Genomic DNA, 72,089 nt, shown 5'->3' on the forward strand with positions numbered 1-72,089 from the left:
CATCACCCTAGCTAATTTTTATATAGCAAAGGACTTTACATATATTATATCATTTGGTCCTCACAACAACTATGGGAGGCAGGCTAGCTGTTGTTACGAGGACCCAATGAGATAATGATACTTTTACAGATGGATTTTGACAGAGGCAGAAACTGAGATTAAAGTAACAGATATTCCTATAGCTAGTAAGTTTCTGAGACATGGCATAAAGACTTTGCAGCTATGCAGAAGGACTGCTTACAGGCTCTCCCCGAAGAGATATACAAAGGAGTCAGTGGGGTTTGTTTCATCAGGATTCCAAGGGCAAGGCTAGACAGCATTAGGTAGGACACTTATTATGGTACCCTGCAGTGTCCATAGGAAAGGGAGCCCTCATGAAGACAGTGTGGCTCTAACAGCAATGTCTGCTGCAGAGGATAAAGGAGCAAAGAAATTAGAAGTCCTGGTAGAATTGACAAGGACTGTCCTATGTAAACAGGATTAGGTGTGTTCTGCTTGTCCATAAAGGGCAGAAGGAAGTGGGGGTGCTTTGCCAGGAGTAAAGAGGACTTAGGAGGGACATGATAACTGTCTTCAAGTATTTGAAGGGCTGTCTTGTGGGAAAGGGATTAAGCTCATTCTCTTTGGCCCCAGGGGGACAGAACGAGGAGTCAAGTAGCAGAAGCAATTTAGGCTGTGGTAGAAGAAGGACAATTCTAGGCGTTCTTAAGGAGAATGGGCTGTTTGAAGCGGTGATAGGTGTACCCCACACAGGCTTTCAAGATGAGACCAGATGGCACCTGTCGGGGATATAGTAGAGGGAAGTCTTATTCAGGCATCATCGGTTGACCACTGAGGTGCCTTCTAATTCCAAGAACCTGTGATTCCGCACCTTCGAATAGGAGTCAATCAACCAGTGCCTGTCAGTCACTTCTTGTGTGGCCAGGCACTGACTTACAAGTACAAAGGCTTGAACAATCCCCACTCACAAGGACCTTACATTCTAATGGGAGAGACAATGAGTGCACATGAAATTATAAATATGCAGTTGATCTAAATAAGTATAAAGTTAATATAAATATGTTAATATAAAATATAACTATAAAGCTGATAAATATAAAGTATAAGTATGAAGTTAATAAACATAATAAAGTTAAAGTTAATAAATACAAATATATAACAAAGCGGTTCAATACAAGGTAGGTTGGGAAAAAGGGCACTAGCATTTTGGGGATCAGGAAAGGTTTCACGCAGAAGATGGCAGCTGAACTTAGTCTTGAAGGAAGAAAGGGAGCCTAAGGCAGAGGGAAGGAGGTACAAGGGATAGCCAGTGAAAAGACTTGCCCAAGGTCACATAGCTTGTAAGTGTCTGAGGCCACATTTGAACTCAGATCCTCCTGATTCCTGGCCTAGTGCTCTACCCATGCAGAGCCACCCTGCTGCCCAAAGAGCCTGGAGTCCATGCCATCTGCGGAAATGGGGATGTTTAGCCTGGCGGAGTAAAGGTCTGGGGAGGGGAGGCCGTGAAAGCTAGGTTCAAATATTTGAAGAGCTGCCATGTGGAATTCTGAGAGGAAGGAGGGCACCAGGTGACCTAATGTCCCCAAAAACACCCTAGTGGTTGTCTGCTCTCTCTTCTTTTCAGGGTAAAGTTCTCACTGGTCTCTCAACCTGGGGGCACAAATTCATCTCCTCTGAGTTGTAACCACCTGGCTCAGTATCCACCAAGGCCAAATCCACACTGGAAGAACCAAAAGCCAAGGCTGTAGACCAGCCAAGATAGTCAAGATAGTCCCCTAGAACAGAGGGGACCACCTTAGTCATCTTCACGGTCCCAAACAACCCTCAGACTGGCAGTACTACTTAGACTGCAGGTCCCCTCCCTTGGGACAAGAAGGAGTCTTTCTAAGCCATCCAGAAATGGGGAGTGGCTGGCCCATTGGTTCTCCTAATTCTTCCTCAAATATTGTGAGATGACTTTGGCCCCAAGCAAGTTTGCCCCTTAACTTTTAACCTCCCCCAAGCTCCCACCTTGTGTGTTTAAGGAAAATTCAGTCCATCTCCTGAGTAATTTATACTGAAGTCATCAACACATTTCACAAGAACTATTTGTTGTCCCCCAAAACCTTTAGGAGCCTCATTTAAAGTCTTAGGAAACTTCTCCTCTTAGAAGCAAGAAATCAGGTTTCCCCTGCAGGGTCAACATGCCCTGGGGCCATAGCTGGCTTCAGAGATCAAAGGCTGGGAAAAAAACTTGAGCCGGTCTCCAGTATGGAACAGCAGACAGAGGGCTGGCCTTGTAAGATGGTGGTTCAGATCTCTCTTGCCTCTGACACTAGCTCTGTGATCATGGGCAAGCTACCCAACCTCTTGAAGCCTCAGTTTCCCCTTCTGTAAAATGAGTTGTTTGTACAGCGTAGTGTAGTGGCACTGCACCGGATCTGGAGTCAAGAAGATTTGGGTTCAAATCCTGCCTGAGATGTTGACTAGCTGTGGGAACCTAGGTAAGTAACTTAATCTGTTTAGACTGTTTCTTTGTAAAATGATGCCTCGATGCCCTGTACGTTTATTTAAGTCCTAAATCTAGAATCTGAGTGTCTCTGCCCTAACTAGGCTTTCTGGTTTAACATCTTATGGGCAACGTACATTGACTCCCACCTATCAGGTCTTGGAAGGCAATCTCCAACACCTAAGATCTTGGTTTGATTTGGAGATGAGAGGGAGACCTACCAAAAAAAAAAGTTATCAGTGAGTTCACTGATGTGGTAACATCTCTGATGTGTGAGCCAAGAAGTTGCTGTCCACCAAAAGCAGCCTGTGAAATTCTTCCTGGCCAGTCTCTTGCTCTGTGTGTGGGCCTTCCCTTCCCCCAGGCACCCACAGAAGCTGTGGGAATGTGGATGGGAGAGATTATTATCTGGAGAAGCATCAGGCAAAATTTCCAAGTGAACAACCTGCCCACCTTTGGCAAAGATTCTGAATCCTGCCCCTGTGCCCAAGGGCAGGTGGGAGACTGGGTGATGATCTTCCAGAGCCAATGATTGCTGATGTCAACAGGAATGCCGTGACCTAGGTAGAGTTCTTAAAATTATTTTCCAAAGGTGTCCCTGCACCCTCACAGGAATGTTCCTTACATCTGAGCTCAGGGCCCACAGGAATTTCCACATGGAGCATTCCTGAACGACTGGGTCACTAGAAACTAATCTACAAAATCATTTCTCAAGTGTGGCTTCTTAGCAGGAAGAATCAAAAAGCAAGCCGTGCCAATTAACATGGTACACAGGAGAGAGCTCTGACCCAGGCAGAGGATAGAACAGGCACTGGCCCTGAGATCTCATTGACACAAGAACTCCAGGATGGGGAAACACCCTCCACCAATGCCCAAGATCACATGGCTCAGAGCATCAGATGCTGGACAGTGCAAGAACCAAAGGCTCCTCCGTGAGCGTCCAGGATGTGGCTGCAGTCTGCTAATGAAGGGGCATCCACCCCTCTTGAGTCAACTCATTCCACTTTAGGACAGTGCTAATGAAGAAATACTTTCTGCAAGCCTCAGTCTACCTCTCTGTGACTTCCACACATCGTCCCTGTTCTACCCTCTGGGGCCAACCACAAAGAGTCCATTCCCTTGAGGGACAACCCTTCAAGGACCTGAAGATGACAGTTATGCCCCTTTTTTCCCATTCTTCACTTCTTAAAGGCTAAACATCCCCAGTGCCCTCCAGGGATCTCAAGTCCCTTGACCATCCCAGTTGCCTTCTCTAGAGACTCTGCCCCTTATCGTGGTCCCTTTGAGTGGGTGACACCAAGAACAGAACCCAGAACTCCAGAAGTGGTCTGACCAGGGTGAAAGCTCCTGTGGGAATCCCAGGTTCCCTGGAGACAGCACCTCACTGTATGCACCCCCTTTCTCTAGCTCCTTCCTTGACTTCTGCAACCCTGGGTAAGCAATCAACTGAAACTCAGTGCTTTACCCCAAATTCCTCTTTCCTTTTTAGACTTGCTCCCCTATGCTCCTGCGCATGGATGTTTCATCTGCGGCCTTCAGCATCCCCACGTGGGAATTAACCACATCGTGATAAAGATTATTGCTTTACTTATCACTCACATTTCATGAAAACTTTCTGGTCATGGAATCAAAAACCATGCAGCCCAGCGACCAGAGGCAGCTGGCAGAGCCGCGGAGAGAGTTCTGGGCCTGGATTCCAAAGGAATAAAATTTTAAGTCCAGTTTCCAATGCTTACTGGCTGTGTGCCCTAGGCAAGGCATTTCATCTCTATCTGCCTCAGTTTCCTCAACTATAAAATGGGGATAATAATAGCCCCTACCTCACAGGGTTGTTGTTGGGATCAAATGAGATATTTGGGGGGAAAACACACTTAGTACAGGGCCGGGCCCACAGTAGGAGCTAAATAAATGCCTATTCCTTTCCCTCCTACCTATCCCCCAACCCTCATTTTATAGCTGTGGAAACTGAAGCCAGGAGAGGTCAAGTAAATCAGGATCATAGCATCTCACACAGAGCTAAAAGGGACTTCAGCTAAGCCAACTGCCTCACTTTACAGATGAAGTAACTGAGGCCCGAGGTCACCCAGAAAGATCTGAACCTAGGACTCTGTCTCTGAAGACAACTCTCTCTCCACCATACACTGCTTCTTCCTGGGGGAACTTTGGCAATGAGCCGCCTTTACGTTTTTATTCCTTCATTCCTCTGTTTTTCAATCTGGGTCCTTATACCTAATAAGGATGCACTTCCCCCCTAGGCTGCCACTAGGGAGCGTCAGGCTCCTTTCTCACCCCCAGATTGGGAGACTAGCATGCTCTGCCCAACATGGCGGCCTGGCCTGCCGCTGTGGACATATGGCCCTACCCCCACCTTTAGAGAAGTCAGGAGGGTCCCATCGGGAATTCTGGGAAACCTCCCAAGCATATCATAATGCTAGGGTATTCAAGTGCAGTTCATGAAGAGACCACGCTTTGAGCATATGGCTAAGAGATGGCATTTCTGGGTTAACGTCAGCCACTTTGTTGTGGCCGTGCTGCCTAAACAAAATATTGAGTGCAGTAAGGAAGTCAGGGCAGCTGAGCTGTGGGTCCAGGAAGCAGCAGGAGATCACAGTCATAAAGTTGGAAGGGACCTCAGAAGCCATGTAGAGAGATCAACCCTTTATTTCACAGATACCTCAGGTCCAGCATGAGTAAGTCCAAGATTTCACAGGTAACACCAGAGGCAGAATTTGAACCCAGGACTTTGGAATCAAGAGTCAGTTCTCTTTCAATGCCTCCACAAAATAGGGAGATACAAATCTTGTTTGTCTTGGAAGGACAGAGAGTGAAAGTCAAGGAATTGGATTCCTCCCTGGTAAAGCAATGGGGCTGCAAGAGTATAGCATTTCTGGAAGGCTTTCCCCACATGTTTCTGTATCCTGTGGTGTGGGTTTACCAGGGGAAGTCATATCACCATAGGATAGAGATCATGTAGTCCTACATTTACAACCAAGGAAACTGAGGCTGAGGGGCAGCTAGGTGGCGCAGTGGATAGAGCACCAGCCCTGAAGTCAGGAGGACCTGAGTTCAAATGCGGCATTAGACCAAACACTTAACACTTACTAGCTGTGTGACTCTGGGCAAGTCACTTAACCCCCATTGCCTAAGAAAGAAAGAAAGAAAGAAAGAAAGAAAGAAAGAAAGAAAGAAAGAAAGAAAGAAGGAAGGAAGGAAGGAAGGAAGGAAGGAAGGAAGGAAGGAAGGAAGAAAGGAAGAAAGGAAGGAAGAAAGGAAGGAAGAAAGGAAGGAAGAAAAGGAAACTGAGGCTGAGTGACTTCTTCAGCATCAAACAGGGTTTACATGGACTGGGTTCAGTTTGGGGACTTTTCACTATTTCTCTTTCTCCAGTTCATGCTCTCACCCCGGGTTTCGGACTTTCTTCTTCCTGTCTTGTACCTGCCCCTCTCTATGGTAGAACACTTGGGAATTTTAGGTGACCTATTTCCTTTCTTCCTCCTCTCTTTTTGCTCCAAAGCTAGCTCAATCATATTTCAAATGTTATAGGCAAATATGTTTCTTCTTTGACTTTGTTGGGTAGATTCCATCCATGGCCAAGAACCCATCATTCTTATCTTTTAAGCCATGGTCCGGATGCCCAAATCCTTTCCCAGAAACCCCTTCCACCAACAGAGTTCTTTAATTTATAGCCTAACAGAGTTGCCTGGAGCCCTGAGATGGTAACTTGCCCAAGCTTACACAAATAATATCATATATGGGGCAGGACTTGAATCCTTGCCTCCTTAAATCTGCAATCTTATACACTCATTTTTGAGTCATGCCCAACTCTTCGTGACCCCATTTGGGATTTTTTTGGCAGAGATACTGGACTGGTTTGCCATTTCCTTCTCCAGCTCATTATACAGATGAGGAAACTGAGGCAAACAGAGCGAGGTGACTTGCCCAGGGTCACATAGCTAGTAAATGTCTGGGGCTGGTTTTGAACTCAGGAAGATGAGTCTTCCTGACTCCAGTCATGGCGTTCTACGCACTATGGCGCCACCTAGCTGCCCCTAAATCTGCAACCTACTCTCTACTATATCATGAGCAAGTCGTTTAAACATTGCCTACCTCAGTTTCCTCATTTGTAAAAAGAGGACAATAATAGTAGTATCTAACTTCCAGGGTTGTTGAGGGGATGAAATGAGATACTATTTGTAAAGTACTTTACAAACCTTAGAGCGTTAGTAAAATGCTAGCTATTATTGTTATTGTTGTTATTAATATCATTATTATTGTTTTTATTATTACATTTGACCTACTGTTGTAAGCTTTTGAGGTCTTTTTTGGATCCTGACTCTTCTCCAGTGCATTAAAGCTTCCCTTTCCAACTGCTTCTTCTTACCCACATTTGCCTTTCTCTCTTAACTCCCAGTCTTCAGTTGGCAATAGTGAAGAAAGCACCATTTATGGCCCTCTGAGGTATTCAGCTTTTTGCCCAGAACTTCGAAATCCTTCTCAAACATTTATAAACTCTTTCTACCTTTTGTTCCTCCAGGAATCACCAAGAATGGAAAGGTTGGTTTAAAGAGTTGCCAAGACTTTTACAGTAGCTCTTTTCACCATGGTAAAGAACTGGAAATGGAAATGATGCCCGTCAATCAGGGAATGGCTCAAGAAGTTATGCTGTATGATTGTGATGGAACACTATTGTGTTGGAAGAAACGAAGAAGGGGATGGTTTTAGCCAAACCTGGGAAAATTTGCATTCAAAGTTGAAATGGACACAATAGCTGTGTGACCCTGGGGAAGCTGCTTAATCTCCCTCAGCTTCAGTTTCATTTTCTGTAAAATGGGAGAAATAGTAGATAGAACCTACTTCAAAGAGTTATGAGGATGAAATGTAAAGTACTTTGTAAACCTGAAAGCACTATATGAATGAATGTTTATTATTATTTTTACTATTATTCTTACCATCATTATCATTATTATTTCTCAGAGAGTCCAGGTCCCCCCACCCTTTATACAAAGAGAACCTCATACCTATTACTAAGCTGCACATCTTTTATTTTATTTTTTGAATATTTTATTTTTTCACAATTACATGTAAAAACAATTTTAACATTCATTTTTTTTTAATTTCGAGTTCCAAATTCTCTCCCTCCTTCCCTTTTCTCCCCCTCCATGAGATGGTAAGCAATTTTGATATAGGTTATACATGTGCAATCATGCAAAACATATTTCCATATTAGTCATGTTATAAAAGAAAAACAGACAAAAAGTATGAAAAATTAAAGAAAATGAAAATCCGTGTGCTTCAATCTGTATTCAGACTCCATCAGTTCTTTCTCTGGAGGTGGATACCATTTTTCATCATAAGTCCTTTAGAATTGTCTTGGATCATTGCATTACAGAGAATATCTGGGTCATTCACAGTTGTTCATCATACAATATTGTTGTTGCTGTGTGCAGTGTTCTGGTTCTGCTCACTTCCCTTTGCATCAGTTCATGCAAGTCTTTCCAGGTTTTTCTGAAGTCTGCCTGCTCATCATTTCTTATAGCACAGTAGTATTCTATCACATTTATGTACCACAACTTGTTCAGCCATTCCCCAATTGATGGGCATCCCTTCGATTTCCAGTTCTTTGCCACCACAAAAAGAGGTGCTATAGATATTTTTGTACAAGTAGGGCCTTTTCCCTTTTTAAAAAAAAATTCTTTGGGATACAAACCTAGCAGTGGTATTGCTGGATCAAAGGGTATGCACAGCTTTATAGCCCTTTGAACACAGTTCCTAATTGTTCTCCAGAATTGTTGGTTTAGTTCACAACTCTAATAACAGTGCATTAGTGTCCTGGTTTTTCTATGTCCCTTCCAGCATTTGTCATTTTCTCTTTTTGTCACATTAGCCAATCTGATGGGTATGAGGTGGTGCCTCAGAGTTGTTTTAATTTTCATTTCTCTAATCAATAGTGATCTAGAGCATTTTTCATATGACTATAAATAGCTTTGATTTCTTTATCTGAAAACTGCCTGTTCATACCCTCTGACCATTTATCAGTTGGGGATTAACTTGTAGTCTTACAAATTTGACTCAGTTCTCTATATATTTGAGAAACGACGCCTTTATCAGAGACGGTTACTGTAAAGATTGTTTCCCTGCTTCCTGCTTTCCTTCTAATCTTGGTTGCATTGATTTTGTTTGTGCAAAAAAAAAAATTAATTTAGTGTAATCAAAATTATCCATTTTCCATCCCATAATGCTTTCCATCTCTTATTTAGTCATAAATTCTTCCTTTCTCCATAGATTTGACAGGTAAACTATTCCTTGCTCTCCTAATTTGTTTATGGTCCCATTTTGACTTTATTTTGGTATATAATGCAAGATGTTGATCCACACCTATTTTCTGCCATAATTGTTTTCCAGTTATCCCTGCAGTTTTTGTCAAATAATGAGTTCTTGTCCCAAAAGCTTCGCTCTTTGGGTTTGTCAAATACTAGATTACCATGGTCATTTATTACTGTATCTTGTATACATAATCTATTCCACTAATACACTCTATTTCTAAGCTAGTACCAGATTGTTTTGAGGATTACTGCTTTATAATATAGTTTGAGATCTGGTAGGGTAAGCTTCAAATTTTTTAGTCGTCCTTCCTCTTCCTTTCTTCCCTTCCAACTACCTGATACAGGTTAAGATCTCTCTGTCTCTCTCTGTCTCTGTCTCTCTCTCTCCCCCTCTCTCCCTCTCTCTCTCTCCTTCCTCCCTCTCTCTCTCTCTCTCACACACACTCTTTCTCTCCAGATATATATATATATGGAGGGAGAGAGAGAGAGAGAGAGAGAGAGAGAGAGAGAGAGAGAGAAGAAAAAGAATTTTCTTCCCTCAAAATCTTTTTTTTCCATTTTTTTAAAGAAATAATTTATTTTCCCTGATTATCTGCAAAGTAGAAATGTCACCTTTAGACCCTTTCACCTTCACCTCTAAGCTGACTTGTATTTTGTCTATAGAACCATTGAGGCTCATGGACCTCCAGCTGGCAGGACCTCTGAGGTCACCTAGTCCAACCCCCTTCAGTCTTTTGTCTTCTTTTGTGTAGTTATCTGCAGACAAATGCTGTGACAAATGTCTCTTTGACCTAAATGGTATGTTCACAAAGGGCCCAATCACTGAATTACCCATGTGAGGCTTAATTTATCGACTTGGGCTTTCCCGACTTTTCTTCAGATTGAATGAAGCAGTCCCTTTAACTAAATTTAATTAGTCATTAGCAGATTTCTGTCCTCATGCAAGTATGCCCAGAAGTCAATTCACAGGCAAAAATCCAATTAGGAACATCTCAAAAATTTAGAGCTAGAAGGAACCTTAGGAATCATCTCATAGGATCACAGATCTACATCTAGAAGAGATCTCAGAGCCTTCTAGTACATCTCTCTTCATTTTTACAAAAGAAGAAACAGAGGGTCACAGAGTTTTAAGTGATTTGTTTGCCCAAGGTCACATAGCTAGTGAGCATCAGAAACAGGATTTTAACCCGGGAGTCAGAGCCAGTGGTTATACCACACCCCCTCCATGGTCAAGAGCTACTTACCTTCTACCTCTTTGTCATGAATTTTCAAATTTCCTGTACTTTCCAAATCATTTGGCTCTTCCTAACCCCAGCCCTCCCTTCTCCAAGACACAGCCGCCAAAATAACCTTCCTCAAACCTGGGTCTAACTATATCCCTCCCCTACTCAAAGGTCTTCAGAGGGTTCTTCTTGTCTCTAGGGTAAATTTCTAGATCCTTAGCATGATACATAAGGGCCCCCACAATCTGTCCCCAACCTACTTTTCCAACCTATCTCCCATGACCCCCCCACTTAGATCTGACTATTCATCATTACCCAAACTCCCCCCCCCCCCGTGTATGTGGGCATTCCCGTGCCCATTGCTGGCCACTCCATTGTTTCCTCCTTATTTATAAAATGGGGGCCAGGGGCTAGACTAAATGGCTTCTGTGCCCCCTTCCAGTCCCAGAACTATGATTTAAGTGGTGGCAGTGATCATTACCCAGTTTTCCTAGAAGTTTAGCATTTTTGCAGTGAGGGGGAAGAAAGAGAAAAAATGGGAGTGGGTAGCAGGATCGAGGAAAGGTGATTTGCTGGCTTTTTTTAAAAATTAGGGGAGATCTAAGAAGGTCTGCTGGCAGCTAGGTGGTGCCATAGTGCATAGAACACCAGGACTGCAGTCAGGAAGACTTATCATCTTCCTGAGTTCAAATCCAGCCTCAGACACTTAGTAGCTGTGTGCCCCTGGGCAAGTCACTTAACCCTGTTTGCCTCAGTTTTCTCATCTATAAAATGAGCTGGAGAAGGAAATGGCAAACCACTCCAGTATCTCTGCCAAAAAAAAAAAAAGAACCCAAATGGGTAATGAAGAATCAAATGCAAGTAAAATAACTGGAAAAAAAAGCAAAAGGTTTTTGGAGAAAGTAAAAGGAAATAAAACAGAGAATGAAAATGAAAAAAAATGGAGTGTGGGAGGAATGATGATGGCCGAGCAAGATCCCAGAGGAGATGGTAAGAGATGGGATCAAGGGCGTGAGTACAGGAATTGGTGAGGAGGAGGGGCACTTCTGAGACCAACAAGGAAGAGGAGAGAAAACACAAAAAGGCTTTGGATGGTGGAGGAGGGGAGACTACAGGGCTGGTGATGAATGGCCTCAATCTTTTCAATAAAGTAGGAGGCAAGATCCTCTGCTGAGAGAGAAGGGGGATGGGTGGAATTAGGGGCTTGAGGAAGAAGGAGAAACTCTGTAATAGCCACCATGGGAAGCCTGCTGAGGAATCAACCAGATGAATTCAGAGATTTGGACCAGACCGGCCACCCCAAATAGTCAGAGTAGAGGTGACTTGGCTGTCAAGCTGAGAAACAGAAGTCAGTTTCTGGGGTGGCTTCTCTGGCCCCCACAACTAACACCAAATTCTTTTTGAGATAATTTAGGAGGTGGTGCAGTCTGCTCTTCACCTTCGGTGTAAAGCCTTCCTATCCCTCCGATGCTTGTCACTCCTGGATTGATTGGCCCTGTGACCTAGGTTGTGGGGGTGGGGAGGGAAGACTTAATGCCTCCTACAAAGACCCCCATGCTGTCCTCCCCACTGCAGTGCTGTGCTTTAAAAAAAATGACTGGGAAGAAAAGTAAGCAGACACTCCACACCATAAATATTTCAGAATGGAATGAGCGTACTTTCCCCAGCATTGACTAGCAGTATATATTATTTATAAAACCATAACTTGAGTTGAAATGTAGTGCTCAAAAGAATAGACAGTCTCGCTCAGATTCACTAGACCATTGAAAAGAAAAGCAAGAGGAAGGGGGTGGGGGAAGGCCTTCCTGAGAATTCCTCTGGACAGAGCATTTAAGCAACACCAAATTTACCATTTCATAGTATTGATCCGAAAAAACAAAACTAAGGAAATATTCCATTAATATCATCGTCATGATTACAGTTGACTGTAGATTCCCATAACTGTGGGCTCCTGGGGCTAGCCAGGGCTGCAAAGGGTCATCTAGTCCATTACTATGTCTCCAGGCAAGACTACAGTTGAACTGGCCTAGAAAGGGACCTACCAGTCCTTTCATAACATGAGAAAATTTTGGAGCTGCAGCAGACTTCAAGCTACCTAGAAGACCTTTGATAACCCAAGCTATCACCTTCTAATTGCTTTCAAAGAGTTACCAGAAACTTAAAACCTAAAAAGTTAGCTTTTTAAAAAATTTCATGGTCAGAAACAGAGACCAAAAGTTAAGGACTTTGCTCCATCTCAGTCTCCATTTGTCTATCTTCGCCTCTTTGGGTCTCTGTTTCCCAATTTACGGGACAAGAAAAATGTGATTCATTGTGAAAAGTTAAAGGTTCTGAGATACTCGATGGAAAGAATCAATCAATCAACAAACATTTTGTAAGTATCTACTATGTGCTAGCTGAAACTGCAAAGAAAAATAAAATTAAATTTACCCTGCCCCCAGGGAGCCTACATTCTAACAAGGGAGGGGGGAACAACACATATATAAATAAATATATGCATATAACAGCACACCAGCAGTCAGCCCAGTGATCTGGAGATACCCTTTCCCTCCAAAGGGCCTCAGCTCTGGACTTACATTCATGAACCAGGTTCAGGTCTGGGGAACGCATACTCTAAAGAGAGAGGTAAGATTACTTTTCTTATGTTCATCTCTTTCTTTTTTCTTTTCTTTTTTTTTTTTTGGTGAGGCAATCAGTGACTTGTCCAGGGTCACACAACCAGCAAGTATCTGAGGTGGGATTTGAACTCAGGTTTTCCTGACTCCAGGGCTGGTGCTGTATGCACTGTACCACTTAGCTGCCCCCTCTTCTCTTATTCCAAGAAATATTGTAACAGCTTCAGGGAGTCCTCTCTGTGATGCTGGCAGTACTGGGGGGACCCAGGAGTTCCTGAATACTCAAAAGCATAAGGTTGCTGGAAACATCCATCTCAGAATTACTGTTTGGTTACCTATGCTTAGACAAAGAAATGCAAAGCAGAAAAGACAGCCAGCACCTTGAAAGCCTGACATAAGGTGAGCTATGCATTGCCACATGTAAGCTCCCACCAGCCGCCAGGGAGAGAGGAGCTCCTCTCCTGTCCCTCTCTCAGGAATACCCAGAAAGACAATTCCACACCACACTTTCCACAGAGAGAGGAACAAGAAAGCAAGAGTAGAAATTGGCTTTCCTTGTAACATCCCCTGAGTAGGTAGCTACTCCTGGATCAGCGGTCGATTCTCTTTGATACAGTGCTCTATCATGGGCAGAGAGGAGGTCCCCAAAGCACTGATCCTTCAGGGCTGAGCCACTGGAAGTGACTAGGAGAGCTCATCTCATCTCCATCCGTGCTACAAGGGGTATGCTCTAGCCATAGCAGAGGGAGTATAGGTGACCTCATCACAAGGTAAATTGGGGGTAGGGGTCTAAAACCTGGGGGGAATCAAATGGACTGCCAATAGACTCAATTTAGTATCCCTATTCCTAACATCCAACTTCAACAGGATCACCAAATGTCGTGTGTAAATGAGCTTCCTCCATATTTCATTGTTTTGTTGAATTATTATTCATCCCCACCCCTCACTCACCCAAGTGGATCTGAGTTTCAATCTTACCTATGCTACTTGCTAGTCATGTGAGCTAGGAAAAGTCATTTCATTTCTCTGAGCTTTGGGTTTTTTTTTCCATCTATAAAATGAAGGGGCTGAGCCACATGATGTCTAAGGATCCTTCCTGTTCCATATCTTATGGCTCTATTCTAAGCTGTAAGATGGTAGGGGCCATTTTTAAACTGTCTTTGTATTTACTCCAATGTTTAATAGTACTCTGCTTATAACGGAGCCTAATAAATGGTTGTTGGATAAATGAGTGAGTGAACGAATGGACAAATCTTTATTTAAGCCTGAGAGCTGGTGTGTGCAGATGATGTCCTCATTTCTGGTGCAGGCAAACCAGAAAGTTAGTGTATCTAGAAGAAAAGAAGTCTGTTGACTGGAAGACGAGTAGTCCAAAACAGAGAGATCCATGGCACAATTTAATGTTTCTACTTCCCTTGAATTCTTGCTAATGTTTTGTTTCTTTTAAGTCCAGATAGTCTCATGCTTCAGTGATTTTGAAGCAGAATCTTCCCAGAGAAGTTTTTCAATAACAGAGAATTAATTTGAAGGCTAGATCATCCTTTGCCCATTTGGGGAACGGTGAAACCCCACACAATTCATATTGTTATATGACTTTGATTCATGGACCACCACAATATGGACCTATTATAGTTTTAAAAAAAGGGCCTGGAGGCCATCTAGTCCAATCTCACTTTACAGATGGGGGAACAGAGGCCCAGAGAAGAAGTGACTTGCCCAAGGTCATGCAGATAGTATGTGTCAGAGGTAGGATCTGAACTCAGAGGCTCACACTCCAGAGCTAACACTCTTTCCAGTGAACCTCACAATCCAAAGATTCAAAATTGTATTTGACCAAGGGACAATGGAGAGATGTACGGAGGTATCAGTTGGCTACAGCATTTTGCCAGTGAAAATGTTCATACAAGAAAGAGCATAAAATACATCATTAAACAAAACTATGACTGAAAAATAAGGCAGGATGATCACAAAGCAGGAGGAGGATTGAGTGATAATAGAGATTCAGCCTAAAGGTTATGCCAATATCCATTTTAACCTGGGTCTCCTTCAATATGACCCCTGAAAGCTAGGTCGAGATTGAAAGCTCTCTTTGGGTCAGCATTTATTCAAATTCATAGTTCATAAGCTCCCACAAATACTTCCCTTTTGTCAGCTCAAAACGAGCTATACAACAATTCATAGCAAAAGATGGCCAATTTTTAAAAAACTGTTATTGTTCAATCGTTTCGGTCATTTCTGAGTCTTTGTGATCCTATTTGAGGTTTTCTTAGCAGTGATACTGGAGTGGCTTGCCCTTTCCTTTTCCAGCTCATTTTTCAGATGAGGAAACTGAGGCAAACAGGGTTAAGTGACTTGCCCAGGGTCACACAGCTAGTAAGTATCTGAATTCAAATTCCCGAAGATGAGTCTCCCTGATTCCAAGCCCACTGCTCTGTCTACTGCACCACCTAGCTGCCTGTTTTAAAATAGTAAAGTGAATAACAAGGATAATCACTCGAACACACAGACGGAACTCTGCTGTAGGTTCCTCTGCCACTGGTAGAAAAGACATTTGTAACCTAGGCAACTCATGCTCCTAGAGCGGGATCCTACCTGACAAACCCCTCTGTGTCCAAAGACGTCAATTACTACTTCTACCTAAAGCTGCTGATGTCTTCTCCTGGGCTGCTTTCTCTGCTCAACTGCCATCTGCTGTTTCATCCCGGACCTACTGTCACCTGCTACTTCTTTGCTAACTTACAGCTGCTCCTGGATCTTTGCCAAGAAAACTCCAAATGGAGTCACAAAGAGTTGGACATGACTAAAACAACTGAACAACAAAAGCTGCTAGTAGACCTCTTTCCCATAAGACAATGGGCATAGCAATTTTGTAAGACAGCACATAACTTTAGGGATATTTCAGCTCTTTTATGAGTCAGATCCATAGCACAGAAAGAATCTCTCTGATTAATTCTGTCTTTTTTTAATTCCCTTTGTTTTTTCCCTTACTGGAAAGTCCCTAGGTCCTATCTAATTTTTAGGCTGATGTGAGTAAATTCTTTTCAACAGCAATCATTTCAGGGACAGCTAGTAATATGATTGTAAAGATTATTACCCTGGAACTTCATGTAGCACAACTGAAGGACACAGGCTGGAGCTGGAAGCCTTTGTTCTACGTTACTGCAGCTATGCTGAAATTACTGTCCCTATTTCATGGAATATTAAAAGACCCAGGGGAAATCCTCAGCACATTGGGTAGCTCTTCAATGGAGGATTCAGAATTGTGGAGGACAGATGGGTCACAACACGCACTGACCAGGGGAATACTGACATCAGGATGATCACAGATCTTTTGAAATACTGGAATATTGTCACTTTTCTTCCTGGGATTTACGTGAAAAGACGTTTCCATCCTATCTTGTCAAAATAGAGAGCCCTGAACTGAAGTAGGCCTTGCTCCTGAAAATTACTGGGGCAAAGTGTGTGCATATCTCTTACCATCTGTGTTCCAACAAAGAATATCACATACATTAAATTTGTGAGGTTACTGACATTCCACTTCTCAACAGAAGTAGCAGTAATTGTTCAGAAATTTAAATTTCACAGATAGAATAAAAAGCCAAGCAAGGGCACTGCTTCCTACATTGCAGAGCTGGGCCATCTGTCTCATCATTGCAATTTTAGGGATTTTGTATTTGACACGTCACAGGATCACCTTGCACATGGAGTTTAGGATGAAGTCACTGATCCATCAATGCCTCTGGAATAAACAAAATCTAATATTTATGATGTCCCAAGATGAAGCTCTTAGGTTACTACATGTCACAAAAATTAAAGGAGCATCTTCCAAGATGGAATGTCATCATAGCATAGAGCCACAGAGCTCCTGTCAACAGGGTCATCAGAACACAGTTAGTGCATGCGCACATCAGTTCAGACAGACAAATGCCCCTTCAGGTCTTTGACGAGTCACACCAATGCTCTGCTTACAGATTCAGACATGTAGAGTACAGATTCTGTAAGGAAGGGCCACCTTGAGAGAGGATGCCATCTTTTCATCCATCAGAAGGAAGCTTAGGAACTGTCATGGTAATTCACATCATTTGACACAAGGAGATCTTAATTATTCACAGGACAATAAAACTCTGGAGTCATGCTGTCTTCAGCCCATTGATGGTAAGACACCTTGGGATTCTGAAATATCTGTAACACTAATCACAGATGGTCATGAGTACAAGAGTGAAATCTTGACATATGGCTGCTCCCCTCCTCTCTCCACCTCTAACCTGTTCCTCTAGTTTCTAACCTGGGGCTAGGACTGATGAAAGTTTACCTTACGTAGCCAGACCCAAACCCACTGCACTGTATTCCAGACAGCTTCTGGACATGCCACTTTGTGTACGCCATTCCACTTCCCCATCCTTTTCTACCTCTTGCTCTGAGAACAATAATTAAATCAATATCACTGTTCCTGGAAAGGGTATGTCAGTGAGTTGCCCTATGACTCCATCCAACATTTCTGTGACTTTCCTGACCAAAGCACCCTTCCCTAGGCACCACTGCCCTGTGTTGTCTTCCCCTATTAGAATATAGACTCCCTGGGGGCAGCTAGGTGGTGCAGTGGATAGAGCACCGGCCCTGAATTCAGAAGGACCTGAGTTCAAATCCGGCCTCAGACACATAACACGTACTAGCTGTGTGACCTTGGGCAAGTCACTTAACCCCATTGCCTAGCCAAAAAAAAAAAGAAAAGAATATAGGCTCCTTGAGGGCGAGAACTGTCTCAGGCTTTATGTATGTGTGTTTACAGCATTTAACACAGTGCCTGATACATAGTAAGTGCTTAATAAATATTTTTTCATCATTTTATTCACCCATTTATAAGCCATCAATAATCAGTAAGGCTAACTTCAACATTTTCTTACATTTTCCTTTTGGCAAAATGTTTGACATCATGGTTCTTTTTTTCATTTTATTTTTACTTTAATGAACACCAGGTAAAGCTAGTATTTCTATATTTGTTGAAGAACAAAAAAGGATTGTACACAAAACTTCAAATCACTGAGTAGAGCTTGCTTTTCTTTTTAATAAATTGAAAAAGTTCAACATGTAACTTTCAAAGTTGTCTTCTTTGTCTATGATTCCTTCCGGCCTTCCTTCTGTTCTATTTTCTTATCACTGTTCATTCTTCAAGATTACAATGATCATTCAGTTTACATGCCAGGAAGCTGTGTTATGTGTATATAATGTCACGGAGAAGCTTCTAGTCCTCATCACAAGGGATGGTACAGAAACCTTTTAGTAAAGAACTGGTTCATGCTCCTGGGATCATCACTGAAGGCATTTGTACCATTAAGATGGATGATTTGTTAACAGATTCCCCAAGGTATCTTCTGAAGAACTGTGAGTTTATCATGGGGAAGAATAGTCATTCCATGTACATATGACCACTACAATAATTTGGCTGAAAGCTAGACATGTTCCTTTTGCTCTGAAGACAAAATGTAGATGACTTTGGGCCTTTATTACACCAATTGTTCTTGAACCAGTCACATACACCCCATGTGTGGCATCATTTGGACTGGTACAGAGGCCTAGTGAGGAAGAGATCAGGATAGCCAGTGGAAAAAAAAAATAGTGGGATGGTTCCTACATGAAGAAGCCAAAGTCAGGGTGGAAAATGGGCATAATCTTCCTTGCTCAGACAACAGAAGATATTATATATTCAATTCTGAACACCACATTTAATAAGAACATTGATAAACTGGAACATGTCCAGAGAAAGGTAGTCACACAGTATCCTAAGGAGACTGTTATACAGAGATCTGTTGAGAAGAGCAGACCTCTGCAAAGTATAGGTCAATGAAAATGTAAGTCGAGCCTTGTTGTTTGTCTTTCATTCTTGAAGAGAACCATGACATCAGGAAGGTGATGTCATGACTTTCAAGTGAATTGGGTTTAAGTGAGAGAGGACTGTGCAACATCACCAGCCCCACTTTCTCCTCTGAAGCCATTTGGGTCCAGTGGCAAGATAAGGATCATGATGACTGAAGATGACCTTAATATTATGCTGAATTCGTTAGTCCTCTAATTTCATGCTATTAATCTTTAATCAAGGCTAACAGCCTACCTAGGTGCTGTTGCCACCATATACTATAAGACAGAAGAAGATATCAATCAGCTAACATGTATTTATTAAGCACTTAACCATGTGCCAGAGCCAATGCTGGGTACTAGGAATCAACATACAAAGAATGCAACAATCCTTACTGCAAAGAAGCTTACATTAAATGGAGGGGACAAGTATATTTTTAAAAATTCAGCATAAATGTAAAAATAGTAAATACCAATATATACAAAGTTAGTGAAATACAAGGTAGTTTAGGAGGGAGGGCATGAGTAGTTGAGGAGATGAGGAAGGTCTTCACGCAGAAGCTCATGCTTGATCTGGGTCTTAAAGGAAGAGAAGGACTGGAGGGGTCTGATGGATGGAAGTAGCACATTCCAGGCACAGGCACCAAAGCATTGAGACAAGAGAATGTCACATGTAAGGAACAGAGAGGCAGGATCTCAGAGTTCAAGATAGGAAGTGATGTCCAAAGAAATTGGAAAGATAGTTTGGGATCAGGTTGTAAAGGGCTTTAAAAACTAACCAGGTGAGCTTATATCTTATGCTAGAGGCAGTAGGAAGCCACCAGAATGGATTAATACTAACAACTTTTGTTATATGACCAGTTACAACTGGACTCATTCTCACAGCATCTTTGTAATTCCCAATGCCTTTATCTCATCCCTTGAAGCTATGGGTTACCTACTGGCATCACTTAGCATCAGAATTAGTGAGTGTGGTGTGGCAAACACCACAGGAAGACCTGAGTTCAGATCCTGCTCAGACGTTTGCTAGCTGTGTGACCCTCAGCCAATCACTGAACTTCGCTGGGTTCATCTGTAAAAGGAGGGAGTTGGACTTGAGTACCCTGAAGTCACATCTATGATCACAAATATATTTTTATTTGTTTTCCCTTTCTGTTACATATACACTCTGTTAGTACAGAGCCTGGCATATATTTCTTTTTTTCCCTCCAGTCTGAGGTTGGGGGAGGTGGGAAAGAGAGAGAAAATAAATGCTTGTTATTTTTTTAATTAAAAAAATAAATAAAATAATCTGCTGGGGAGGGCATGGGGGGGGGGATAGCATCAAGTTCAGGCTTTTCCTGATGTTGTTACCATTAGAGACAGCACTGACCGAAGAAGGCAACATTAACATTTGGCAAAAGAAAAAGAAACAAAAAGGGTGGGGAGTGTTACTAAGTATGTGGCTGGATCTTCCAAGTTATCTGTCTCCAATTGATCTCTATGCTGGGAAAGAGCTCCCGGTCTGTGTCTGGCTCAGGACCCAACCCTTGGATTCTGGTCCAGACTCCTCCCTCTGCATGCAGAGCCCCCCAAGTTCCCAGCAGGTAGAGATCCATCCACCCCTTCTCCGAGCCTGCTGAGCCAATGAAAGACTTTGAGAGCCAACTCATGACAGGCAGAATTTCATTTTTAGACAATATGCCACGATAACATTTTTTTTTCTATTTCTCCTAGTCAGCAGCAGCTAAATTGAGCATTCTTCCCTGTGTGACAAATGAAGGTGTTAGTACAGAAGAGGGGCCATCTGGTCTGGACGAAAGAGGTCCAAGGAGTGATGGGGAGAGGAGAGAGAGAAAGCAAGGCTGGAGGGTGGGGAGGAGTGGGTGGCCAGGATCATAAGATCCTAAGGTCCACAGAGACCATTTAGGCCAAGGACTTTATTAAGGAAGAATAATAACTCACATTTATAACTCTCTCCAAGGTTTGCAAGGCACTTCACGCACATTTTATCAATTGATCCTACAACTGCACTGTGAGCTAGGTACTATAATTATCCCCATTTACAGAGGAGAAAGCTGAAGCTGAAAGTGACTCATTTTACAATTGAGGAAACTGAGGACCAGTGAGGTCAAGTTAGTTATCCAAGGTCACATAGGTGGCATCAGAGGTGAAATTTGATTTCATGTCTTCTGATTCTTTGCAATCCACAAAATGTCTTGGGGAAGAAGTCGGAGGTTGGGGAGGGGGCAAGGAGGAAGGGGCTGGGCCAGTACCTAGGAGCAGTACCAGGGATTATGAACAAAAGACAAAAGTGTCAGATGGCCCCCAGATAAGACCTCTTATCCACAGGCAGAGTGGTCAATCATCTATTTGTTCAGTTTGGGGGGGTGGGCATAGGAAGGAGATCCCCTCCTTCACTCACTCCCCCACAATCCTGACTCAGCCAATGCCAGAAATCTCTATAACAAGGCTCAAAGCCTTTCAATTCACATGAGGTAATGTGGCTTAAAGAGAAAACTCCCCTGGTCACTCAGTGCCTTACATTCACACTGAGGTGTAAATGATCTCACTGCTTTTCCAGAGAGCACAGTTTGATGGAGGCAGAAGGAGAAATGAGAGGGGCCCCTGCCCCTCAGGTGGTACCTTGAAGTAGGCCAAAGGGCTCTGGAAGCTGGCCAAAACCGAGTTTCCTGGACCTCAGAACTTCACCTTGGATTCAGCTCTGCCCTCATAGGTGCCATGGGCCATTAACTGGGAGTCCCAAGAGACTCAGAGTGACCCCAGTAAAGAAGAATTCACATTTATAATACACTCTACAATTTGCAAAGCCCTTTTAACTTACATTTTCTTCTTTGATCTTCACAATGCCATGAGGCAGGTGCATAAAAAAGCAACGTATATGAGGTGAGCAGATGTGGGGGAGGGAGGTGGGGAGAGGTGCCAGAAGCTAAAGGGTCAGGAAAGGTCTCCTGCAGAAGGTGATGCCTGAATGAGACCAGGTATTCCAAGAAATGGAGCTGAGGAGATAATATATTACAGGCATAGGAACAGCCCATGCAAAGGCATGGAGTCTGGAGACAGAATGTTGAGGAAGGAATAGCAAGAAAACAAGATTGATATGTAGACCATTGCTCTCATGGAGTGAATGTGAGGGGTACTCCAAAAGCTGCTTTCTTGCTGATGGCTCCAAATTCCACTACTGGAGATTTATTCCTCTGGATCCAAATTGCCCTCTCCAAGCCCCTCTTTTAAAATGTGAATACCCCCCAGAGAGGGAAACACCTAGTCTAATTAATCAGTGTGGGTGATCGCATCTGTCTCCCCTCTCAAGGGATGGAATATCCCCATTGGGAGAGAGCCGTGGTATCTTGTGGTAGGAAGCAGAGGTTTGGCAAAGGGTGTGGGGAAGGTTGAAGAAGAATTCATAAAGATGAACTGCTCTGACTTCACAGATTGAACCAGACCTGGCTGCTTCTGTAAAGTCTCTGGGTGCTGAGGGAGGAGGGAAATATGGAAACATCCAACTACCTCACTGCTGAGAGCTTGCCAAAAGTGAACACACCATATCCTGCTCTCCACCACCTCATCCTCATCCACAGACTCTTTTTGACCAAAAGGGAACTGGGATTTATGTTTTCTTCTTGCTCCCAACCAGAGAGGAAAGGCAAGCTGGCCCCAGTTTTCAGAGCAACCCACTTTCCTTAGCAGGATCCCAGACACAGAACAGCTAATTCACTGGTACAAAGGCAGAGGCATCTTCCCAGAGAATTTCAGTTATTCATTCAGCCAACGTTTACTGAACACCTATGACTGGAGGAGGGTACCTGGAGAGAGGTGTGGGTCTGGGCTTAATCCGGGCTCCGACCCTTACTCGCTATGTGACTCCAAGCAAGTCTTGTTACTTTATCAGTAAAACATGGATAATACTCTCTCCCTCAAAGGGGAAAGGAAAAGCACTTTGTAAACCTGAAATCACTGCAGAAACTTGTGTTGTTATTATTGTTATTTCATATATGGAGAAGGGTGTAAAAGAAACATGACAATCAGCCAATGGGAAGAGTTACGTAGGTGGATCCTTACTGTGTTTAGGGATGAAGAGGGAATTTGGAATGTCTCTTTTAGGGAAGAAAGGAAGGAGCGAGAGAAGGAAGGAGGGAGGGAGGGAGGAAGGAGAGGGAAGGAAGGAAAGGGGGGAAGGAAGGAAAGGAGAGAAGAAAGGAAGGAGGGAAGGGAGAGAGGGAGGGAGGAAGGGAAGGAAAGAAGGAAGGAAGGAAGGAAGGAAGGAAGGAAGGAAGGAAGGAAGGAAGGAAGGAAGGAAGGAAGGAAAGAAGGAAGGATGGAAAGAAGGAAGGAAGGAAGGAAGGAAGGAAGGAAGGAAGGAAGGAAGGAAGGAAGGAAGGATGGAAAGAAGGAAGGAAGGAAGGAAGGAAGGAAGGAAGGAAGGAAGGAAGGAAGGAAGGAAGGAAGGAAGGAAGGAAAGAAGGAAGGAAGGAAGGAAGGAGGAAGGGAGGAAAGAAGGGGTACAAAAGCATTCATTTGGTACTTACTACATACCAAACACTAGGCTACCAAGCACTGGAGATACAATGCAAAATCAGGTTAGTTCCTGCCCTCAGGGAGCTTTCGAATAAGAGAGACTGTTGGCCATCTGTTTCCTCATTTGTAAAATAAAGGGATTGGACTAGTTGGTCTCTAAGGTTCTTTCCCCCTGAATCTAGTATTTAATCAACCAACCAACATTTATGAAGCACACCTACATGCCAAGCTCAAATAAAACAGCCCATGTCCTCAAGAGCTAACCTTTTATTGGGAGAGATGACATGTCTCTCCAACATGTCATCCAAGGTATCCCAAAAGTCTTACTGTGGTTTTAAGTTATTAAAGATTTAAACTGTGGAACACCCTGTGGATGATTACACAGAAAAGTGTTTTAAAATAAACATGAAGTACTAAGGGGGAGAATAGCTAAGATCCTTTTTTCTTCTAATTCTGTCCTGTAGCTTACAGCCCAGTTGGGGTAGAAGACAAATAAACCATAGAAAACAGTGAACTGCCAAGAAAGAGTATGATGTGATTAAAGTAATAGTAACAACAACAATAGATATTATTGACACAGCATTTGAAACTTTAGAGAGCACCTCACCTGCTCTGTCTCATTGGATCCTCACAACAGTCCTCTGAGGCAGGTGTCCCTATACCCAGTTTGCAGATTAGGTCACTGAGGCTCTAGAGGTGAAGGGATTTGCCTGAGGTCCCACATCCAAAGGGGGTACTGATAATGACCTGCTAAGCACAAGGAATGGAGCAATCAGTGTGAGTTGAGGAAGTCAATGAAAACTTCCCTGGGTTGGGAGGTGAGTCTGCCTAATAACAATATTTTTATTACTAATATTAGCTAACATTAATGTAGCACTTTCAAGTTCATAAAGCATTTCATATCTGCTATCTTCATTGGATTTGATCTTCATAACAATGCTAGGAGGTAAGAACTATTATCACCTCCCATTTTATCTCCATTATCCCCAGTTTACAGATGAGGAAACTATGGCTGACAATACACAGCCAATATGTCTCAGAATCCAGATCATCCTGAATCTAGGTCCAGCTGTCTATCCACTGCCTTTCTTGGAAGGAGCAAAGAAATGGGAGAGGCAAAGATACAGGAGGCATGCATTCTGGCTGAAGGGGGACTGGTGCTCTCGTGCCTAAGGCAGCAGCATGCTGGTTTGCTTAGAAAAGGTCTTATTCCCATAGCCACAGGTTGACCTCCAGAGAAAGAAGACCCAAGACCTCTCCCCTTATAACACTGTCTCTCATCAGTCACCAGCAGAACAGCCAAGATAATAGGCTTGGGGAGACTCGAGCCTTTTGGAAAATGCCTCTAATTCCATCGACACAGCAAGTGAAAAAGGCCCCTAGTAACCACAGGTCACCTGACTGGAATCACCTTCAGATGTCCACAAATGCTCCCTTTCCACCATGGAAGCAGGTTTCCCAGGCTCTCTTAGAAGGGCATCAGCCAAACACTCTGATGCTCTCTCTGCATATGCCAGTCAGTTCCCCTTACACAACAAGCCTGGGAGGAGGACCTTACAAATACCTCGAGGTAGGAAATGGCATGTCAATTCATCCAGTTTGCCTGGAATAAGGAGAGGTAACTTGGTTCAACGGAGAGAAAGCCACCTCCGCATGTTTGCATGACTTCACATGTATAATTGATAACATATTGCTTGCCTTTTCAGTGGGTGGGGGAGAGACTAGAAGGAGAGAAGTGGGAACTCAAACTGTTAAAAAATAATATTAAAAATATATGATTTTTTAAAGGAAGGAAGAGGAAGGAAGGAAGGAAAGAGAGAGAGAGAGAGACAGACAGACAGACAGACAGACAGAGACAGACAGACAGACAGACAGACGGAAGGAAGGAAGGAAGGAAGGAAGGAAGGAAGGAAGGAAGGAAGGAAGGAAGGAAGGAAAGAAGGAAGGAAGGAAAGAAAGAAAGAAGGAAAGAAAGAAAGAAACAAACAAACAAACAAAGAAACAAAGAAACAAAGAAAGAAACAAAGAAACAAAGAAACAAAGAAAGAGAAAGAAGAAAATCATCTTCGGAGACAGAATGTCTCTGGTTCAAGTCTAATCTCACACTAGCTGTGACGCTGGGCAAGCCACTTCAGGGACAGTGCAGGGGGTTTGCTCATCCAGAATTTCCCTATACTAATTTTTTTTAATGGCAGGTCCATTCCCCATCCATAGAAGGAACAAAGCCAGGTGATTTAAAACAAGCCTGCAAAGGTGGGTTGGAGCCAGCTTGAGAAGGCCCTTGGATGCCAGGCTGAGGAATCTCTACGTGGTCCTGGAGGCGGAGACTCTCTGAGGGTGAGCTGGCCAGGCCCGGGCCTCAGGAGGATCCCAGGGCAGCATCAGGAAGGAGAGATCAGACAGGCTGGAGGTAGGAGGAGCAATTAAAACTTGACCAAACCTCCACCCCCTCATGCACACACCGACAAAATGTCCAGAAATTCTCATAGCAATTTACCAGCCCATTTCCCTTCTGCTTAATTGGTTTGGAGGGAATACAAGGGCTCCTCTCGAAGTTAGCACAATACGGAGGAAAGACCCCTGGAGCTGGCCGGCTGAGTCCCAGCTCTGCTGCTCACTCAGTAGGTGACTTTGGGCAAGTCATGGCAACACTGGGCCTCAGTTTCCTCCTCTGTAAAATGGGGGAAGGGGGAGGAGAGGGTTGGACCCCAGCTCCGCATCCCCCGGTTCTCTGATTCTCACTGCCCTCCACTTCTCATTCTTCAACAACCCCACATGCCCCCTCAATAACAACAAAAACAAAGCTGTAAGAGTTAATTTGCTGCAGTGGATTCGAGTGCAGGAACTGATTACATTTTTTCCCCAAAGGAAACTTCAGTTAATTTGGTTAGTGACTCATATGCCAGGCTGCCAGTCACAACACACATGACTGCACACAGAAAGGCACAAAGCGGCCATTTGGGGCACCGCACGCGGAGCTCCGAGGGCCTCCCTTTGCTTTCATCCTCCCCCTCCACACCTCTCCAGCCCCAAAATGACTCTGGCTCTGGCCTCCACATTTCACTCATCGATGGGGGAAGGAGGGGCCAAAAAAGCCAGCAAGAACTCCCCTTTGGATCAGGATTGTTTGTGCTTCTCTTTAGGGGTGCAACACACATACACATACATACACACACAAACATATACAGGCATGCTTACATTTATACAGAAACAGACATACACATACACACATGCATATACATACACAGAGACACATACATGCATGCACACACATATCCACACATACAAACATATGCATGCATGCTTACATATATACAGAAACAGGCGTGCCTATATGCACATGTATGTACATACACAGAGGCGTGTGCATGCATACATGTACATACCCGTATGTACAAACACATACATGCATGCTTACATATATACAGAAACAGACATGCACATACGTACATGTATACACATACACAGACACATGCACATACATACACACATACACACATATACACACAGACACACAGACACACACAGAGGCGCTGAGGGCCTCGCGGGGGTTAAGCCTGGCACTTAACTGTAGTACATCAATAAATCATTCAGAGATAACCTTTGCATACCAATAGTGCAAAAATCCAATTAAAGTAACTTATTACTAACTCATTCCTGTTTTCCCATCACTTAAAGCTTCAAGGGAGACAAGGGGGGGCAGGGGGGGCAGAAGGGAGGAGCCAAGGGGCAGCAGACTGAGGGCAGATGGAAAAATAGAGCTCGGGCGGATAGAAGGAAATTCTTTCCCGACAGGTCAATCGGCCATTGGAAGGAGCCACCTCTTGGGGCCGTCTGTGTTTGTTTGGGATTTAAGAGAGAGATCGGAATGTCTCCTAAGATCCCCTCCCCCCATCCTTGTGCAGCCCACAGCCTCCACCCAGAACCCAAGGAGAGCCTGGCCTGCAGCTTTAATAAAGCCGGGCCCAAGAGTTTGAAAAGAGAAGTCCAGAAATCTCCCAGGATCACAGAATCTGGAACTGGAAGAGTCCAGGCCCAGAGAGTGCCCAAGGTCACACTGCCAGCAGGATGGCCCAGTAGAAAAAAACAATGAATATAAAGTCGGGGACAAGGAAGGAAGGACGGAAAGAAAGAAGGAAGGAAGGAAGGAAGGAAGGAAGGAAGGAAGGAAGGAAGGAAGGAAGGAAGGAAGGAAGGAAGGAAGGAAGGAAGGAAGAATGGAGGAAGAAATTCTAACCCCAGATTTTGCAAATGAAGAAACCGAGGCACAAATTACCAGGAGTGATGTGCCTAGAGCTGTAACAAACTAGCATCAACCCCAGGCAGTTGTTTTCACCACTGTTTCTTACAAAATTTAAGGGAAGTCTCTTGACACCTTATTATTCTTGCACCCATTTTACAAGTGAGTAAACTGAGGTCAAGAAAGATGCATGTACAGCCAAAATTTACTGACAGAATCGGTAAGAAGCCCAGAAGATAAGCCAGAAGTCCCAACACCCAGACTGTATTTGGGCTTCAAATCTTGCTTTCTTTCCACTGTGCTGTTGCTTCCTGTATTCCAGGCCATAGTGATATGAACAATGCTGAAACCTGGGAAGTCGATTTGGTGGCTTTCTTGGTGGCCCAGCCTAGGGATGTTTACTTTAAAAAAAGTAAAAACGATACTTGCTCTTGTCAGAAGAACTCTAGGTACTAAAGAAATTCCTAAAACGAATGACTGTTTTATAGCAAAACTTGCTTGGATTCTGTCTTTGGGACATGAGAACAGCAAACCTTCTCCAAAGTTCTAGAGTCAGCATCCTTGCTGCCATCCCTGGATCTGCTGAAGTTCCCAGGAAAGTGTCTCAGGCAAGGTGAGCTTAATAAATCTCATTATTTCCTTGAAGTTCGAGCTGGGAAAAACCCCTGAGATCATCCAGCCCGATCACCCCCTCTTCCGGGATGAAGAAATGAAGGCAATGAGCTCTGGAATTTGGCCAAGGTCATAAAGCAGGCTGATGACCCAGCGAGGACCCAAGCCCGCTAGCCAATGTTCCTTTCATTCACAACTGGTCTCCCAATTTCTACAGTTAGACACTTACTCCTTTGGGTCTCAGTGGTCTTCCAGTCCTCTATTAAAATGTAAATAACCCTAGAAAAGGAAAAACTTTCAGCTTTCACTACCACCTTAGAAAGATCTGGACAGCTGAAAGGAAAACCTATGAAAAGTGTGCAGAGAATAGTTCCCTTCGCAAGAAGAAGGTGGAGGATGTTAGGAGCATCCCAGGTAAGAAGGACTTAGGTGTAAGTGACATGAAAGCGCAATTAGGCATTGGATCATGGGTTTAGAGCTAAAGGGTCCTTAGGAGTTCTCTAGTCTGACCCCACTTTATTTTACAGATAAGAAAACTGAGGATAAGCAAAGGTAAATGACTCTTCCAAAGTCACATATCTAGGTTGCAAGAGGAAGAGTCGAAATTCAAACTCAGGTGCTCTGACCCTCCACATCCAGGGCTTCATCTGTAGCACCCCACCAAGTCCCAATCTACCGACTTGATTGACTTCCAACGATCCTGATTCGCCCAATGAAAAGCATGAATACAGCCACTGTGAAGAGAGAGAAAAGACTGTTGTCCCTGGCAAAGACCCTTCCAGACCTTCTCTCTGAGGATTTGTCCCCAGGGAGGAGGGGAGAAAGTGAGAAGGCCAGTGGGAGCTGGTAAAGGGGTCTGAGAGATGCACTCATCCTTTCCCCGGAGAAGCAGGTTTATTATGCTGCGTATTAATTAGACCAAAGCTGGCTCCATAAAAGGGTAGTGTTTCCAAATCCCACTGTATTGTTTGTCCCAAAACATCATCTGCAGGAACTGGAGACGCTGCTAATGATGAGATGATGGGGAAGTTTAGCCCACTGATGAACAAGCCAGAGAATTTTGTCTGGAAAATTCCCCCGAGGAAGGAAGAAGCTGATGTTTGAAGAAGAAAGGAAGACGATGGAAGGATTGGTTCTCATGAAAAACATTGCCACCTGGGGTCAGAGACATGGGTTCTGGGTATTCCCAACTGGGTGTGCCTAGAGGAGGAAGTCCATGCTTCAGGAGGGAAGGAAGGAGGGCATGAAGGAAGGAAGGAGGGAAGGAGGAAGGAAGGAAGGAAGGAAGGAAGGAAGGAAGGAAGGAAGGAAGGAAGGAAGGAAGGAAGGAAGGAAGGAAGGAAGGAAGGAAGGAAGGAAGGAAGGGAGGGAGGGGGGAGGGAGGAGGGAAGAGGGAGGTCTGACGATGCTCACTAGTTATAGTGTGTGTACAATCAAAGACTCATCTTGTGTTCTCTGGATTAGAATCTATAAAGGTATTGCAAAGTGGAAAGTGGAGGGTGTTACCCAGATAATTCAGGCCTGTGTAGACAAAGTCCACATTAAATGGAGATTCAAAGACAGTGACAAACGGTAGGGGAGGGGGAGGGGATAAGCATTTATTAACCACCTACTATGTGCCAGGCACTATGCTAAGTGCTTTATAAACACTATCTCATTTGATCCTCCCAACAACCCCTCAAGGTACTTGCCGTTATTACCCTCATTTACAGTTGAGGAAACTGAGGCAAACAGAGGTTAAGTGATGAGCCTGGGTCACACAGCTAGGAAGTGTCTAAGTAGTTTGCACTAGTAAGTGTATGAAGATAAATTTGACCTCAGGTCTTCCTGACTCCCAGCCCAGCAATCGATCATCCACTGCGCCACCTAGTCACCTACTCAGCACTAGCCAGATTCTTAATTCAAGTTGGCCGGTATGCAGAGTAACAAATAGTGTAGACCAGGGTAGAAAACCAAAAATAGGGGTATCAGAGAGGACAAGAATTTGCTGTTCCCTGGTCCTTACTTCCCTGAGCAAGTGACTTAAATGTCTAGCCTCAGTTTCCTAATCTATAAAAATAAGGGGGTTAGAGTGGCAGCCTCTGAAGTCCTTTCTTTCTCTAAATCTACAATCCTGGAATCCTACTTAAACCCCTAAACTACAGACCAGGTCAATATGGAATAAAGCAGAGCAGAGATTTGAGTCATCAATCAGTGAACACTGTATTTATTCAAGAACTAAGCCTCCCTTCAGGCAGGTCTGGAAGAGGACAAAAAACAAAAGATCTTCCTTGCTTGTTTGTTATTTGTTCATTTGGTTGCTTTTGGCTTCCTTAATTATTTTGTACATAATTTCTGTTTACTTGGCGGTATCCCCTAAGAGAAAGTAAGCTCTTTGAAAGCAAGGAGAGATTCCTTTTCTTTTTCTCCACCTCAACACACCTAATGTGGGTCTTGCACACATTAGACTCTTTCTTGTTTTGTCAATTTTTTTTATTCTGGACTTCACAAACACCAAAAAGTGAATATTTCCATATACAAAGGAGAACAGAAAAGGAGGATGATGTGAGAAACCACAAATGTCTATTACACACAGCTTGCTTTTGTTATTCAAAGTATGTAGCAACATGTCATTTTCAAAAATGTCCTTGTCTGTATTTCCATTTGAACTTTATTTTATTCTCTTCTGTGTTTATAAAATGAGTAAATGATTTTCATTTCTTCTTTCCTTCTTTTTTTGGTAATTTTCGGGGAAATTCTCTCTCTCGCTCTCCAAAATTTCCTCTCTTATGAAAAAAAAACCGCAACCTTGTAACCAAGAAACAGTTTTAAGAAAAATAAGTGCACTCATTGGCCATGTCTGATAACATGTACCTCATGCCATACATCTGGTCCAGCCCCTTTCTGAGGTGAAGTGAGTGGCAAGCTTCATCATTAGTCCTGTGGATTCATGACTGGCCATGGTTTTGATGAGAAAACTTGGCTTTCAAAGTTGTTTTTCTTCACATTGTTATGGTTACAGTGAAAATTATTCTCCTGGTTCTGATCACTCCACTCTGCATCACTTCATACAAGTCTTCCTAGGTTTCCCTGACACAATCTCTTCTGTCATTTCTCACTGCACGATAATTCTCTATTACATTCATAGACCATTCACTTATTTGCCATTCCCTAATTGATGAACACCCTTTGCAACAACAGAAAGTGCTAAAATATTTGTAAATATTTTTGTACATATGAGTCCTTTTCCATTTTATTTGATCAATAATAATGGGGTGGTTGGGTCCAATTTTAGAGTGTGTTCCAGTTTAGTAACTTTTTAGCCTTAGCTCCAAATTGTTTTCCAGAATGGCTGGACCAATTCACAGTTCTACCAAACATGCAAAGGAATACCTGTCTTCCCTTAGCCCCTCCAACAATTGTCACTTTCCTTTTCTGTCATTTTTGCCAGTCTGATAGATGTGAAGGAACACCTCAGAGTTATTTTAATTTGCATTTCTCTAATTGTCGGTGATTTGAAGCATTTTTAAAAATATGGCTATTGATAGCTTAGATTTCTTTTTTTGAGAACTGTCTATTAATAGCCTTTGAATATTTATCTATTATAGAGTGGCTATCATTCTCACATATTTAAATCAGTTCTTTATATATCTTGAATATCAAACCTTTATCCGAAAAACTTACTGCAAAGATTTTCTCCAGTTAACTATTTCCCTTCCAACAGCATCGATTTTGTGTGTGTGTGTGTGTGGGCAAGAAATCTTCACTTTTATGTAATCACAACTGTCCACTTTGTATTCTATGATCTTCTCTCCATCCCTTGTCTGGTCATGATCTCTTCCCCCATCCATAGTTGCGAAAGGACATTAAACTCTTAATAAGTATATGTTTAATTGAAGGGCTTGGGGTAAGATTTTATCACATCTTCGGTATGTTAATTTGATTATTTTTGTTGATGGTTATTGTTTGGAATAGAAACAATTTTTAATGACCTATCCCTTCCCTACTTCCATCAAAGGCTTCATGGCTACATATGGTGGGTATAGACATTACAGAGAGCCGATTCAGAGAAATCCAGCCAAAACATCCATTTGGCCCAAAGCCAAGAGAGAGCTGTGTGCAAATCTCATGCTTGCAAATGATTGTGGGTTCTCATCTTTGAAAACTCCCTCCTTAATGTTCATTACTAACTTTATTTCTGATTATACATAAATGGATTCTTTTTAACTTCATAGTCATGGAATTTCAGTTGAAAGGGATCTCAGTGGACAGCTAGTCCAACATATACTGGAAAAAAGAATGCCTTCATGACATGCCTGAAGAGCAGTCACCCAGTCTTTCTTCAAAGACCTCTGCCATGATGGGGAACCAAGGCAGTCCATTTCGTTCTTGAACAGCTCTCGTTGTTAGGAAAGTTCTTCCTCTGTATCAAGAGATTTTCCTCTGTAAACCTCTCTATTTTATCCATGTCAAGACTAAATTTGCATCTCTACAGCTTTACTCCTAACTCATTACTCCTAACTGCCTACTTGGGCTAAAGTTAATCAGTCAGGAGAACCTGAGTTCAAAAACGGCCTCAGATACTTGACACTTACTAGCTGTGTGACCCTGGGCAAGTCACTTAAGCCTACTGCCTAACAAAAAAGAAAATAACAAAAACAAATAAGTTAATCCTTCCTTTAAGGAACTGTCCTTCAAATACTAGGAGACAGTATCTAACACCCTAGATACACTGATCGTTGGAGGGAGGCACAGAGTCAAAATTGCTCCTTGGGGGTCAAGACTTTTTTCATTTGTTTGTTTGACCATCTGTTAGAGTCAGAATTTTCTGAGAGATTTTTCGGCATATAAATAGGTTTTGAAGATTCTTAGCTGGGAAAATACTAGGAGGCTCACCTAATTTTTTCACCATAAAACTGTTATCCTGACAAGGCAGTGTAGTAGATAAAGTGCTAGACTGAGGCAGAAGACTAGAAGAAAAGGAGACAAGGAAGAAAACAAGTATTTATTGTCTACTACTGTGCTAAGTGCTTTACAGATATTATTTCATTAGATCCTCACAACTACCCTAGGAGGTAGGTGCTATTAGGATCCTCATTTTACAGCTGAGGAAACTAAGGCAGACTGAGGTTAAATGGCTTACCCAAAGTCAGTATCTGAGGCTGGATTTGAACTCAGGTCTTCCTGACTCCAGAGATGTCATTCTATCCACTGCATCAGCTAGCTGCCTCTGATTTGAGTCCTGATTTTGCCACTAATTGTCTGTGTGAATTCCATTCCTTTATCACTAAAATGAAGATATGTAATGATTATATTGTTATTATTGTAATGATTAGATGAAAACAAGTATGTCAGGTATTTTGTAACTGTAAAGTACTATATAAATATGGGCTATTATCATTCTCGTCAAACTTCAAAAAGTAGTTGAAAATAGTTTGGAAACTATAAAACATTGTATAAATACTGATCATTATTGTTATCATTGTTATTATTGTTATTGTTATGTCTAGGCTTCTTTTAAAAATACATTTCAAATTTAATAGAGAGAAATGTAAAGTCTTATACCTGGGTTCAAAAAATCATTTTCACAAGTAGAAGATAGAGAGGCCTAGCTGAGGTAGCTAGGTGGTGCCATAGTGCATAGAGCGCAGGTCCTGGAGTCAGAAAGAATCATCTTCCTGAATGCATATCTGGCCTCAACCACTTACTAGTTGGGTGACCCTGAGCGAGTCACTTCACCCTATTTGCCTCAGTTTCCTCAGCTGTAAAATGAGCTAGAGAAGGAAATGGCAAACCACTCTAGGATCTTTGCCAAGAAAACCCCAAATGAAGTCATGGAGAGTCAAACATGACTAAAACTGTTGAACAACAAATTCATTTGAAAGCTATCCACGTTGGGGTTTTTTTTGGGGGGGTGGGTTGTGGATTGCTATCCCAATAAAGGACACCACGGTGGTATGATCACCAAGAAAACAAATGGATAGCTTCTAGGAATAAGCAGGCAAGTCCTACTATATTATGCCCTAGGCAGACTCCACATGATACATTTTGTTCACTTCTAGGAATCGCAATTTAGAATGGACATTGGTAAGCTGGAGAGCATGTAAAGGAAAGCATTCAGAATCGTGAAGGGCCTTGAGATCAGACCATATAAGTATCAGATGAAACAACTGGGCATCTTTGCTCTGGAGAAGATAAAACTTGAGGGTGAGGAAGGGGAGGAAGAGGAGGAGGAGAAGGAGGAGGAAGGGGAGGGGGAGGGGGAGGAAGAAGAGGAGGAAGAGGAGGAGGAGAAGATAGCTACAGTCTCATAGTTAAAGGACCCACACATACTCTGAACAGGGTTTTGACTTGTACCCCTTAGCCCCCGAGGACAGAACCAGGAGCTGTAGCTCAAATTTGCCTCATGGTACATTACAGGTTGCTGTAATGAAAACTGTCTTTACAAACACAGCCATGCATAAGTTGTGAGTGGCCCCATAGGGAGCTCTGGGGGCTTCCAGGATTGTCAACCATTGGTTACATTGCTGTTCTCAGGTGTGGTTGAGCTGAATGGCTGCTGTGGTTTTACCATTAGGAGAATTCAGTGAAACTGTATCATTTAATGCCCATTTATTTTTTCTTCCCAGTACCCTCACATATTCATGCCACTTAGACTCAAGTGAAAATGACCCCGATTAATAATAATAATAATAATAATAATAATAATAATAATAATAGCAGCCAACATTCCTATAGCACCTTAAAGCATGCAAAGTGTTTTATATTCATTATTTTATTTTATCCTCACAACAACTGTATGAGGTAAGTTCTATTAACTCCATTTTACAGACAAGCAAACTGAGGCTAAAGGCAGTGAAATGGCTTGCCCAATGTCATATGGATTGATGGTAAGAGTCTAAGACAGGATTTTAATTGACTGGCTCCAAGTTCAGTGCCCCATCCACTATATAACACCTAGCTTATAAAAATGAGTAGCTGAAATATTGGGATTTTACATTTGATTCAATTCAGCAGCTAATTCTCGCCCTAACCTGGGCACAATGGGGTGTCTAACAGGAGGAAAGATCTGGGTTTTTGTCTTCACAGACATGGCAGCCTCTCTGGAGAGATAAAACACAGACCTCAGATCCTGAGATGGATTGTCATGGCTAGGGAAGAGCCAGCTGGACAGTTTGCATGGCAGGCACTTCTGTGGTGGGCACAAACATTTCATACCCTCACTTGGCTTCCTCCAAAGAGGGGCTCAATAGCAAATCAAGTGATTTGATTTGGTTTAAAAGGATAGCATCATTTTCCCACTAAAGACCCGGCAACTGCCTTGAGGGCTACATCTTCCTTTGATCCACCTCTCTTCCCTCATGCCTTGGAGAATCACTTTCCCTGGGGCTCAGCAGCCCCTCCTCCTGAAGGGCACAACTCCCAGCCCCCCAAAAGGGACATCTGGGACAGCTCCAGGTCCCCCTCCAAAAAAGGGGGACAGCTAGGTGGTAAGGGGGACTAGTATTTCCCTCGAAGAACACTAGGTGGCGGTGTGCTAACAAAGAAGCAGATACAGTGATGAAGGGAAAGGGTGCGGGGAGGAAAAAGGGGAGCCCAAGTTCCTCAGCTATGACCTGACATCTGTACCCCGTAGAGAAACGTTCTCGATTTAAAACACCTAGAGTTTCCCATTGAAGACAAACGTTGCCCTCAGCAAGCTAGCCTGGAACCTTGGCTGAAGAAAACCCAGAAGATGCTCTGGGGACCTTAGCCCTTGTCACTTCTGGGCCTCTCTCCTCACACTGAGCACACCCTCCTCCCCATCCCCACCTTCCTTATCTCTGTGGCTTCACAAAGCTTTCTTTTTCAGTTAACATTTCCTCAATATTCAGTTACACTTTCAGACGTTTATCTACATCTCCCGGCAGTCTCAAAGCGTAGAAGGCTGAGCTGATCAGGATTACAATAAAATTGCCCATCCCTGTGTGTGTCTAGGTGGCATCACCATCTGCCTGCTCTCCCATTGCCCAGACCCATGCCCTCACCCACATCCAACTCTTCTGGGACAAACAGCATCTTATCCCATGAGTAGCCTTGGTCATACATACACACACACACACACACACACACACACACACACACACACACACAGAGCACTCATACATTATAATTAGAGTTTTAGTACTAATTAAGTATTTTGCTTCTAGGAAAGCCCCTGTAGTGGGGATTTAAAAAAAATTCTAGCCTTCTCATGCCATGATCTCAAATCAAATTGGAGTCTCCTTTTCTCTCTGGGAATAGTCCTGGGAGAAGAAAGATCCCTTGGGACATTGTAATTAACCAATCAACAAGCATTTAATAAGCACCTACTGTGTGCCAGGGACAGTGTTAGACACTGGGGATACAGGTATAAATAATGAGATCAATGCCTAAAGGCTACTGGTCCAGGTAGATCAAATTCTCCCTTAACTCCTAAGAGCCATGTGACCTTAGGTCACCTCCTCTTGGCCTCAGTTTCCTCTTCTGTAACGTGGAGTTAGAAGACATTGTTTAAATCTTCCCTTTTGACTCTTAACTGTGTGAGAATTGTCACCTTGGCCAATTCACTCCTTTGTCTCAAGTGTCCTCATCTGTAAAATGAAAGGATTCGACAGTCAACAAGAATTTTGGTCACTAGGGTCTTTTCCAGATCTGCCATCCTGTGGTCCTCTCTACTCAGTCATTCAACAAGTATTTATTAAGGACTTACTGTGTGGCAGGCTCTGTGCATACAGAGGATAGACAGGGATACAGAGGACAAACAGTCAATCTCTGCCCTTGATGAGATCCAGTCCAATGGAAGATATAATAGGTATATAAGTAGGGACCACACAAGCCCTCTTCCCCCTCCTCACACCATGCTGCTTCTGGGACAGAGAATTCAATTCAGTTCAACTCAACAAGACTCCGTTAAGCTCCTACTAGGTCATGGGGTTAGGAAGACAAAGACAAACGAAATAGCCCCTTTTCTAAAGGGACTTCCGTTTTATTAAAGGGGAACAATAAACAACACATGGGAGAGTCAGCAAGCATGTATTATACACCTGCTGTGTGCCAGGCACTCATGTTAAACACTGGGGATACTAGAAAGGCAAAAAAGGTACCTGCCCTCAAGGAGCTCACATTTTAATGAGGGAAACAACTTGCAAATAACTCTATACATGCAAGACACAGACATGGCAAACAGAAGGTAACACAATATTCTGGACAAGTCACTAGTCCAGCCTTTGCTTGATTGGGGTGCAGGGCAGCTTGCCAACCTGCCTAGGCAGCTCATTGTCCTTGTGACTAGCACTACTTGTCAGGAAGTCGTCCTAAGTCTCCAATGCTCCAGTGAATCAGTAATCTCATTGATGCAGGCATTCCCCCTAATGATGTCAATAGCAATCCATCCATGTCTATCCATCTTAAGGGACTCTGCTCCATGTCCTCCAATAAGTTGGCCACAAGAGTTTCCCCCAATGGGTCTTTCAGGCTCTCAACAGTACCTGAATATCGATGGAGATGCCAGGTTGGAAATCAGTTTTCACTTGCTCTCATTCCATCTCATCTTCTTCTCTGGCTGTACATTTCTCTAATTCCATTCTTTCTATTGCTTTTCTTACTTAACTAATGGCTCCCACATTGCCAATTCATTGCCAGATCTTATTTCTTTCTCCTCCATATCGCTCTTAGATCTGTCCCCTTCTCTCCATTGACCCAGCCACCATCCTCATTTAGGCCCTTATCAGCTGTCACCTGGACTATTCCAATAGTGTCCCAGCCTCAAGGCTCTCTGCATTCTAACCCCCTCCACAGCTGCCTTTCCCAAGCACATGTCACATCCCTAGTCAGCAAATGCCAAACAGAAAATCTCCCTCAGTATTTAAAGCTCTTCTCTACCTGGCTTCTTTTGATATTCCGAGTCTTCTTACACATTATTCACCTCCAGATAAACTGGCCTATTTGCTGTTCTTAACACCCCATCTATTTCTTGTCTCCATATCTTCCCACTGGGGGCCATCTCCAGTCAATGATTTATATCTTGCCATTGGACCTAGATGGCTCCAGAGGAGAAAGTGAGGCTGGTGACTTTGCATAGCCCTGCCTCATTTAAATCCAAGTCATCTGCATGTCATGGCATCACCTTCCTGATGTCATGGTCCTCTTGGAGAATGAAGAACGAACAACTACAACAGCCTTCCCATTGGCCGTCCCCCATGCCTGGAATGTCTTCCCTCCTCAGCTCTAGCTCTCAGAATCCCTTTATTCCTTCAAGAGGAGCCAGCTTCTAAAGGGGGCCTTTTCCAGTAACCCTATCCCCACCCAGCTGCTAATGCCTTCCTCCAAGGTTACCTTCTACTACTAAACATGTATCTTGTATATACCTCATCATGCACTTGTAGTCTCTCCCAATAGAATGTAAGCTCCTTGAGGGCAGGACGTGTGGAGGGGTTTTTGGCTTTTCATTTGGATCCCCAATTATTAGCACAGTGTTTAGTCCATAGCAAGCACTCCGTGAATGCTTGTTGACTGATTGGCTGGTGGATCTGTAACGTGTTTCAGCATGCTAAGGCCTGCCATTGACGTTCCTTCTGTCAAGCTTCAATCTTTCCGTAACTTCCACCTATTGCCTCTAATTCTTTGCTCCAAAGCCGACCCCTCTTCTCTCATAGGAGCCTTTCAAATACTTGAAGAGAGCTGTCATGCCCCCTCCCATCAAGTCTTTTCTTCTTCAGGCTAAACATCTCCATTTCCTTCAACCCATCCTCCCATGCAATGTTCTCCTGTACTCTCATAACCATAGGGCAGCCCATGTAGACCTCTGCGGATCTTACCCAACTCACACCCATACCACCAAGTCAGGTCTCCAGAGTACAGCTGGCTCCCTCTTTCCTGGGAATTCTATGGGTATCCCTGAGAGGGAGGGTGGCCTTCCTAAACTCTACCAGCTTGAGCCCCCATTCCAGTGTGTTCTCTCCACGTATCAGTTACCAGCACCAAAGAATACTCCTCAATGTCATCGATTGATCCAGTGATTAGTGCCCTATGTGATTTAACCAATTGACCTCAACTGACTTTTACGATGGGAAAAGATATGGCAAGAGCCAAGTATAAACACATCACACACACACCCCAAACCCAGGATATACTCTCCCCTCTACCACCATGGTCTCTGGGGAGAATAGGCTCCAATGTCATGTAGATGCTCCAAAGCCTTTGCTCCAAGTTCACTTTAGAATACAGCATTACAAACAGATCTAGCTGTTTCCTTACTTGCAGAATGACCACTACTGAGCTGGGGTCCAGTGGGTCACTCCTAGAGCTGCATTCCTCTGTGGGGAGAAGAGGACAGATGTGAGAAAGATGTTGGGGACAAAAAAAAAACCAAGATGATTTGGGAACCAATTGGGTATGTGATAGTTATTGATTATGCAGCTCCTCATGAGGATCAGCTGCCAGCAAACTCTGGTCTGGACTGCAGTGCCTGGACCTCAGGAGGCTCACTCTTCCTACCTTTCAAAACTCACAAAGTCACAGCCTTCTCCAGCACTTCTTCACCTAAGAATAGACACAATAGAGAAAGAAGCTCCAGTTGTACCAGATGCTCACAGCTACCTGGTGACCAGGACCAGGTAAAGGGGAGCCTGAGCATCTGAGGCCCCCTCCCCACCTGGAGGTCCACAACCAGGGAGAGAGGAATCAATTCGGCCAATAAGTGTCTTTCAAACATACTTAATTACAGCTCAGCAGCCAATTAAAATGCTTTTTTCCCCCTTGCTACTCAGTAAAGTGTATAGGAAACAGTCATAGAATACCTGCTCATGTTCTGAAGCAGAGAAACAGACCCTTCATTATGTGTGCCCAGAACTAGGCTGGCCTAGCTTCTATCCACATGGGGGACTGAAGCAAGAAAAACGCTGTCCACACTCAAAGGCTACTACTCCCACTGGCCAGTTCTCCATTACACTGGTCACCCTCTTCTGGATTCACTCCAGCTTAACTATTTCTTTCCTAAAACGTGGTCCCCCCTAAGCTGAAAGCCCAATACACTAGATGTGGTCTGACCAAGGAGGAGCACAGTGAAATCATTGTTTCTCTCACTGGGGACTCTGTGCCTCTCAAGGCAACCTAGAATAACACCAACTTTTGGGTTGCCATATCCCACCACTGACTTCTGCTGAGTTTGCCATCCAGATGTTTTTCACAGGAACCATTGTTCAGCCACATCTCTCCCACTCTAAATTTCTGAAGTTGGTTTATTTTTAGCCAACACGTACAACTTTCTACTAAAGTATATTTTATTCCATTTTCCCCTTCATTCTATCCCGTGAAGATCTTTTCTGATCATCTCTGTCATCCAATATGTGCGCCATCTCTCAGTACTTTGGGTCAGCTGCAAATTGGACAAGAATGTCAACTGGGCCTTCATCTAAATCACTGACAAAGCTGAAAAAATGGATCCAGTGACTGAGCTGGAGCCTCTTTACTTTCCCAAAATCTCTGGTGACTAAATTGATCCACTTGCCATCTCTGGACTCAGGAGAAAACAAGGAAACACATTGCTAGAATTCTCCCGAGTAGAAATGAAAATTTATGTTCCAAGGAGATTCCACTGAGCCAGTGAAGTACAAATGAGTATGCAAAGTGCTTTTCAATTTTTTCAGCATTGCCTTTCTTTGTGTTCCAGTACTTAGTACAATGCTTGCACATAGTAGGTGCTTGATAAGTGTTAGTTGACTGACTGACCGACCCACCAGGACTCCAGAGGCCCAATGAAGCATGCTACTCACCTCCTACCAGACAGGACTCAAGATAGGATGAGAGATGAACTTTTTGGACATGGCCAATGTATAGATTCATTTTGCTTAACTATGCTTATTTGTTACAAGGATTGTGGTGGATTTTTTTTTTCCATCGGGGGAAGGGAAGAGTATATTTAGGGGCAGGGGGAAGCTAGGGATACTGTTTCAAAAAAAAGAAAATAGAGTCATTGGAGCATTTTAAAAGGAACAGAGGTTGAGAAGGAAACACAGACAAGCAGGATACTTTTGAAAGTAACATGCTGAATTTATTATATAATATTTTATGTAAACTATATATAATAGAGGTTTGAAGTATCATGTATAATCCTCTTTTCTGAGCTTCTTTGTGCATAGATATGATGGGGGGCAGGGGTTGGTGTTCCTTAAATTCAGAATACAAAAAACCAAATTTTTTTACAAAGACATAGTCCCTGCCCTCATGGAGGTAACTACTTAGTATCATGATAAGACACATAAACCAGTAACTCTAACACGAACGTATACATAGCAAGAGAATAAGATGAGGCCCCAGAGAAGGGTCATTCATAGAGGAAGCGGCATTTAAAATATGGTGGGAGATTTCAACAGGTGAGGTGTGAAGGGTATTTAGGTCATAAGGAAGGCACAGGGAGGAAAGTGTCAGATGAGTGTGAGAAGAAATGGGGAGCAGTCCAGCTGACTAGAGTTTAGAGTAAGAATGTGGAGGGAAGGAAAGTTAGAGCTGAAAAAGTATTCAAGAGAAAGTGGAACAGAAGGCAGAGGCCTTGAATGCCAGGCTAAGTTTATACTGCATCTGGAGGCAATAAATAGGGATCCAGACAAAGGTCAAAGAGGTAGAGCGTAGACGTGAGCAGTTGTTTTTTAACCTGACCAGAGATATCGTTGTTAATGGGAGCATCTGCAGCTGATGGAGCAGCAGACGGAACACTGGAGCTGAAGTCAAGAAGTTGTTGTCGAGTCATTTTCAATCTCGTCTGACTCTTCGTGACCCCATTTGGGATTTTCTGGCAAAGATGCTGGAGCAGTTTGCCATTTCCTTCTCCAGCTTCACCTGAGTTCAAATCCAGCCTCAGACACTAGTCATGTGACTCCAGGGCCAGTGACTTAACCTCTGTCTGCCTCAGTTTCCTCATATGTAAAATGGAGGAAATAATAGCACCACCCTCCCAAAGTTGTTGTGAGGATCCATTGTGATAACATTCATAGAGCACTTGGCACAGTGCCTGGCATATACTAAGTGTTTCTTTCCTTTCTTCCTTTCTCCCTCTTAGTGAGGGATTTCCCTGTCAGTCAGATCAGTGCTTGTTATGTGACTTCCAGTCTTAGAGAGTAGTATGGAGACCTGAGAGGTTTAGTAACTTGCCCAGGGTCACACAGCCATGACCGTGTGTCAAAGGTAGGACTTGAATCTAGATCTTCCCATCCCCAAACCATCTCTCCATGCTGTCTTTTGAGAACTCACATTTTTATGGCATCTTATAAATTGCAAAGTACTTTCTTCACAATAAGCCTATGAGAACGCAACTCGTCTGGACCTATGGACTGACGCAGCAGGCTGCCAGGCCAAGCACAGCTCTGATTATTGATCAGCTGACATTTATACAGTCTTGTAACGTCTGCCCCGGGCCACACAGTTTATCGGGGGTGGGATTCGAACCTAGACATTCTTGATGTTTGTGCTCACTAGCTGCTACTAGTGGCTGATTTCCCATAAATTTAGGGATTCCATCATTCTTTTTCTCTTGCAGAAATAGACATTGCTGAATTAGGAGGCATGGTAGATAGAGCTCCAGGCCTGGAGTCAGGAAGACTCATCTTCCTGAGTTCTAATCCAGCCTCAGGAACTTGCTAACTGTGTGACCCTGGGCAAGTCACTTTACCCTGTTTGCCTCAGGCAGATGGTAGAGTTGACCCAGGAGCTGGAGATGGACATGGCCAACCACTCCAGTATCTTTGCCAAGAAAAGCCCTCAAAGGGAGTCACAAAGAGTTGGACATGACTGAAAGATGATTGAAAAACAACAATAAAACCTTTTTTCATATCATTGACTCTTACCCCATTTGGCAGTCTGCTGAAGCCCATGGATCTCTTCTCAGAATCATAGTTTTAAGGCCTTAAAATATAAAAGAAATAAATTATATTGAAAAAACAAAGTATTTTTTCAAAGAAGTTCACAGACTCCTGGTTAATAGGGAATTGTTTTCATATTCCTAGTGAAAGTATTCCTGTGTGTGGCCAGTCAGAATCACCATTGTTTGCCTTACTTGGCAAAGCAAAAAAAAAGACTTCTTTTTTGCCTCAGTTACATTTTTGAGAGGTGAAGTTCACAGACTCCAGGTTAAGAATCCCTGGAATCCTCTTCCTTCACTTTGAGACCCTCTTGGCTGACAATTTATCTCTTTGTTAAAATAGCTGTGTCATCTGCCTGCCTAGCTGCTGTGGAATTCTGATCCTAATTTTATGTCTTAGAGAGGCCCGTGACATTAGTATCTCAGGCACTACACCTCTATTCCAAAGGTTGAGGAGGTGAGAAGACAGGGGATGTCCCTGGAAGGTTGCCATCACGTTTTCAGGGTTCGTTGGCCTTCCCAACCCTTGACCCAATTGACTAAGGTGGCGCCATTTTTAAGATACTGAGAAGCAAGCTTTGCAATAACCTTCTAATTCATCTGCCAAGTAGCCAGAGAATTCTTTCCTCCTGAGCCTTGCCATTCAGAAACACCACTGGCCTAGGCAAAACCTCCTCTCCCCCATTGCCTTTTCCCATCTCTGTCCAGAGCAGCCCTAGGCCCAGGCCAAGCCTGTTCCTCCTTTTCACTTCCCTTCCACTGGCCCTCAGGGACTCCTATTTCATGAACCAACTCCCTTCATCCTAAATCTTTTGCCTCTCACACTCCTTTCATCTTTCACCACTCAGCAAAACCTGGCTTTCTCCCCTCCATCACACTCCATCCCCTGCCACCCTCTCCAGGCGCGGTCACTCCTTCTCTCATGCTCCTGACCCACTGGGTCAGGAGGAGGGGAGCTGACATAATTCTTCCCCCCAATGCCACTCACAAGCTCACCCCCACCACTTATCAATCTCTCCCCCTTTGAAGTGTACACCATCTGTTTATATCACTCTGTCCAGACCGTTGTGGCATTCATCCACTGGCCTCTGGGTCATAAATTCATAGGATTTAGAGTTGGAAGGCACCTTCGGTTCCATCTGGTTATTTTATAGATGAGTAAGCACTTAGAGAGGTCCAGTGACTTGCTCAGGGTCACTCAGGCAGGTCACTCTCCTTCCTTCTCATCAGACTCATGGTCTTCTTCTCCACCCCAACCCCTGCCCTGTCCCTCAGTCAGTTCACTTCGTATTAATGACCCTTCAACAGAGCCATAATTCCTCTCCCAGGTCATAGCCTTCTTTACTTCACCTCTGACACTGCCTGGTTTTACCTAAACCTGCTCTTTGGATCCACCATGACCTCCTACCCCTTTTCTCTTAGACTATTGCCCCTTGTTGGGCCTCATTTTCTTCCCTTCACTCTTGGCCCTCTAGTTAACCAGTCCCCTCAGATTCCTTGCTCTGCTATTTGACTCATTCTTGCCATTCTTCAGTCATTTCAGACCCTTCATGACCCCATTTGGGGTTTTCTTGCCAAAGATACTACAGTGGTTGGCCATTTCCTTCTCCAGTTCATTTTACAGATGAGGAAACTGAGGCAAACAGGGTGAAGTGACTTGCACAGGGTCGCACAGCTAGAAAGTGTCTGAGGCCAGATTTGAACCCGGGTCTTCCTGACTCCAGGCTTGGTATTCTATCCACTGTGCCATCTAGCTACCTGTTTTACTCCCTCTAATCCTGGGTCACCTCCACCATCTGCCTTCTCTGCTCCTCCTGAGCCATTGACTGCTCATGGAAGAACCTAAGTGTCTGGGCCCATTGCAGATTCATGTCCTCCATCCTCCACTGGGCTCTTGGTTCTTTTATTCAGGCCTGGGTGATGCTCTGTCACGTACTCCATCCCAGAATTGGACATGCTGAGACCTGTCTTAGTGAATTTGCATAGGCCACCTCCCATGGGATGTGGTCCTCCCTCATCTCTGCCTGTCTTTAAGGCCCAGTTCCAGTGACACTTCCTCCACAGCTTTTCCTGACTCTCTAGGCCAGGGACTCATAACCTGGGGTCTGTGAACTTGCTTTTAAAAAATTCTTTGAACCTGGAAAGACTCACATGAACTGATGCAAAGTGAAGTGAACAGAACCAGGAGAGCATTGTACATGGTAACAGCAACATTGTAACGGTGATCAACTGTGAAAGACAATGATCCAAGGCAATTCCAAAGGATTCTCGGTGAAAAATACTACCCGTCCCCAGACAAAGAACTGACGGAGTCTGACTACAGATCAAAGAATACTTTTTTTACTTTATTTTTCTTACAGGTTTTTTTTGTCTGTGTTTTCTTATGCAACATGGCTAATATGTTTTGCATGACTGCACATGTACAATCTATAGAAAGTTGCTTGCTTCTCAAGGAAGGGGGAGGGCACAGGAGGAAGGAGGGAGAGAATTTGGAACTCAAAATCTTAAAAATGAATGTTTAAAATCATTTTTACATGTAATTGAAAAAAGTAAAAATTTTTAAAATGAAAATAAAAAGTATTTTGATAACTATTTCAGAATAAGTGTTTTCATTTATAATCCTATGCAGTTTATTTTATGCTTTTAAAAATATCATTCTGAGAAGGCTTCACCAGACTGCCAAAGGAGCCCATGACTGAAAAAATGTGCTCTAGGCTAAAAGTGTCCTTTCCCTCCTCAAGTTTTCTGGATCTGTCCTTTGCACCTCTTTGCTCCATACCTTGTGTTCTATTTATCTTTGTAAATGTTGGCATTTCTTCACCCACTCCCACTCCCATTAGAATGTAAACACTTTGAGGACGGGGATTATCTCCAAACACCAAGCATAGGACTGTCTACAGGAGGCTTTCCTCAAGGCACCTGCTGTGGGTCATTCATGGAGAGCTTGCAATGGGACATTAGTTATATAAGCAGTGGGGCTAGTCCCTGCCTCTATAAGGGAGTCAATTTGAAAAAAAAAACCCTAGGTATATTCAAGATAAATACAAAGTAGATGGAAGCTAGTGCCTTCCTTCAAGTATATATAAATCTAGACAATACACATTATATATGTACATGTCATCTTTCCAGCCGAATATAATTGCTCATGGAGAGAAGGGCTTTTCATTTGTTTTTTGTATTCCCAGCACAGTGGAGGACACTGAGGCCCAGAGAGAAGTGACTTGCCCAAGGTCACAAAGGGAATAAGTGGCCAAGCCAGCTTTTGAATCCAGGTACTTTGCTACAAATCCAGGTAAAATGGCCATGGATCTCACTGAGAAGGGATTGTGTTATTCCAGGTCTTGATGCATTCAGCTACCAGCACCACATCATTGCCCAATGAGAGCATCTGGCATCTTTAGAGAATCCCTCCTACATAGGGATTCTGCACAAGACATCTGTAAGAGAGGTATGTGCACCTTTGGCAGGCGTGGGTCTTCCTATCTCAGGCCTCGTTGGATCGATGATCATTGAGCAAAGTTTTCTGCATGGCTAAGTCCATCAAGGAATCTTGCATGATCTTAATGTGAGCATGGGTCACTCCTTGATGAAGGAGTGTCTTTAGGGGACATTTCTCCTGCTGAGTGAAATATTTTTTTGTAATTATCAAAAAGTAAACATAGTGGGGATCTTCTATTCCACATGCCTCTCAGTCAATTGAGTGCAGCAGCAGCCCCTCACTCCCTCACTATCCTGATCTCACTGAGAGACCTGGTCTTATTTTACAGATAAGGAAGCTGAGGCCCAGGGAGTTGAAGTGACTTATCCAAGGTCATACAGATAGCAAGCAGCTTAAGTTGGCTTTGGAGTCATCTGACTCCAGAGCCAATCTGGCTACAGGCCTGTTGGTCAAAATCTTCCCTAAAACACAGTGCCTAGTAAATGGCTAAGCCAAGCAGGAGCCCAACCTGGAACATTCTGCATAGTCAGACAAGCTCTCCATTGATCCACCAGTCCTACACCACACCACCACCTACTCTGCTTAGACCAGTCAGTGCTTACACGGTACCATTCATCATTTCTTTTTTTATGTGTTCATCCCATCTCCCCAAGTAGATGTCCCTTGAGTGCAAGGACCATATCTGTGTGCATGTAAGTGTGATGCATATGCGTATGTGTATGTGCATGTGTGTGTGTGTGTGTGTGTGTGTGTGTATGAGAGAGAGAGAGAGAGAGAGAGAGAGAGAGAGAGAGAGAGAGAGGAGAAACCTTGCTAGGCTCACTACATGCCAGCCCTGAACCATGAACCTTCGACTAAGGCAGTGTGGTGCCCTGGAAAACATATCAGATTTGCCATCAGCAGACCTGGATTCAAATCCTAGCTCTGCACTTTCTACCTTTATGACCTTGGGAAAGTCACTCAATTTCTTTGGGGCTCAGCTTCCCCCTAGAGGGCATCAGACAAGATGGCCTCTGAAGTATCTTCTTGGGCTTAATTGATAATTCTTTGAGTAACAATGACCCAGATACATAAATGATCCTTCTGGATCTATGGTCCTGCGACAGGGACCAGGATGGCAAAGGGGTCAAGGGCTGCTGTTTCATACAGCTGGCTGAGAGGACTCAATGACCTCTAAGGGCCCTTCCAGATCTTAATCTATGTTCTTGTGACTGAAAATTGCCCCTGCTGTTCCCGCCTTTTCTCACTACTGATACAAAGGAACAGATCTATTGGGGTTGGAGGAAGACAATCCCTTTAGCCAGAAACAGTCTCCCCTACCCTTGACCTATACATATGAATGGCTGACAACATGCCACTCCTTCATGAATCATCCCTTGAGATTACTACAAGAGCCCCCGGAGCCCTTGGATTCCCTGCCTAAGCCCCTCACCACCTTTTTGATGTTAGAGCCTTCTCCTGGATGACCATGAGAGTGGTCCAGCTGCCTGAGTCTCTGCTCCCTATTCCACTCAAGACTCAGAAAAACACAAGTCTCAGGAGACTCAAGACTCAGAAAAATCAGTCAAGTGACCCATGGTTAGAAGTCAAATTTTCCAAACAATAGGGCTGCCCCACAATGGAAGATGGTTCCCCATCACCCAGACACATCCAAATAGAAAGTGGATGTCTTCTCTTGAAGGAGCCATTGGGTAGGACATTGGACTAGAGTGCTGCCCAAGTCCCCACCAATTCTATGGAAAGGTTGTTGATCACTAAAACAATTAATGGTGTCGAGTTCTGTTGAGTTGCTCATTTGAGTGAAGACCCAACATTATCCCACCTCTACCTCCTACTGTAAGCCTTGTAAGTTGGATAACTTCTGAATTCAAGTATGATCTGCAATTATCTGTTCCCATGAAGAAATGTCTTAAGGTAGCTTGGTACAGTGGGAGCCAGCGTGTTATAGCAGAAGAGTGTTGGTCTGGAGTCAGAGGATCCAGGTTCAAAATCTACCTCTGACAATTACTACATATGTGACCTTAAGCAAACCTGCCTTATTTTCCTCATTTGCAAAAAAGAGAGATTAGGCTTGATGGCCTCTGAGGTCCCTTCTATCTTTAAATCTATGACCCTCTGAACCCAAAGTCATTTCCCCTCTCTGGGTCTCAGTTTCTTCATTTGGAAAATGGGAGAGGAGAAATCCAGATGGCCTCTGAGGTCCCTGCCAGCTTTGAATCTATGAGGCGATCCTGACCAGCCAAGCAAGGCCCAGACAGACAGACAGGAAAGAAGAGAATGACTCAAAGGAAAGGCGCCTGTGTCTAAAGGGGGGGCCACTGCTTGGAACTCAGTGCAGTGAAGCCCGTGGTATGTGGTTTGGAGAAAGGGGGGTGACTCAGCTTTGGAGACATGCAGCTCTAAGACCCAGCCATTTGCAAAAAGCTCAGGAGCAAGTCTTCCCCTGTGTACGCCTTGAAGGCCATCAAGACCTTCCTGGCACATCCCTGGGGATAGGTTCCCCCCAACCTTTCCTCCTCATCTGTCACCATGTTTCCATCCCCTTATCTTGTGTAACTGCTCCAGTTCTGTTTCCCACTTGCTGGGCAGGCAGTCCAGTGACTAATGTGCCTATCAAGCCCAAGAGGAGACAGCACCCTCAACAAGGCTCCAAGGGCACCACAGAGCAAAGCTCAGGACCTGTCAGAACAGGAGCAGGTCATGGGGAGAACCTCAGGGAACTCTTCCCCCCAGCCCTTCTCCCAGGACAGACCCCCATTTTCCCTTTGGTGAATAGGAAAAGTCACAATGACATTTCATAAGACAAAATATAAGCTCCTAGAGGTCAGGAAGCATTTGATATCTTAGGCCCCTTGAACAATGCCCAACACAGAGTAGGTGCCTGGTAAAGGCTTATTGTTTGACGGATCTGTAGGATAGCAGATTTAGAACTAAAAGGGACATTACAAACCATCGAATCTAACCCTCTCATTTTAAGAATGAGGAAACAAGCTCTCAGAGATTAGGGGACTTGCTCATGGTTTCACAACTAGTAAGCATTAGAGACAGGATGACTTATTGATTCTAAGACCAGTACTCTATCCACTCTGCTCCACTGTCTCTCAGGTCATTCATTCATTCATTCTGGACTCATGTTCCTTGAAGAGGACCCTTTCAGCTGGAACCTCCCTGATCAAAGTCAACTCCAAAGGGGGTAGCTGGAGGACAGCAGCAGACTTCGGCAGTGTACTTGGCCATCCCAAGAAGCCAGAGTCATCCTTTCTCTTGTAGGGCAGCTACATCCTGCTCTCCTCACCTTCCTTTTTTTTTTTTTTGGCTAGGCAATGGGGTTAAGTGACTTGCCCAGGGTCACACAGCTAGTATGTGTTATGTGTCTGAGGCCGGATTTGAACTCAGGTCCTCCTGAATCCAGGGCTGGTGCTCTATCGACTGCGCCATCTAGCTGCCCCCTATGTCACACTGCTTCCATTTCTTTTCTTTTTTTTTTTTTTTGCTTAGACAGTTGGGGTTAAGTGACTTGCCCAGGGTCACACAGATAGCAAATATCAAGTGTTTGGTCTGAGGCCAGATTTGAACTCAGGTCCTCCTGACTTCAGGGCCACTGCTCTATCTACTGAGCACCTAGCTGCACCTTCTCCTCACCTTCCACTGAGCTGTCACAGACCAAGCCTGTAACATCTGCTTTACTCCTTTTTTATTGTGTGTTTTTTCTTTATGGCAGACATGAAAAAAATATATCGATTTCCCTCCTCCTCCTCATCTACCCCAGGAATACCAGTGAAGGTGCTGGCATTGTTATGGAGTTACTAAGGCTCCTTCCAGCTTTAACAACTGATGACTCCATGGTACCTCCAGGCCCCTTTGGAACAATCAATAATAAGGTTGGGGGAAGATTATTGATGAGATTTAGGATCCAGAAACCCCAAATTGCATCCAGAAATGTCTACCGGCTGTGATCAGAGAGAGTAAGGCTGATCGATCACAAGCTGAACAAACGGGATTTAGGATGGGGTCCCCAGAGACTCATTCTAACATCATTAATCCAACATCTGTACTCTCCATTCATTTAGAATTTGTCATATTGTAGATAGGGGCCATGCAAATATTTCCCTTCGGATTGTCTTTGTGCATTGGCTGTGCCTCCTTTGGTGCAAAAGGGAGAATCAAATGACACGTTCCAGGACTCCACTGCTTCCCCCAGATGTGGGTGACAGCCATCAGCCCTATTTTCTGTTCACCATTCTAGGTATCCAAGCACTGATGAGAAAGTCATGCAGTCATGGAGTCGGAGGATCCAAGTTCAAAATCCACAGAGCAGAGCTAGAAAGGCCCTCCAAGGCTCTCCGGTTCAACCCCCTCATTTTACGAACAAGGAAACTGAGGGAGGTGACTTGCCCAGAGCCACACAGGTAGCAAGCATCAGAGGTAGAATGAAAACTCAGGTTGTCAGCAGTTGGACTCAATGGTCTTCAAAGTTCTTTCTCTTTTTTTCCCCCAGTCTATCCTTTAAAATTTTTTCATTTATTTTATTTTTAATTTATGTAATAAGACAAGTTTTTTCCAAACATATCTTTTCCAGCTCTAAATCTATGATCTACATAAACTTACTTAAACTTGAACTTCTTAAACTTTTTTTGGGGGGGTGAGGCAATTGGGGTTAAGTGACTGCCCAGGGTCGAATAGCTAGTAAGTATCAAGTGTCTAGTCTGAGGCCGTATTTGAACTCAGGTCCTCCTGACTCCAGGGCTGGTGCTCTATCCACTGAGCCACCTAGCTGCCCCCTTAACCTTTTTCTACTCGCAACCCCTTCAACACTTCTTAAACTGTTGCCACTCAGAGAGATTTAATGCTCTCCCAATGAAATAGTTCACCTCCGTCTTTAACGCCATGCTGCAGGACATCAGCTGAGGATCCCTACTGCTCAAGGAGTCTCTTTCGGGAATGTCTTCTCAGCTCCCTATCACATCCCTACAGGAAGAGTCTTACCCTCTGCCACTGTCCTTGACCCCCAATACTATTCTCAGTGGCTGTCCTTGGTCCTGCTCTAATGGGAAGGTTGAGGGATTGAAGTCAACCCCCCCCCCAATCTCCCTTGAGAGGCAGTGGTAGATAGGACACTAGGCTCGGTCCCACCTCGAAAATTTATTAACCCTGCGACTCTCAGCAAGTTACTTAGCCTCTGTGCTTCAATTTCCTTGTCAGCAAAATGGGGCTGGAGGAGGAGGGAAGATTAGAGTCAGTGGTCTGTGAGGTCCCTTCTGTCTCTAAATTTATGCTCCTATGATCTCCTCTCCTACACATCTGAAGAACCCTCTTTGTCTTCTCTATTCCTCCCCTTCTTGGCTCTAAGGATGAGGTGACCCTCCTCATTGCCAAGGCTAACCCTCCATTGTGTCCTTGATCCCAACTCCTATCTCCCTAATACTTCCTTTCCCTCTGCCCATAAACATGGTCAAGTGTCTCCTATCTTGAATACACACACACACACACACACACACACACACACACTCAAGCTATGGTCCTCTTCCTCTTTTCCTCTTGACTGTTAAACTACTAGAAAGCCACTGCTTCTCATACCTTACGTAGTAGAATATAGGTTCTCTGAGATTAGGGACTGTCTCATTTTTTTTTTATCTTCTGTGCCTATCATGGTAGCTGGCATACAAAGCACTAGACTCGGAGCTGGGTTCAAATCCTGCCTCAAAAACTTATTTGCAGTGAGCCTAGACAAGTCACTTAATGACCCTCAACTTCAGCCTTCTCATTTAGAAAGTTGGGATGATAATATAACTTTAAGGACAACCAAAACAGACAAAGTATGTGAAGTGTTTTGCAGACATTCAAGCAAAGATTAACTATTATTCTTATAGGAGGCAATTAACAAATACTTAATTCTGCCCACTTGCTCATTCCTCAGCCCCTAGCTAGCTGACCTCCACCCCCACCAGTCAGCCGAATCTGCTCTCTTAAAGGTCACAAATGGCCTCCCACTCATCAAGCCCAGTGGCCTTTTCTCAGCTGTGATGCTCTAACATCCCTGCACCATGTGACACTATTGACCATTGCTTCCTTCTACAATTCTCCTGGTTGTTCCCCTGCTTCCCTGACCACTTGGTTTGTGTCTCGGTGGGGGGTGTAATGGACTGGAAACCAGGAAGAACTGGGCTCAAATCTTGCCTCAGACATCTGTTGTGGGATTCTGGGCAAATCCCTTCACCTAGGGCCTCAGTTTCCTTATCTGCAAAGTAAAGGACCTCTCCAAGGTCCTTTCTAACCTTTCTTTCCACTACACAGCACTGGCTATAAAGGCTATAAACTGTGATGGTCTGATCCCAACAAAATGACAGCAGAACTCTGTGATAAAATGAGCCCTTTGCTAAGGATCAGGAGACCTGGCTTCTGGTCTTGGATTTGCCATTAAGTGACTGTGTGACCTTGGGAAAATCACTTCCCCTCCCAGGTCACACAGAGTTAGACATCTCTGAAAATGACTGAACAACAACAACTGGGCTAATAATTACAATATGTGTATTATACAACTTACATTAACATAGAAATTTTAAAAGGATGAGACCAAGAAGAAGCAATGTTTGATCCTAGGAGTCAATGGCATTTGTTGAACAAGGGGATGGGGAGGGGGACAAGGTCAGTCTTGAAATTTAGGAAAATCACTTTACAGGGGTTCTTAACCTTTTTTTGTGTTATGGACCCCTTCTCAGAATAATATTTTTAAATAATAGAAGAAAATACTCAATTTCCATGAGAGGTTACTGAAAATCAAGATGTCATTTTCCCCATCTATTATCTTAGAACCCCTGAAACGTTAGGAACCTCTCCCTGCCTTAGTAGTTATGAAGAGGATGAATTGAGGCAACAATTAGGAGGATATTGCAAAAGTTCGCAGAGAGGCAATGACGCCCTAAGCTAAGGGGATGACTGTGTGACTAGCAAGAATGGAACAGATTCGAAAGAGAAATGTGGAGGGAGAAACCAGATTTGGCAACTTCTCAGATATGTGGGGGAAGGGAGAGAGAGAAGCCCAAGATGATGCCAAGACTGTGAGTCTGGGTGACTAGAAGGATGGTGGCGCCCTTGATAGAAATAAGGAAGTTCAAGAGGGCTGGGTTCGGGGGGAAGAAAATGTAATGAGCTTTGTGACGCACATTGTAATCCATCCATGGCTGCTCACCCTGAACAACTCATTGTGCTCCACCCTGAATGGAAAAGGGGGAGGCAGGGCTCTTACTCACTGGTCATTGATGAGAAGCCAGAGCCCACAGCCATGGAGGGATCTGGGCAATCACTTTACCCAGAAAGGAATGCTGCTGGTGGGATAGGGTCCTTAGGGACCACCTGAGAGAGCACCTGCTACTAAAGGGACCTGGATAGGTTCTAACTTCCCTAGCATTAGAGTGGGGAGTTTGAGAACCTGTACAGTGGATGGAAGATTTGGCTTGGGGGAGAAATCCAGGGGCAAAGAGAGGTCCAGTTATGCTGGAGACAAATCCCACAACTGGCTATCGGGAGAGGGTGGGTTAGGATCTAATTTCACACTCTAGTGTTGACTAGTTCATCATCCACCCCTTAGGATCACACCATGGCTGATCCACTACTTGGGCTCTACTTCAATATTCTCAATGAAGAGATGAGGAAACTGAGGCTCGAGGTTAAACAAGTTGGCAAGATCACACACATAACATGTACCAGGGTTCCCTGGCTCAAAATCCAGCACTCTTCCCACTCTACCACACTGAAAAGGTCCTCCCTTCAGGACCGTTCTCTGTCCCAGAATGAGCATACAATGAGATCGATTTTTAACAGGGCCTGCCAATTACATCAATGCAGACTCAGAACTTGCTGCACTTCCCAGCAGACTCTAATCCCTTTCTTCCCAGCAAGAGGGGACTTTGGCCTCATTCCAGGAACCAGCTTGGCTCAGTCACCTCCAAACTGAAGATTCTTTAGGTCCAAAAGATGTCTGACACATTCCTGCTCTGTCTCCTCCCTGCTCTCAGCCACCTGGGCCTGCCCAGCTCTTTCCTCTTTTAGGCGGGGTGGGACCCAATGGGAAGAGTGGAATTTTAGCTTTCACCCTGCTGTAGACAGACAGACAGACAGACAGACAGATGGTCCCTGCTTTGGCACCACCATGCTCCAATGCCTTTGAAAGAGATTTAATACCTGATGGGCCTGACAGGTTTCGCAATGGGCCCGGCACTGCCTGATGACAGATGAAGAAAGAAAGGGCCTCTGGATGGTGCCGAAACAAAAAACCAGGTGGTTCTCCCCCACGCCTGACTCCGCGTGTCTCCACATTGTCCCTTGAACTCTGGGTGGCTCTGTCAAAAGTGCTATTCCCTTCATTTTACAGAAGGGAGCTTTGCTCGGGATGAAAGGTAGAGGAGAAGAAAGGTACATTATTATACACTTTTTCTTAAGCCTATGATAAGCTTCCTCTATTAGGCTATACATCTAGTCACATAAAATAGATTTGTGGACTCTCACCAAGGGAAAGTCGTGTTCCTTAGCTGGAAAAAATGGCTCATTTTTTCTCCTCTCTTCCCCAAGTAACTGATGATCATGAATTTTTCACCCAAATGTCACCACTAAAGATGTCACCAGCTCCACTCCTCCAGAGAGTTTATGATATCCCTCTTGAATAGCGTCGTGTTCTGGTACAATAGCAAACCTGTAAACCAGGAGTCAAGAGGCCTAACCCTAACCCATGCCAGCCCTGCCTCCAACTCACCCCCTTGGGTGGAACCTCAGGCAGACCATAGCCCTCTCTTCAGACCCCAGTCCCCCTCATCTGTAGAGAAAGGTGCAAAATATGAGCCCTGCCAAATTCCTAACATCGCTGCAATCCTCATTGGCGCCAGATCTAGACCTGGAAACCGAGAAATCTGGTTTCCAATCCCAGCTCTGCCATTTACGACCTCTGGGACCAAGGACAGTTTATTTAACCAATCTGGGCTTATGTTTTTGTCTGTAAAGTGAGAATTAGACCTGATGACCTCAAAGAGCCCTTCCCCCTCCACATCTGGGATTCTCCAAATTCTCTGATCCTTATATAAATGGAAGCTGTTACCATTACATACCACGTGTTACCATAGAGCTGGGGTTCTCAAAGTGTAGCCAGAGGATCCCTGGGGGTGGATCCCCAAAACCCTTTCAGGGGGTCTATTTGTTGAAAACTATTTTTATAATGATACCAAAATACTATTTGTCTATTAAAATACTCCTCCTTTTCCCAACTACATATCTGTGTGAGGCCAGATTTTCTTCATGTACTTCAACCAAAACAACATATTGCAACAGATTGAATGCAGAAGCAGATATAAGAATCCAGCTGTCTTCTATTAAGCCAGACATTAAAGAGATTTGCAAAAATATGTAAAACAATGCCACTCTTCTCACTAAGTTTTTTTTTGTTTGGAAAATAGCTACTTTTTATAAAAAATATACTATTTATGTTGCCATGTAATGGGTTTATTTATTATTATTATTATTTCAAATAAATTAATATATTATTTTAAAATTTCTGATATGGCACATATTGGTAGATATATGACCCACATAAACAAAACTCTTTGGAATCCCCAATAATTTTTAAAGCGTAAAAGGATTCTGAGACCAAAAAGCAGGAGAACTATTGCCACAGAGCGATGAGATAGGGTTTATTTAATAAGCATACAGAATTTACATGTCCATAGGAGCACTTACATCTTCTAAGTAGTCACCTAGAGAAGCTGTTCACTTATTACACTGAAAAAGCTATTGCTCAAAGTAATTTCTGAATTCCTCTTCTGTGGCATTCTGTGTCAAGAGACCGGAATTGCCAGCTCCCCCTATAGAATGAAAACTCTTTGTAAGTAGTGATCGTTTTGGTTTCGCTGTTTGTACCCCCAGTACCTAGCCCAGCGCCTGACATAGAGTAGCCACTGATACTTGTTGACTGGTGATATGTTCATTCATTCAACAACGTGGAGGTCATGCTGCAAAGGGGATTTTAAGGAGCTGCCTCCATCTTTGACTTCTGGTCTTTACAAATGATTCTTCCATTCCCAAATCTCTCAGGATTCTCCCTTTGAGCTTTCTCACTTGTCATTCTCTATGCCCCTTGAAGTCAGGATTATGAATCATAGAGGCAGAGAGAAAAGGTACCATAGAGGCTTAGAGCTAAGGCTATAAAAGATTAAGTGACCTATCCAGGGTCTGCAGCTGTAAGTGCCTAAAGTGGGATTTGAACCCAGACCTTCCTGAAACCTAGCCAAGCACCCTGTTTTGTTTTTGTATCTCCTCCACCTTGATTACAAGGAGACTTTAATGAATGTTTCCCGGATTGAGGAGAATCAGTGCCTGTAGTACTTGACTTACTGGTCATTCAGTCCCATTGTAGAAAGTGAATGAAGGGGAAATTGCCAGCAGATGAATTGGCCTCTGTCACATAGGCAGCTCCTGAAATATCCCTTCCTCCATGAAGCCTTCCAGATCTGATTGTGAAGGAGGAAAAGCTCTTGGCTCCATTCAGTCTACTATGCAACCCGCCTTGTTCACACCTCCGGACAAGAAAGTCTTCACTTATCCTTAAATACAGAAACGTCAACACTCCGGATCTCATCTATTAACACACTTGTTCATTATCTTTACAGCCCTGCCTGTATATCCTCAGCTTTATCTGTGCTCATAACAACAATAACAATAATCACTCATTATTCATAGACTGCTATTTGCTCAGAAATCACTCTCACATGCATTATTGCACCTGATCTTCCCAACAAACCCACGTAGAAAGACTGACTCTGGAGTCAGAGGATCTGAGTTCAAATGCCACTTTGACCCTTGCTGTCCGGGTGACCTTGGGACTCCACCTCCCTGCATCTTAGTTCCATCTTCTATAAAATGAGGAGATTGGGCTAGCTAGCCTCTGAGGTCTATCCAGCTCTAGATATATGATCATACGAGTTACAAAGGGAAAATATAATTAACCCCATTTTACTGATAAGAAAACTAAGGCCCAGGGGCTTGCCGAAAATCACATGGCAGACAAGTAACAGCTCCAAAGCTTGAACCCAGGTCATCTGACTGGAAACCCAAATTCCATTCCATGAGGATTGACTCTCAGCATTCTTGATCTGAGAAGCTCATTCCTTCAAAAAGCAGAGACAATGGCTAAAACGTACCTAGTACTGTAAAGCACATAGGCAGGACTTTAGGGAATGCTTTTTTATGAAGATGAAGAGGCAGAAGAGAGGGAGGAAGAAGAAAAGGATCTGCCTCCCACTCTCTCCTGTCTTCACTTATCAAATGATTTCCTGGGGAAGGGAGGAGGATGCTCTCTGGCCACGGTTTTCTCTACTACACGCCTGATTTTGAGTGTCTGCATTCGATGCGCTGTTTGCTCAAGCCCCACCCAGCCTGGGCTTGTAGGCACTTGCACAGGCTGTAATTCTCCTGCATGAATCAGATGTAGGATCACACCCAAGTTACCAGCACTGGAAGCAAGCTGATCCTCCATCCCGTCGCCTTTGTCTTCCAAATAAGTTCCTCTTTTATTGCTTTTTAAACTTTATCCAAAAGACACAAAGAGAAGTAGGCTAGGAGTTTGGGAGACTGCTAATTAAATGTTTGGAAAGAAGTCAGAATATAAAAAGATCTCATGAGATATTCCATGTGGAGGCCTGATCCTAAGTTACTTCAGGGTTCATTGACTCCAACCCCCTAGTTTGAAAGAGGAAGAAACAGGGGCATCTGGGTAGTACAGTGGATAGAGCACTGGCCCTGGAGTCAGGAGGACCTGAGTTCAGGTCTGGCCTCAGACGCTTGACACTTACTGCCTATGTGACCTTGGGCAAGTCACTTAACCCCATTGAGAAGAAGAAGAAGAAGAAGGAAGAAGAAGCAGGAGAAAGAAAGAAAGAAAGAGGAAGAAGCTAAGTACCCTCTTCCCCCGCAAAAAAAAAAAAAGAGTTAAATGATTTGGCCAAGGCCATGGCCAGGATTTGAACTCAGTTCCTTTGACCTGAAATCCAATGCCCTTTTGCTGAACCACACCTGCTATCACCCCACTGCTACTCCCTGACACATTATATATTCTGCTTCATATTATTAACTTTTTATGTCTGTATATTTCATCTCTTTAACTAGATTGCATATGCATCTTGAGAGCATGAACTACATGTCATGATTCTTCTGTTTCCCATAGTGGCTACCATGGGACTGGTCATTCATTTCTTCATTCATTCATCCAATAAAGGGACATTTACTCAGTGCCAACTAAATGAAAGGAACAATAACATATTATGGGGCAGCTAGGTGGTGCTGCAGTGGATAGAGCTCTGGGCCTGGAGTCAGGAAGACCTGAGTTCAAATCCAGCCTAAGACACTTACTAGCTGTGTGACCCTGGGCAAGTCACTTCACTCTGTTTGCCTCAGTTTCCTCATCTATAAAATGAGCTGGAGAAGGAAATGGCAAACCGCTCCAGTATCTCTGCCAAGAAAACTCCAAATGGGGTCACAGGGAGTTGGACACGAATGAAAATGGCTAAACAACAACAAATAAAATATTATCTCACTTTGCATATGCTTGACAGTTAGGTATAGGTATGCAGGTTATGTCCTTCTCCTCTCCCCATCCCCCAGAATATCAGGTCCTTGAGGCCAGGGATTCTTTCATTCTCATCTTTGAATTCCTGGGGCCTTACACGTAGTCGGTGGTTAATGAATGCTTGTAAATTGATTGGATCAATGAATGGCTGTGTCTCTAGGTCTGTGTGAAGGACTGTGGGAGACATGAGGATAATGAGACATGGTCCCTGCCCCCAAGACACCCATGCAGCCTGATTGGAAAGATAAGGCTTGAGCATATATAAAAAGTACCAACTGTGGAATAATAGGATCAGCCAGTCAGGGAAAGACCTTTGCTGTCCAGGCCTTAGGATGTGGTCAGGAAGATGAAGGGAAAGAGAACGAGCATTCATAGGGTCTGCTATGTGCCAGGCACTGTGCTGTGCTTTACAAATATCTCCTGGGAGGTAGGTGCTATTATTATCTCAATTTTACAATTGAGGAAACTGAGGCAGACGTACGTTAAGTGACTCACCTGGAGTCACACAGCTAAGTAAGTGTCTGAGGTCAGATTTGAACTCAGGTCTTCTTGACTCCCAGACCAATGCCCTGTACACTGTACACTAGTTGTCGATTTATGTTGGGAGAGCGCTATGAGATGAAATCAGGGAGAGCCTGATCAATTCAAGAATCAGGGAAGGCTTTAGAGAGGGGGTAGCATTTGAACCAGACTATTGGCTAAATTAATTGACTGAGGCACTTAAACAAAGGTGACTCCACAATGCAGTGCAAAGATCAGGAGTGCCTTCTCCTCTAGGGTGACTTTGTCTCTACATTGTATCTCTTATATTTACCTATATTTGTAAATGTCATCCTAGCTGTTACAATGCAAGCTCCTCGAGGGCAGGAATGGTTTCACTTTTATCTTTGTATCCACAGGCCAAGCACAGTTCCTGGAACATTGCAGGATTAATAAATAATAATAATAATAATAATAATAATAAGTTAACAAATGCTTGTTGAATGATTGATTCATTCATTTTGTATATACTCTGTATATATTTGTGTATGAGCACATTGTCTCCTCCATTAGAATGAGGACAGGCACTATTTCAGTTTTTGTCTCTATAATCACAGCATTTAGCACTGTGCCTGACCCATAGTCAGCATTTAATAAATATTTGTTGATTAATCAATAATCATCTGACTAGACATGGAATCAAGACATCTGGGTTCAAATTCTGGCTAGTACTTTTATGACTGGGGGCAAGTTAATTTAAGTCTCTGAGCTTCTATTTCCTCCATTGATAGATGTGGACTAAATAACTTATTTAGAAGATCCCTTCCAGCTCTCAATGCTGATCCTGTGAAAGGAAATCTATACTGTACAATATTATTTGGGAAAGCTTTCCTACTCCTTTCCAAAATTTTCACTAATAGTATCCTCCATTATTATTCTCATAATTTTGTAGATATGTAAAAATAGTCGTAGAGATAGTGAAAAACATCCTATTCTCTTGGTAGCCTTTGTGAGTAGCAAAAAAACAGTACAACACTTTTTACAAAACCCTTTTTGGATACTTGGGGAAAAGACAAGACTTTTTGAAAGCATTGGGTAAATTCAGAGAATTGATTCCACTATCCTCTCAAAATTAAACACAGACCTCTTCTGCACATGGCCCGGCTGCTGGTGCTTTTTCCATCTTTGTTTTCTTCTGTGCTGTTTCTACATCTTCACGTGGCACATTAGGAGACTAGTCTAAACGCGGTGGCTTCACTGTCATTGATTGAGACAAAGACTTGGTCACAGCTTCCTCATCTATATAATGAGGGAGTTGGACTGGATCGCCTCCAAGTTCCCATCCAGCTCCCAATCTATGAGTCTATAGAACTTTAACAGAGATTTCCCATTATATGTCTGTTCATTGTCCTTCCAGTTTCATCCTTAAATGCCCTTGGGATGATTTGGCTTCCCTAGTTCTCTTGCCAAGCTTCTTCAGATTTGTTTTTCCTTTGTTGCTTTTCAATGTTTTATGAGGTGACAGTGTTCAAAATCTTTCACCAATCTCCATAAAATTTCACGAAGTAGTTTGTAGTCTAACCTGGTATTGCCCTTGGCTACCCAATATCTCAACTTAACAAGATCAAGAATTTGCTGGCTAAGTCAGTTTCTAGACTCCTTCCTTCTCTTCTATGTAACAATTGACTTTAATGATCAATTGACTTAACAATCAGTTAAAAGTCCTCAGAAACTGGTGATAGTTTGTGTCAATGTCTGTTCCTTGATTCCTTTCCTATTTTTCAGCATCAACAACTTGTTTAAATAGTCCAGGTTAGAGCTGTCTCAATTGAACATCATATTCTATTTTTAATTTTTTAAATTTGTTATTAATTTTAATCTTTTCTCTAATAAATCGGTACTTAACTATACCCAGAAAACTAATTTGATAATAATTCTCACATCAGTAACCAGTTGTTTCCTATTGAAATAAAATCATTTTCATTTTTGTGACACCTGGCACCTCCCAATTCCCTTCTCAAAGATATTATTCATGGCATATAGACATGAGGTTTCTGTATATTCTATAGGCCTATAATCTTTCTTCTTTTTTATTCCTAAAAATGTCTTCCAACACACTTTTTACCATCTTTTCCTATGCCAACCTTTACACTGAAGTAAAGTGTTAGAGCATATGTTGATTTAATTTAGGTCTTATCAGATTTTGGGGGTAATTTCTTGATCTCACCCACAGCAGATATTGACATATAAGTTCCAATTATCTTCATGGTATTTTTTTTGTTTGGTTTTTTTTTAATGCTTATCATAATTTCTGCAAGAGGAAATGACCAAATATCCCATGAAATGATAGATTTCCTTGCCTTTAGACGCATAATAAAAAGGAATTCCATCCTCTCCCTTATTCATTCCTCCAAGGAGAAACTGTAAGTCCTACCTTCACTGGGCTTCAATTTCCTTTCGTCCTTAATAATTTTGTTGTTGTTCAGTAGTGTCCAACTCTCCATGACCTCCATTTGGGGTTTTCTTGGCAAAGATATCCTGGAGTAATTTGCCATTTCCTTCTCTAGCTTATTTGATGGATAAGGAAATTGTGGCAAACAGGGTGAAATGACTTGCCCAGGGTCACACAGCTAGTAAGTGTCTGAGGCTGGATTTGAACTCAGGTCTTCCTAACTCCAGGCCCAGCATTCCATCCACTGAGTCACCTAGCTGCCCCAGCCCTTAATAACCACTAACATTTATATAATGCTTTAAGGTTTGTAAAGCACTGTACAAGACTTATTTAATCCTCACAGCAACCCTGCGAGGTAGGAGTTATCATTATCCCCATTTTTTACAGATGAGAAAACTGAGGCTGGTTGAGGTTAAATGATTTGTCCAAGGTCAAGCAAGATAATATGTGCAAAGTATTCTAGTTAGCCTTGAAATGCCATGTACAAATTCAAGCATTATTGTTATTATCATCATTATCATTATTATTATTGTCTGAATCAGGATTTGAACTCAGTTTTTCCTAACTCCAAGCTCAATGCTCTTACCTCCACCCCCACCCCTGCACCACCCAGTTGCCTTTTTGTCTTCTGGCTTCATTTATGGTGAAAATATAAATATTGATATGATTCATTTCCCCCAGTGCTACATCTCCTCACTATTCTTTGGACAAAACTCCTTAATTGGAGCACCAAAAGCTATAAATAGTTATAGACAATTTTGAAATTCTATAACTCTTAGTATCCTCCCTCCCTTTACAACCACAGATACAGTGGACCAAGAACCATTTTGCATTTTTCTTTGTATCCTGGGGTGTCATGGCCAAAGAATTAACCCTCAAGTGGCCAGCCTGATGGTGACAAGGCTCTCCATATGTCTCTAGGTTGGTCTCCAGGGCCAGACCTGCAATCTCTCCAGGATTGGAGAACCAGTCAGAGCTTGCCCTCCACAGGGCAATTTGTGAACCCCAAAGTTACTTCCATGCCAGGATGAGGCCACACAGAAGAACTTGGTGAAGGTTTAATTGGGGGAAAATATTTCTTTATATTGAGCTAAAATTGCTTAATTGTCCTACTCTTGCCTTCTGGAGGCATGCGATAAATCAAATCAACAAGCATTTATTAAGCACTTATTAGGTGCCAGGAACTGTGCTAAGCCCTGGAAATACAAAGGCAAAAACATGGTCCCTGCCCTCAGGGAGCTCCCATTCTAATGGAGGAGATGACATGAAAGCATCTGTGTACATACGAAATATGTATGGTGTAAATGAGGAGGACACCTGGGAAGCCTTTTTCAGAAGGTGAGATCTGAGCTAAGTCTTGAAGGAATCCTCTTTCACATATGGTGACCCTTCAGATAGTCTAAACAGCTACCACAAAGCATCTAAATTTTCTCTTCTCCCAAGTTAAATTTCTATAGTTGCCCAAACTGTCCATATATGGCATAGTTTTCCAGACCTTTCACCATCTGCTCACCCCACAGACAATGTTTTCCATTATGATAAAGTCTCTCTTGCAACGTGATGCCCAGAACTCAGCACAACATTCCAAATATGGTCTGATAGAAAAGGGAAGAGGGCAGAGGAATGACCACCTTCCAAGGTCTAGACCAGATGTTTTTCACCTGGGGTCCACAGACCTCCTAGACTGTAGAGAGTCCAAGAACTTGGATGGGGAGACAATTGCACCTTTATTTTAATGTAATCAGTTGTAAAAAATCCTGTGTGTTTGATTTTATGCCTTGGAAAGCACACTTCTGAGAAAGGGTCTGTGGGATTCACCATACAGACTGCCAAAGGGGTCCATGACACACACAAAAAGTTTAAAATCCTTCTTCTAGATGAACAGACATCTTTGCCTTTGTTGGGGCAAGGGGCACTATACCTGTGATTTCCAGCATCTAGGCGGTGCAGTGGATAGAACACTGGCTTGGAATTGGGAGATCTGCGTTCAAATCCAGCCTCAGACACTTAATTAGCTGTGTGACCCTGGGCAAGTCACTTAAGCCCGCTCTGCCTCAGTTCCTCATCTGTAAAATGGGGACACACTGGAGAAGGAAATGGCAAATCACTCCAGTGTCTTTGCCAAAAAAAGGCCATGGACAAGTCCACAGGGTCATGAAGAGTGGGACATAACTGAACAACAGAATAATAACCATAACCTATGCTTTCACTGATGTAAGGAACGCCTCCTGAGGAAGTTCTCTCTAGCAATGCAGGCCTGTACCTACTCTACCACTTATATTCTTAAAGAGCTGCCTGGGGCAGGAAAGGGTAAGTGACTTGCCCAGGGTCACTGTGATTCAGAGGTGGAGCTTGAACCCAGATCTTCCAGTCATTGAGGCTAGCTCCCTAGGTCTCTGAGGCACCTCAGCGGCAGGGCCTGGAGTCAGGAAGAACCTGAGTTCAAACCTGGCCTCAAAACACTTACTAGCTGTGTGACTCTGGGCAAGTCATTTAACTTCTGTCTGCCTCAGTTTACTAAACTCTAAAATGGGGATGATACTAACACCTATTTCCCAGGACTATGAGTCTCAAATGAAATAATATTGTAAAACACTTAGCACAGCATCTGGCCCATAGTAAGTACTTAATAAATGCTTGTTTCCTTCCCACCTTTCCTCTTTCTTTCCTTCTTTTCCTCTTTCCTTCCTTCCTTCCTCCCTTCCCTCCCTCCCTCACTTTTTATCACCACACCTCAGTGGTGACTCCTATGGAGTCCAGGAAAATCCCAGGTCTTTTTCCAATATAGTGCTAGGTGGACAGGTCCTCCCTGCTCCCTATTCATGCTGCTAATTTTGTGCACTCAAATTCAGGACCTAAATTTAAATGAATCCCTGTTCCATTTCTTCTTCTTCTTTGATTCTGCCCATCTAGATCTTTTTGAATCCAAATGCTGTCATTCCATGCCCATGAACTCATATTCCTACCAGATTTCTGTCATCTGCAGATTTGATGAAGTATGGCATCTTCACTGAGCCTGCATCCACATGATTGATAAAAACGTTGGACAGAAGAGGGCCTTGGTTGGAGCCCTGCACCACTCCACTAGGGATCTCCCTCCTGGGTGACTTCAGTCTACCAATCTTTGGTTCCACTTATTCTTCAAATGGTCCAAATCTGCTCCCACTCCACTTTCCTCCATCCTGAATACAGCATGAACAAGTCATGAAGAGAGGTCCAACATGCCCACAGAAGTGTTTCCCTAAACTGAGACACATGAACAAAAACTCCCTAAGTGAAGAGGGTACCCTACAAGAATAGGCATTTCACAAGAATATCTCAGGGCTACCTCTGCTGGACTGGTTATGAGTCTCATAGACAATCAGTAAACAGTCCAATCCCTAAAAGGAGTCAAGATGAGGAGGACAGCTGGACAATGAAGGACACTCAGATGATGGAGGGCTGGGGGAAGAGGAGGAGGAGGAGGCGGTATGTGAGCCAGAGAACCCAAGCATCTAGACCCACCCTAATACCCTGGGCCTTAGAGCAGTAACATCCATCCCCCCCACCCCAGGCAGCAAACAGGATCCACACGTTTCCTTTCAGCCACGACTCTCCCTATTACATCCCCAGAGATAAGGCCCCCGTAGCTTCTTCCCTTAGATGACACCCTACCTTCAATTCCCTACTACAGCAGGAGGGGCACTAGCTCTGGTCTTAGTGGAGCTGGCTTCAGACCCCACCTGCAACATTCGCACTCACTCCTCCACTCTGTCCCTGGGCTTCTCTTTACCAGCCCCCTTCACATCCTGAGGAAACCTTTGCCCTGAGGCCTTCTCCTGAGTGATGACTCTCTCACCAGGGACATCATCTCAGGCCTCATCAAGTTTTACCTCATTCAGGCCTCATCTCTCTCTGGATGTCTCCTCCCCACCAGTCACCTTCTCCTGATGGGGATATCCGATCTTTCCCCATTGGAATGGAAGGTGAGCTCCTAATGGAAGGTCCTGTGCTACTTGCTTGCATTTCTATTTCCAGCACTTAGTGCAGAGCCATAAGCTGTAAATCAATGCTTATTAATCTATCACAGGCAACTGGGTGGAGCAGTGGGCATAGCACTAGACTTGGAGTCAAAGAGACATGAGTTCAAATCCTGCCTAAGACACTTACTAGTTGTGTGATCCTAGACAAGTCACTTTAACCTCTCTCTCTCACCCTCAGTTTCATCACCTTGTAAAAAGGAGATAACAACAGCACTCTCCTCCCAGCGCTATTGGGGGGCTCAATGAGATAAAATGTTTAAAATGCTTTGCAAATAATAAAACACTCTATAAATGCTAGCTATTACTATTGATTTATTTATCCACCTATGTGACCCTGGGCAAGTCACTTAACCTCTGTGCCTCAGTTTCCTCATCTATAAATGAAGGGGTTAGACTACATGACTTTTGAAGTCCCTATGATCCTATGTGTGACCTCGCACAAGTTATATTACTTCTCCAGGCCTCAGCTGGGAGGTGTTGGGCCTGAGGTGTTGGGATCAGATGGCCTCTGGCGTCTCTTCCATTTCTTAATCTAGGACTTCTCTTCCTCTGTGGTTAATTCCACCCTTTCTCTCCATTTTAATAATTCCCATGACCCCCTCTTCACTCAATATCCATTCAATGACTTCCATCCTGGAAATGACTAGCATTTATGGGTTGCATCATTATATTTCCAGTCCCAAACTACTCTGAGGTCAAATTTGCTGGGGAAACTCTACTACAATATTCCCCTGATCTAAGTACCTCATGCTCAGTCCTGTAAAAAATAAAATAAAATAAAATAAAATAAAATAAAATAAAATAAAATAACCAACCTGCCACCATGAAAAAAGAAGATACAGCCCCAGTATCCAGGTGTTAAAATCACCTTTACCTGGGTCTTTACCTGGGTCCTTTCAGCCTCTATAATAAGGCCTCATGTATTCTTCTTCTTGGGGTTAATTCCTTAACACCTGAGTAGAACTCCAATCTCTCTCCCCTCTCCCCTCTCCTTTTCCATTGTCAGCCATGCCCTTGACCACTCTCAGCTCTCTGATGCTACCATTGCCCCTTTCCACCTCTGCTTCCCATGCTCCCCACCTCCCATCCCATCCCCCACCTCCAACCCCTATCCTGCCTGTGACTGTGATCGCTTCTGGAGGCTGAAACATCTGGCTAATGATGGTGAAAATGCTGAAATGACAGGTTATTTCAACACTGTCATCACCAGTTGGTTATTTCAACACTTTACCCTTGTGCAACAGAAATAATGGGATCTGTCATAAACTTCTCCTGTCCAAATACATTTATACGCATGTGCTCTATGCTGATAGGAGGGGTGTGTGTTTGGCAATATTACTTGTTGTCTTGAGGGCTGGAGTTTCCTTAAAGTTGTTTTGGCTCTGGAGGGAAGGCTCGGGAGAGAAATCTCAATGTGTCAGAGAAAATACCAGAGGAATTAACTCCCAACGTAATTAGATGGTGGACAGAGATAGCGGGAAGGGAACATGCTTGATGGAAGCTGAGGTTTCTCCATTCCATTGGCCCATTTGCTCAGTTGGAGGTGGAGGGGGCTTATGACCTCATGGAGGCAGCAGATTTTAATCATAGAAGTCCCTGAGGAGAGCGTGTCACCATTTGCATCCAATAAAGTCTATGTCATAGAAATTGCTGGAGGTGGCCCAACGGGGAAACAATGAACCTTGGGTTTCAAAAGCCCAGGGCCCTTTGGAAAGGAACAGTTGGTCATGGAGAAGGACAGGGAGCTTTCTGTCATCTATGTTGGAGCTCTTATTCAGTTGTGGTCACTGGGTTGGTAGTTGGGAAATCCCAACCTCATCCCCCTTTTGCCAGAGTTTGGGTTTCACCTGAAACCCTCGTCTGCATGAGATAGTTCCAACCCCAGCCACAGACCCAAGGGGTGTTGATCTCATGAGGAACTACAAGATCGGACTGATTGGGGATATAAGGTAATCACAATTAAGAACTGGGGGTTGGAGATATGGAGAAAAATGAGAGGGAAAGAGAAAATGGCTCAGACACATGATCTCATCAATCCCATTGGGAAATCTTGAATGTTTGGGGTTGGAGGGAGGGAGGCGGAGAGCCCCCCGGGCTCCCAGAGATAATACAATCCCCGACACCAGGTCTTACATGGTAACCATCCACCCAAGATGGGGAAAGCTGATAGGCATTTGGAAATACCTGAGCAGATAGAAAATTACAGGGGTAAGAATCTCTAATCTTCTATCACCAGCAACACTCTTGTGCCATGGCCAGGGCTGGTGAACAGCTCCAGGAAACCAAGTAAGGGGAAATTGAGGAACGGGTTAGAACAGCCCTGGTGCATCTGGAGCAGGCCCAGATTCAGAACCGATTGTCCTCCCACCACTTGGGGGCTCAGAAAGATGCCAGCTCACTTGTTGTCCTGCCTTCCAGAGAAATCACTTTAGATTTCCAACAGACAAGCATCACCTGGTGACTGTCACTCTTACCAAGTATAGACAGTGGCAGGCAGGACCTCTGCTCAGGGATATTTTTTAAAAAGCGGGAAAGAAAAGAAAAGAAATCCTGTTCCTGCTTGTATGGCCTTGGGCAAGTCACTGAACCTCCTGAATGAAATGAGATCATTGGACCAGACGCCCCCAAGATCCTTTCTAGCCCTAAATCCTTAGGGGCTGTCTGGGCCAACCTCATTTTACACAGGAGGAAACTGACCATATGTGGCATGAGTATGTATACATGTGTACTTACACCCATATATAAACACACGCACAGATATATGTGTGTTATATACATGTATATCACATGGGTGTGCATGGCACATTGTATTATAGCATTGTGTGTGTATAACAGCAAGCATATATACATGCACATATACATGTCTGTATGTACACACCATGCATGTATATCACATGGGTATACCTGGAACGCTGTGTGTGTGGCTACATGTATGCATGCACATGCTATAGATGAGATACATGCAAATAGATATATAGCCTTATGTACACATGTGTACATATCTATATACACATGCACATCTGTATGTTACTGTGTACATAGTATACATATTTGTCATATGGGTACACATGGCACATTGGATACACGGCTACATTCACATGCTACAGACCACATATAGACAAATAGGTATATATAGCATTGTCTATGGGTGTTGGGCAGTCATGTTTGATGACCCAAAGATACCAGACAGTTGGCCATTTCCTTCTCCAGCTCACTTTACAGATGAGGAAACTGAGGCAAACAGGATGAAATGACTTGCCCAGGGTGACACAGCTTGTAAGTGTCTGAGGCCAGATTCGAACTCAGGTCTTCCTGACTCCAGGCCCAAGGCTCTATCCACTGAGCCACCTAGCTCCCTCCTAAACTAACTGAGGTTAAGTAACTTGCCCAAAGACACACAACTACTAAGTGCCTGAGAGGGAATTTGAACTCAGGTCTTCCTGATTCTAAGCCCAACAATACTTACTAGCTATATGACCCTGGGCAAGTCACTTAACCTCATTTGTCTTAATCCCCTGGAGATGGAAATGGAAAACCACTCCAGTAGCTTTGCCAAGGAAACCCCATGGACAGTGAGGTCCACGGGGTGTTGAAGAGTCAGCATTACTGAACAACTGAACAACAATACATATATACACATGATATATCACATGTGTGTACATATGTGTGTGTTGTATGTGTGCATGATATGGACACACACACTATATATCTCACACACATGTATAGACACACCCACAGACACCATTCCCCCCAATAGTATATGAGCTACATGGCAACAAGGATTGTGCCGCTTTTATCTCTATAACCCCAATGCCTAATATTATAAACCCCTAGCAAAGGCTTTTTCACTCACTCGTTCATGCGCTTCAAGTGCCTGGCACATAGTGCAGTTGGTGAAAGATGAAATGATGGAGGAAACAATTGTTTGATCTTCCCAGCATATTGATCTGTTAAGCAATGCGTGCCAATTGCCTAACAAACAGGGACTAGGACCTTTCCTCAGTGTAGCCCTGGACCCCCAATACAGGGGAAAACAGATATTTATAAAGTAAAAACAACCAAATAAGGCCAATTGATTTTTAAAAAAAACAGTTAACCAGGATATGAGATTAGGTAATCTGAATTCTAATGAGATAAAAAATTAGGGACTTTCCAATTGGGGAAGGAGAGAGCAAACAGGTACAATTCCCTGAATTCAGAAAAAGAGGTGTCCCACTCTCCTCCTCCAAGTGTCTATTCAAAGGAACACGGAAACAGTAGCTGATGGACCAGGACAGAGCCAGTTTTCAAGTAAAACATATGGGTTGCTTGAGATGTATAATTATGAGAAAACTCCCTGCATCTTTCTTTGCATCTGACTGGGCGTCTGGTCAGCATAACCTGTGTCCTTATTAAGGGTCTCTAAGCAGCAGGGAGAGGTGGTCTACCTTCCCAGCCACACCTCGCTAGGTTCAAACAATGCAATTGCCACGATTAAATATTTTCTCACAGGACAGAAATTGGACTAGACCCTTACTGGAGTAGAAAGGAAACTGAGCTAACTCCAGACCTGAGTCACAAGGTGGAGTCAGTGCAATTCATTCAATTCCCAGGACCACTTGATGTTCTAATCCCCTCGATTATCTCTCAATAGCAGACCCTTAATGAATGTATTTGGATTGATTGATTGCCTCTTGGGATAACACATAGCCTTCTTGCAGGCAAGGGACGCTCCATTTTGTCTCTGTTCCTACAGGGCCTAGCACCGGGCCTGACTAGCAGCGGCTAATATATGCTTGCTAATTAACAGATTGACACTGGGATACATTGTATCAAAGCAAAGCTCTGGGAACATCTGGCCTAAGGCAGACAGTAATGACACAACCAGAAAAACACAAGACTCCCAGGATTCCCCGGGGCAAAGCAGTCCTCCTTTGTCCTTACAAAGCAGGCTAGTTTAACCTGCCAAAAACTAATCGGCAAGGAAAGCTTTCCAAGGGGTTGAAGGCCGAGATCCCATTGGCCTGTCACTGGTGTTTGGAGCTCTGGGATCAAAGGTCCATGCCTTTGGTTAACACATTATTCCTTATTAAAATTCCCAAGGCCTGAGATCTGACCCATTAAGCTGCTTCTCTGACATGGAATGAGTATATCGGAACCTCTCAAAGGATAGGAGGTCGGCATTTATTAAGCACCTACTGACAACCAGGCATAGAACAAACAGGGCCCAGCCCTCAAGGAACTTACATTCTATTAGGGAGTAACATGCATGTAAACGGGTATGTGCAAAACAGATACAAGGGACAGCTTGGGACAGACACACTTGGCCCCCTCCCCCCATTTTGCCAAGGTGTCCTGGAAGACAGGCGTGGCTCCCACCCAAGCCTTGCAGAAGGCAGAGCTGCATGTCCCTGACAAGCCTCTCGTGGGGAAAGCAGCTCAGAGGAGAAGCAATCCTCCAGGGCAGAAACCACGAGGCTTTGGGGTGGTGCGTCCCACCCTAAGATGGTGGAGTGTGAGGAATACTGGCAGAAACCACAACCGCTGGTGCCGAGATGAGCCTGGTGACGTGAGCCGCTGGGGGGAAGTTGGCAGAAGCTACTTCATTCCGTGTGGGCTGCTTTCATAGACATTCTTGCCCACCTACTCCAGAGGAACAGGACACTATGACCACAGCTCCAGTGAAGAGGTCAGTAATTGGGCCATCCTTCCCTCATACCCTGATGCCCCGCCAGGGACATTTAACTCAGTCCCACTGAGCGCCAGGCTCCCTGCTTCCCTTCGTTGGCCCCAGTGAGATATCTCTCCCAGTCAGCACCAACCCAGCAATAACTGGGCCCAGAAAGTTCTGTCCTTGTTCCATGCCCCAGCCTCCTTGCATCTCCTCCTCCTCCTCCTCTAAGCAGAAATGGGCCCTGTCGCCTGTTTCCCCGAGCTCCGGATGGCATGATCTCTTAATGCATCTGCCTGTTTACATTACCCAAATGCAAAGCAGCTTTGTTTATGGAAAAGGCCTATTTTGGTTCCACATTTTCTCTCTCTACTCAGCAGACTTTAATCCAGGCTGGTTGCTCACTTTCAGGAAGAAGCAGCAAAGCACTACAGCTCCCCGTCCTTCCTCCAAAGCCACCTTTGCTTTAAGAGGGAAGTGAGCACCTTCCAGAGGGGCGGCTTGGGGCTCTGCCCAGAGCACAGTCTACAAATTCGAGCTTCACACCTCACTGTCCCTTGCCTCACAAAGGAGGTACCCAGATGAGCTTGTCAGGGGAATGAACTAAGGGACCTTTGAGGTGTCTCTGCCAGTTTGAGGGGCATAGCAGAAAGGAAGCAAACCCCCGAGATGTTGGCACCCAGAGCAAAGCCACAGCTGAACCGGCCTAGTTA

This window comes from Phascolarctos cinereus, unplaced genomic scaffold, assembly GCF_003287225.1.
Source record: "Phascolarctos cinereus isolate Bilbo 61053 unplaced genomic scaffold, phaCin_HiC Scaffold_5;HRSCAF=322, whole genome shotgun sequence".
Lineage (NCBI taxonomy): Eukaryota > Metazoa > Chordata > Mammalia > Diprotodontia > Phascolarctidae > Phascolarctos > Phascolarctos cinereus.